General features: G+C 38.9%; 6 protein-coding genes, 1 long non-coding RNA gene and 1 pseudogene across 8 annotated transcripts; 4 read left to right on the top strand and 4 right to left on the bottom strand.

Annotated features, from left to right (window-relative positions):
• Positions 1 to 13,885: 13,885 nt before the first annotated feature.
• On the bottom strand, positions 13,886 to 29,548 carry LOC149097948 (uncharacterized). Its single transcript, XM_089278006.1, has 4 exons — positions 29,489 to 29,548; positions 29,062 to 29,193; positions 16,991 to 17,062; positions 13,886 to 16,731 (listed from the first exon to the last, which is right to left on the bottom strand). Exons 1-4 carry the CDS (start codon positions 29,546 to 29,548, stop codon positions 16,591 to 16,593), a joined length of 405 nt encoding a protein of 134 aa, XP_089134132.1. The 3' UTR covers positions 13,886 to 16,590.
• Positions 18,378 to 25,072, top strand: LOC149097950 (uncharacterized). Its single transcript, XM_089277880.1, has one exon. The coding sequence runs from the start codon at positions 19,317 to 19,319 to the stop codon at positions 23,997 to 23,999; it is 4,683 nt and encodes a 1,560-aa protein (XP_089134006.1). The 5' UTR covers positions 18,378 to 19,316; the 3' UTR covers positions 24,000 to 25,072.
• LOC149097949 (zinc finger protein 862-like) lies at positions 25,422 to 26,647 on the top strand. Its single transcript, XM_089277773.1, has one exon. The coding sequence runs from the start codon at positions 25,481 to 25,483 to the stop codon at positions 26,645 to 26,647; it is 1,167 nt and encodes a 388-aa protein (XP_089133899.1). The 5' UTR covers positions 25,422 to 25,480.
• A 1,103-nt stretch (positions 29,549 to 30,651) lies between the features above and the next one.
• LOC149097947 (uncharacterized) lies at positions 30,652 to 31,947 on the bottom strand. The gene is made up of 2 exons (XR_016203945.1): positions 31,759 to 31,947; positions 30,652 to 31,220 (listed from the first exon to the last, which is right to left on the bottom strand). It is a non-coding gene; the product is annotated as an uncharacterized LOC149097947 (long non-coding RNA).
• Positions 31,948 to 40,532: 8,585 nt separating this feature from the next.
• On the bottom strand, positions 40,533 to 42,962 carry LOC110046218 (uncharacterized). Its single transcript, XM_089278566.1, has 3 exons — positions 42,724 to 42,962; positions 41,290 to 41,581; positions 40,533 to 41,109 (listed from the first exon to the last, which is right to left on the bottom strand). The coding sequence occupies exons 1-3, from the start codon at positions 42,885 to 42,887 to the stop codon at positions 40,660 to 40,662; spliced, it is 906 nt and encodes a 301-aa protein (XP_089134692.1). The 5' UTR covers positions 42,888 to 42,962; the 3' UTR covers positions 40,533 to 40,659.
• A 1,400-nt stretch (positions 42,963 to 44,362) lies between these two features.
• LOC149097946 (uncharacterized) lies at positions 44,363 to 46,244 on the top strand. The gene is made up of 5 exons (XM_089278205.1): positions 44,363 to 44,618; positions 44,756 to 44,827; positions 45,259 to 45,330; positions 45,590 to 45,634; positions 45,862 to 46,244. The coding sequence occupies exons 1-5, from the start codon at positions 44,525 to 44,527 to the stop codon at positions 45,936 to 45,938; spliced, it is 360 nt and encodes a 119-aa protein (XP_089134331.1). The 5' UTR covers positions 44,363 to 44,524; the 3' UTR covers positions 45,939 to 46,244.
• Positions 46,245 to 47,603: 1,359 nt separating this feature from the next.
• Positions 47,604 to 51,586, top strand: LOC149097945 (uncharacterized). Of its 2 annotated transcripts, XM_089278204.1 has the most exons (9): positions 47,604 to 47,686; positions 47,920 to 48,008; positions 48,298 to 48,402; positions 48,707 to 48,788; positions 49,311 to 49,371; positions 49,518 to 49,592; positions 50,100 to 50,135; positions 50,661 to 50,717; positions 51,162 to 51,586. In XM_089278204.1, exons 2-9 carry the CDS (start codon positions 47,927 to 47,929, stop codon positions 51,177 to 51,179), a joined length of 516 nt encoding a protein of 171 aa, XP_089134330.1. In that variant the 5' UTR covers positions 47,604 to 47,686; positions 47,920 to 47,926; the 3' UTR covers positions 51,180 to 51,586. The 2 variants fall into 2 exon arrangements, with proteins under 2 accessions (XP_089134330.1, XP_089134329.1); XM_089278203.1 differs by having other exon boundaries at positions 50,661 to 51,586.
• Positions 51,587 to 57,646: 6,060 nt separating this feature from the next.
• LOC149097944 (uncharacterized) lies at positions 57,647 to 58,862 on the bottom strand (annotated as a pseudogene).
• Between the last annotated feature and the right edge of the window lie 12,043 nt (positions 58,863 to 70,905).

Here is a 70,905-nt window from a genome sequence, read left to right as displayed (position 1 = left end):
AAAAACTGTTTGCAGACGTTTTCGAACCATTGCGCGTTAACTTTGTTTAATTTCGTGTCCGCCGTCATGTCTAGTTTGTCATCGCGTGTATTTCCTTAATGTCAACAACACGTGAATTGTTGTCATAACAAACGCGAGAGATTTCCTGGAACCTTAATGTTTTCGATTCACCAAAACGCTTTAAGTTCGTTAAGACACAATAATGGGTCAACTTGGAATGCTTTTTAGCATCAAGGACGTTAAAGGACTGTAAATTAATCGAGTTGAAATATCTTGAAGCAAATCAAAATCGCGCCCTTATTCTAATTTGGTAAACAGCCGATCTCCGTTCAAGTTAGAGAAGTCGAGAGGTTAATCCGGCAATGTACTACCGGTACAACAACAAAATCAAACCGAGGTCATCAAAAGTGTAAGTTTAAAAGTGTAGTGGCAAGTTCCAAATAAATTTCGCCTATATAAATTGGAAACAAGATGTGAAACGGTCGGACCCGAAACAAATAAACAAAATAATAATACGACTAATTTAACCCGAAAATGTTACAGAAAACATACCTAAAAGCCGTCGATTCCCCTCGATACCACTCCACATTGCCTTAAAGAGCCCAAGCTTTCTGCTGTAAGAATCAGGGACCTCATGAATCTGTATTTATTATATCGGCAACCATGCTGCGTGGCTGATATTCGAGACTCAGTAAAAGTTGTCACACAACCGTACGAGCAGCCCAGTCACGCTTTCACTGCTCTTGCGCAAATGTTCAACAATTCGCAGTTTACATAAACCGACTACAAGTTTAAAGTTATGACAGTAGATTGAAATGCGCTTGTTAAAGCTGTCCTATCGAGGAACAATTATTTCTTGTTTTTGAATGGCTCTTAGTTGTAGCTACAGTCGGGGAGGGGGGAGAGGGTATTCCCGGAAATTTCGGATATCTGTATGCCGTGGAAGATTAAGTGGTCTCCAGCTCTTAACGCCAACACTGAAACACTAGATGATTCTCGAAGTATCACAGGGGTCACTAAGCTAAATAATTTTGAGTGTAGCTCCGATGAGTCAATTAACCGTTGGCGCGCATATTGCATTGACCGTGGACAGGTGGAAAAACAGTTAAACCGGAAAAGCCTGTTGCACATTGTAATTTAGCGTTGTCCAACACGCAGTCGGTCTGGTTGTAATGTTAATCGTATTTGAGAGAATCTCAAGTTTTCTTTCGACACATACTGGGGTGACATACTGCTAGATGGGCGTGGCCGGGAGCCACGAGTCAAGTCAGTCAACTCGCCATGCTTAACCGAGAAGAGTGACTGCGACCTTAACATCAGTGCCATTATCAACGGGTGTGACCGAGGAAGCGTCTGCTGAGGTTTCCATAGATTGTAACCATGCACGGTAGGGGTGTATTGATGTCTTCAAGGCCGCTGCATTCGTGTCTTTTATAGGCTGTCTACTTTAGAGAGGCACTTGTCGCTGGAGAAATGTACTCAGTCCCTGGAAAGCTATTTCCTTATGGACTTAGCCAAAATGTGCTACAAACCTTGCTTGGAGCAGCCGTTGGCGCTTAACTCAAAGCCACAATAGGTCACCAGGAAGCCCTCGTTGTTTTAAAAAAGGTTTGGGCTCTCAGGGCAGTCAGTGACAAGCGGCAATCGTATCTTATGGCAAAATTCCGCTTTGGTCAAACGACAGGCCGAAAGGTTGACGCCGAACTGGTGGCGCGGGAATGCGCAGTGTCCGGGATCCTTATAATATTCGTCTTTTTCAGGTGCTAGTTTTTCTCTCACCTAAGTGCCGCAATGCGCCAAAGTGATCCTGATGAGATGCATGTTCAGGCATCTGAAGAGGAGAGAAATTTTAGTCAGGCAAAGGAAGTTGTAGAAATACTCCAGCTCGAGCATCCTTTGGTACACGACCAGCAAGACTTCTGTGCCTTGGCGATGGAGGGTGACCTAAAGAACCTGAAACTGTGTATGCTACCGTGCGGATGCGAAGACATGGGACTAGATATACCTCTCCCACTCGTGCGCGGAAAAGCTCCAAACTCAGCGCTTCTGAAGTATTTTATTAACAACTGCACTTGGCGGAAGTATTCTTAGGAACTGCCGGTGTTTGACTTCTTCGGTATTTAGCAAACACCTCTTACGGGGGGGGGGGGGGGGGGGAGGGGAGGGGGGAGGATCGTTAAATTTTTGTAGAGAAGGGGAGGGAGTAGAGGAGGAAGACACTTAAGAGGAAAAACTAACCGCCGAATCGTCTCGACCTCGTTCCCAGGGTCTCTCATCTCACCACCCCCCTCGAGCAAGCTCAGCATCAGTTCATTAGAATAACACAGAGGCCTATTAGGGTAAAGCGTAGGGACAATCTGCAGTCCTTCCACTAGTGGCTCACTATCACTCTTCTCGGTTAAGCATGGTAAATTGACTGATTGACTCGTGGCTCCCGGCCACGCCCATCTAGCAGTATGTCACCCCAGTATGTGTCGAAAGAAAACTTGAGATTCTCTTAAATACGATTAACATTACAACCAGACCGACTGCGAGTTGGACAACGCTAAATTACAATGTGCAACAGGCTTTTCCGGTTTAACTGTTTTTCCACCTGTCCACGGTCAATGCAATATGCGCGCCAACGGTTAATTGACTCATCGGAGCTACACTCAAAATTATTTAGCTTAGTGACCCCTGTGATACTTCGAGAATCATCTAGTGTTTCAGTGTTGGCGTTAAGAGCTGGAGACCACTTAATCTTCCACGGCATACAGATATCCGAAATTTCCGGGAATACCCTCTCCCCCCTCCCCGACTGTAGCTACAACTAAGAGCCATTCAAAAACAAGAAATAATTGTTCCTCGATAGGACAGCTTTAACAAGCACATTTCAATCTACTGTCACAACTTTAAACTTGTAGTCGGTTTATGTAAACTGCGAATTGTTGAACATTTGCGCAAGAGCAGTGAAAGCGTGACTGGGCTGCTCGTACGGTTGTGTGACAACTTTTACTGAGTCTCGAATATCAGCCACGCAGCATGGTTGCCGATATAACAAATACAGATTCATGAGGCCCCTGATTCTTACAGCAGAAAGCTTGGGCTCTTTAAGGCAATGCGGAGTGGTATCGAGGGGAATCGACGGCTTTTAGGTATGTTTTCTGTAACATTTTCGGGTTAAATTAGTCGTATTATTATTTTGTTTATTTGTTTCGGGTCCGACCGTTTCACATCTTGTTTCCAATTTATATAGGCGAAATTTATTTGGAACTTGCCACTACACTTTTAAACTTACACTTTTGATGACCTCGGTTTGATTTTGTTGTTGTACCGGTAGTACATTGCCGGATTAACCTCTCGACTTCTCTAACTTGAACGGAGATCGGCTGTTTACCAAATTAGAATAAGGGCGCGATTTTGATTTGCTTCAAGATATTTCAACTCGATTAATTTACAGTCCTTTAACGTCCTTGATGCTAAAAAGCATTCCAAGTTGACCCATTATTGTGTCTTAACGAACTTAAAGCGTTTTGGTGAATCGAAAACATTAAGGTTCCAGGAAATCTCTCGCGTTTGTTATGACAACAATTCACGTGTTGTTGACATTAAGGAAATACACGCGATGACAAACTAGACATGACGGCGGACACGAAATTAAACAAAGTTAACGCGCAATGGTTCGAAAACGTCTGCAAACAGTTTTTATGCAGTGGACATTATGTTTCTCCTGATAGCAGTGAATTGACGGGATTCTAATTAATGATAGCCTTTTACTTTCGCCATTGAAATTGATTTGTCTCTGGTTCGTGCATAATTATTGTGTTATTTGCGCCCAACATATTGACATAGATTTTCGTTTTTCACAAAGGGAAATACTGCGAGTTCGAGCATGAAACTTGGCATGGTATATCTTTAATAATGATAATTTAAGGCTGTAAAGTAAAATAATCGGAAAGTGAGGTACCAGATGCATTTTTATGCTGTTAAACATGACCTATAATTTGCCGTTATTTTTCACACGCTTCATAGTTGTTTTTAAAATGGTTCGTAAAACCACTATATCAACATATCTGAGATTAGTTTAAAGCGAGGAATAAATTAGAGTGGTTGTTCCACATCTGTGTGAAGTTTGAAGTCAATTGAGTTTATTTTAAGACTTAAGCAGCGCTTCGTCCTCGCACCTTATTTCGGTCATTTCATTACACGAAAAACCGCACTTTGACCGCGCTTTCAAATTTTCGCGAATTTCTGAAAAATAAAAATTCGCTGGAACCTTTAAATATGATTTTTAGAATTAGGTCACCTAAGGGTATCTTTAGGCAAAATATGAGCGATTTGCCAAATGGGAGGTTGACCGGCGTTTCTCGATCCTAACAGTCAGCCATTCTTAAGACTTCCTTTCAGCTGCCTTAGAAATTCAAAGTTATTCAGGGATATCAAAGGCTCTAATTTCACCTTGGCGAATTACTAACTCTCTGTTCAGTGTCGACTATTATATTGTGGGGGCCCTGAAGAAAAGCTTTTTACTGTTATCCGGGAACTGTCTACCTTTCGGAAAATCTTGAGTCTACTGCCTCGAAGACTGTCTTTTGGACCCAAAATAAAACTGTGGTCTAGTTAAAACTAAATTTGCTTTAAAATATAGAAGTGACATGTATTCACCGAGAATTGTTTACAATATTTTCTTGGCTGACTTTGCACTTAAATATAATGATTTTGAAAAGCTCTCATTATAGTATTGGGCATTTCTATTTTTTCTTGATGTTTTTTTCGCCACTAAACAGGATATACCTACAATAACAATTATCAGTAAAAATTCAGTGTGTGTCTTTAACCTACCTTGCCAATAGGAAACTTCAGTTCCTGGTGAGTGGGTCTTACAGGCAGCTCAGCAATGGAAAACAGTCACCCTGCAAAGACATCATTTGGTTGAGCATAAAAAATTGACAATTTTGCCTCCACTTATGTGATATTGAATAGTGGAAAGTTAAATAATTGTTGACTAAAAATTGACGCATCTTAAGTTTAAGCAGGTGAGGACAATGCAACTCTGCTCTAAAATACTGCTACCCAATTGCATAACCTCAAGAAGTAACCCGGCTATTACGAGTTCAGTTCAGTATTTTTCTTGATCTAACCTGAGAATATTGAAATGTAGAAACCTTCCGTTCTTTTAAATAATTCGAATGAATAATTTGTTTTAGATTTCGCGCTATGTCCAAAAACCGAAACGTTCAAAACTCTTGCAACAGGTGAGAGATTAAAGGTTAAAGGGAATTAATTTTGTCTTAGGTCTCTGAGCTAAGCGCTGGGCTTAATGTTTCATTTTGAATTGATGCGTGTTCGTGACTGTACTTTATGGTTCAACATTAGAGCTCGACAACGAATCTTGTATAATATGTGTCAAGAAAAAAAAATACAGGCAGGTCTTTTTACGTAACTAACTGTGGATCATTGAATGTAGCTTACTTTATTTCCAATAATACTCGACTCGTTAAATTTTCTCATTTCGGCAGCCTCAGACTATATGACGCTTGATTTTAACATCGAACTTTACCCAGGTTTTTTCTCCGCTTAATCTTCCTGAATGTTTGTCTTTATTTAAAAGGCCCTTTCAACTGAAAGTTACAGACCTCAATAATTTTCTAAATGCTGCAACCCGGAATTTACACAACAGTTTAAGCCCACCTTTGTCGTCGTTTCTTTGGCCTATAATTGTTCTCATCATTTACGGGATCATAGCTATAAGTTTCTTGTTTTCGGCGGGAAAGGAAAATGTTGCGAAAGATTCCTGTATAATATTTAGGGCTACAGCCTAGGCGAATTTGATGTAAACCTGTATTTAAAACTTTAAAGTTTTGAATTTCTAATTATTGGAACGCCCGCAATACCATGCTCAATTTTGTAGCAGCTTTGAAGAGTTCAATTAATCGAGAGGTTCAGCTGTTTCTCTATTTTTGTAGAGAACTGCATAAAATATTTGTCCTTACCAACAGATCACAGAAGACTTGCCATTCGAATTCTGTTGTGTTTTCAGATATTGGACAGTTAAGCGAGACGTAAACTTAAAGCTTTCTCCAAAACAGTAAAGTAACTGTAACGCAGAAGAGACGCGTCCCACTAACTGTAATGTTTTTAACATGGGCCGCTTTTAATTCATAATACTTTATTTTCAGTGGTATATTGCCACTGTACATGTCTGCTTTAACAGTATTCAAAGAAAAAAGAAATTGTGGAAACGAATTAACTCAAAAGTGAATGCAAAACTTTCTCTCGGTTTCTACTTCGAATTTAATACGATATTCTTAACAGCAACCATGGGCCAAATTGTTTGACTATTACAGTGTAATAAAAAGAACCAGCAAAAAAGTTTAGAAAGTCATTAAGCCTACCTTGTAAAGAAGAAACTTCTTAGTGATTGGTCTCAGAGCTAAAGAGGAACATTCAATGCAAACTATAAGATGAAACTCATTTTACGTAATTAACTAGGAGAATTAAATGTAAACAATATGTCAAAATGCTCTGGCCTTAAATAGTAATTAGTTAAATATTGTTCCGTTTCGCTTTTCAGTTGTCTGAGACAAAAAGACAAACATCACGCTTCAAATTGAATTTTCCGCATGAGAACTTTACACTACATATCCAAGAGGCGATATCTGTGGTAAAAAAAAAGTATCTGACTCTCTAAACTGCGTTGCTGATAAAAACAAAAACACAAACAGCATTATCGGGAAGTTGATTGAACGTCCAAGACGGGAGAACAGTAAGATTGCATTAATTCTGAACTTAATATCTTCGTGTAAACAATATGTCGATATGCTATGCTGTTGAATAACAATTGACTGAACTGTCTGAACTCAAGAAACAAACGTCACACTACTGACGTAACTAAAACATGCTGGCAGGGCATGAAATATAAAAACAATAAAGTTCAGTCCTGTAACATTGGTCCATGTTTTACCAGACCTATTCTACTTAATTTTTTTATAATTTTGTGGCTATATATATATTGTATTTGACGTTCTAAGAATTTGTTTATTTGTTCAGTATCAATGACTTCCGCCCAGATCCTCTCAATAGTCAACGCGGACAGACAACGTCTCCAAAGTGGAAGACGCCAATTTAGTCTCGACTTCCTTTCAGCTGTTTCTAAAGAAGTTAATACTTTAAAATTCTCATTTCGACTGATGTGCGAAGAACGATGTTAGATTTGTACAAATATTTTGATGCACAGAAAATTTGCACCAAAAATTCACCGTCCTTGTATATTTATGTTTTCACGATTTTCCAAGCAATTATGCGGCTTTTCGAGTGCACCTTTAACTCGATATATGCACCGTTAAAAGCCTGAACCAATTCTTTTATAGCAAAGCGACAACAACTTGGGAGCTAAATCATGTTATATTTGTGAAGAGGATAAGATTATTAGTAAGTAAATAAGGTTAAGCTCAATTTCTCCTCTGTTCACGCTCGAGAAAAACGTTTGCGAAAAAAATCAGCTTTGCTTTTATTGACGGTGCCTATTTTTGTTAGTGCGCTCACGTTTTGCGCATCACGCAAGGCATTGTTTACACGCCACGCACGCGCTAGGGTTGAATCAACCTACTGTAACCAAATCAAGTTAATGAGGATGCGCTAAAACCAGGAATACCAGAATAGCGGCATATTGCTAACCACAAACTTTTAACGGCTTCCATCTGAAAAACTAGCTGTTTTCCGTAGAAAACTATACTGAAATCCAACCGTAAACATGTACTTGCAGAGGAGGTAATGCGCCCGCGGGTAAAACAAGTTAACAACATGTTAGACTTACTGGGGAAGTGACAGGAAAATAATATAACGGGTACCGAAAAAGTTTTCCATAAAGATGAATACAACTCATTTAACTTTTAAAAACGCATGGTTAATTACTCCAACATTTTATGTCACGAAATGGTTGGTAACAGTACTAGACAAGTGATTAGTTTTTGGCTATGACGAAAAGCTATTTAGACTGTATTTTGGCTAAACCAGGGACAGCTGTCAGGGACGCTAAGAGCGCTGTTCCGACGATAATTTTACTATTAACCTACCAAACGTGGTTTTTATGTACCATTTATCATGTAGTTTGAAGGTTTGCTTTTCTGTATACATGTAAATTCTAAGGAAATCTGAGAGGAATATCTTTTCCTTTTTTTTCAAAAAAATGCTGACGTCAGTTTTTTTCGCGATTCAAGGCTAATTATCGCGGAAAAATGCGTGGCTACCTTCAGTTTTCTTTGTTGATTCCAATAGCCCTTGCCGTAAAATCTACTTTTTCCGCATGGTCCTAATCTAGACTACGAGGGAAAAATGGCCTCGCGAACTCTCGCCCCCAGGATTTCACGTGATTATTTTGTCCTCGCGTGTTATTTACGGTCTCTGGCGAAAAGACCTTTGTATTTAGTTGGCACCCGTCCCCTGGAATTACTCAACAAAATGGCAGTGGTCCGGAACGCTTTCCGCTCTACCAAAAATTCCGGTTTGATATTCCGGAATTTTCAGTTGAATAGAACAGAATTTTCCAGAATTTCCGGAAAAGAGGACAACTTTCCAAAGTTAACCTAAATTTCGAAAATTTCTTACTCAGAATTGGTCACTGTCTTATTTGAATTTCCTTCTGGAATTGCCAGATTTTTCCGGTTAGGGGGCCTGCTGGCTTTCCAGCACTTTTCCAAAAGCTATACTTTCATCTCCCGTCCTCAGCCAAGGGCGGGAGATGACTGACATTTCAGGCTATTTGACAGGTGAAGACTACAGTGGAACTCCGCCTCACAATCACCTCGTTAATATGGTCACCTCGTGATTACGGCCAGTCTTTTTTTATCTTAGCGAAACGCCCTTAAATTTTCTTAGAAGAAAACCCCGTCAGTCCAGCCACCCCGTTAACACGGGCAACAGCCACATTCTGAAATCTGAACCTGTATAATCCTGTACAATTTTACTCCGTTAATAAGGCCACTCGAACCAGTTACGTTTATCTTTCCATTGTAATATGGCATAACGGTAATTGCGCCCTCCATAGCGAAGCTCATTAACCTGTCTCTCTCATCAGGATTTTTTTCCTGTAGTTGGAAAAGAGCCAGCGTGACTGCCCTTTGTACCATACTTGTAATGTGGATGATGTCAACAACTATAGGCCATTTCACTAATTCCGGTGCCGTACAAAAATCATTGAACGCCACGTGCATGATCATTTGTTCGAATATCTCGATGTTCATGGCCTTATTTATAAGAACCAGTCTGGATTCAGAAAGCAGTACAGCACAGAACTGGCGCTTGCATATATAGTTGACAGTTTGCTATTTAATCTAGATAGAAACTGTGTCAGTGGTATGGTTCTTGTAGATTACAAAAAGGCTTTTGATATGGTTGATCATGTGATTCTGCTCAGGATGCTTGAAGCCTATAAACTACAATCATGGACAAAAGTCTCGGGACAAAGTTGCACTTTTGGACACACACCAGACGCAAATACAACTTCACCTGCCTAACCTCGCCCCCAATCCCCCATACAATGTTGAAAACTACTACCTGCAATTTCTTCTGATTTTCAACATTGTATTGGGTGGGGAGGGGGAAGAGCAACGCGTTTTTAAAAGGAAAGCAGCGCTTTTTTCAAACTTCAGTAGTAAAACACAGATAATTCATTAAATTACATAAGTGTCCCAAAGACTTTTGCCCACGATTGTAGATAGGTGCTGGTTCATGACCAGTCATACTTAACCGAACGTATTCAATTGGTTTCAGCTAAAGGACAGATATCGACTTTTAGGACTGATTACAGCGGGTGTGCCCCAGGGTTAAATTCCATACTGGGTCCCCCAGTTCTTGTGATGTTTATCAATGATCTACCCCTAGATATCCATACGCACATGGACATGTTTGCCGACTACACTACCCTACTAGCGTCTTTCGGTTATGCTAAAGAACACTCTCAGCCGAGAGGTCGCCATCGTCGATGAATGGTCAACAATCTATCTGATTTAAAATTGCTCCGAGATGAAGACAATACTAATCGATGGACCACGCCTATGGAGAAGTTTAAATAAAGAAGATCGCAATCTTGAGATTCAGCTTAAAGGCAGTGAATTAGAAAGGGTTGAAAACATTGAGCTGATGGGCCTTTTACCTGAGCAACAACTCAGTTTCGATGTCTATATTGATTCTTTATGTAAGACGAGATCAAAGCGTATAGGCATACTTAACAGAATTATAAGGCTTATTTACCAACAGCAAAACGCGTACTTTATCAAATTGCTTTAATTAAGCCACTGATAAACTCCTGGTCTGCGGCCATCGTAGTTAAGCTTGATTAAAAATATAGCGCAAATAGCGGTGATAAATATTATATTGCAGCGTAACATGGACAAGCTGCTGCAGCCAAGACAATTTAAATACAAAAGCGCTGTGCTCGTATTATCCTTGATGCCCAGCAACGCCATAGCATTATAGATCTATTTAACACTTGACGATGGGTGCCATATTATACGGAATCCGATATAAAGGTGCCTAATTGCATACAAAAGGGTCATGGGTACCACTGAGCCCTGAGTACATAAATGAACTGTTAATACTTTTAAGAATTTGTTATATAAGCAAACATTTTAGATTAAGTCAGCTTAAGGACAGGGTTTTTTTATTCCATTTTTTTTGTCTACATTTAATTGCTACTGTTGGACATCTATAACTATGGAATTCACATACTTGAGCCGAGTATTACGTCCACTGAACATAAAGGGCTAACCCACCATACACGACTGTTCTCATGTTGTTTTGATAGCTCAGTTGGGAGAGCATTGCATCGGTAACGCAAAGATGGTAGGTTCGAATCCCGTTCAAAGCCTGAAAATTTTTTCAGGTCTTTTTTCCAGTAGTGTTATTACTGCATTCACATCTATCATCATGTCTACATTTAATTGTTACTCTTGGACATCTATTACTACTTTAGACAATTATTTTTAGACTGAGTACAGTATTGTCAATGTCGAGCAATTACCTCTTAACTTAGTTTTTAAATCATGTTCTTATATTGGTTTAATTTTAGATGTTTAATTTAGGTTTTAAAATATTTATAATAAATCTTTTATAATTCTTAATCAAGGGCCACAGGTTTATTAGTTGTATTAACTATCTAGTGTAAACCCACGTGTAAACTCACGTGTCTACGTATGCCAAACATAGCCGCACAGAGGGTGGGTCCTCAACTTAAATTTTGTCAATACTGTCTAGGGAGGTGAATGTTGCGCTGCTTATTTTGAAAGTGAAGCAAGTGTGTTTGTCAGCGATACTGCCTCACTAATGCTTCCTCGCTATGATCTGAACTTCTATGAGTATGAGATGATGCTAACTGAGAGGGAACTTTGCTTATTTTTTACTGCTTTGTTAAAAACCTTCAACAACCTGCTTCGGATTAGTTTAATCGGTTTTTCACAGCAAAAGAATTAAGTAACCGTCAAATTATCGACGGGATGCATTCAGCTAAATGAGAAGCTAGTTTCTTGGCCGAAAATTGGACTTACCGCTAGAACAGTTTTAAAACAAAAGCCGCTGGATTTTGCAAACGCGCGACCGATGTCGCTGTTATCAAGTTCTTCATAAAATTTCTCTCAGCAACTGGATGAATTCAATCAAATTCAAAGTTAGTCTCTTTGCCAAACACCGGACGTATCAAACACTACACGAAGGCATCAATGTCTCCGTTGTGATTTTTCCGATCGCAAAATATAAACTGCTTAATCAAGGTATTCAGCACTCAGTCGTTGTTGATGTTAAGTCCTTCGTAATTTTTTTTCGCCGCAAGAGAATAGAATGACCGTCAAACTGTCGATGGGGGTAACTCAATGAAATTCAAAACTACCTTTGTAGGCGAACAAACGACGTATTTAACTCTAACCGAATGAGTAAATACCTACGTTGTGATTTTGCGGAATGAAAAATGAAATTAAGTTCACCGAGCGGTTCATTTATTGATGTGGTCGTCATTTCCAAGTCCTGTGCCAATTATTTTCACCACCACAAATTCCAGAGACCGTCCAACTATCGATGGGAAAATTCAGGCAAATGCAGAGCTAATCTTTAGGCCGAACTTTGATGCATTGAACTCCAATATCGAATGTGTCAATGCCTTTGCTGTGAGTTCGAACAAAGTTACAAATTTCACTCCCTACTAGTCTCAGTAGGTGAGCTAAGTGGAAACAAACTTTAACTGTCCTGCCCGTCCCTCCGATCATTTTTTCTGGAACTGCCTAAAGCTAGCAGACACGTGACCAGCCGCAACCAGGGTACTTTCTCGAGGGAAGAAGAGAGAGGACCCTGGGAACGAGGTTGCAAGCGGTGGGACTTACTTAGCTTTTGTCTGATGTAAACATTTTGTTTTGTTCCAATAAATTTACATGGCCGCTGGCCACGTGAGTGAAAACGCTCTGAAGGTATGACATAAATACCCAGCCGTTGGTAAACTAGCAACAGTAATTTTTATGGCATGATAGGTTATCATAAAAACATAACCTGTTTCTAAAAATACACTAAATTTTAGCTTTTTAAAAGTGGTTATCACTCAAAAAGAGCTCGGTGACCCCCATCTTTACAATGGGAATTGTGATAAGAATATTAGATGCAACGTTTTGCAAAATTTAAAGAAATTCTGTCTAGTGGGTTCAGAACCACTTTAAATTTTCGAAAAGTTAAGCTGGCTCTGAATCTTCTCGATGGAATTTCATGAACTTTAGCAAGAAAATGCAAGACTAGAAAATAGCACCAAAAGTAACTCTCAAATACTCTATTTCTGTACACTGTAAAAAAAGAAGTGTATTTACATAGGAAAAAAAAATTACTGGTAAAAAATAACGCATATCCACTGGAAAAAAAAGTTCTCTTCTACCAATTGATAATATTTATTATTATATGGCTTTGCCTTATGGTCGATATAACGCGCGTTCTGATTGGCTAAGAACGAGATCTGAGCGGTCATTATGCAGCCGTAATGCCCACGGGCCGATTACAGATTATGCAAATTAGGAAGAGCCCGGCTCTGAAAATTCAAGCGCATTGAAACGATGAAAGCCGATTAAAAACAGTAAGAGAAAGTAAATTTAATCCGAGTAGCTAAAAGTTTAGAGATTTTTCCTCAAAAAAAAATTATATAGAAGACGTTTTTGACTTACCAGCCGGAACCTTGGCGGGCAATGGTGAAAAACAATCAAAGTTTACCGAGTCTGGTAAAGCTAAAATCGCTAAGTGAAAAACACCATAGGCAGATCTGTCATGCATCCTGAGCAGAACACCACGAAGAAACTTATAAGTTATCATCTTAGTCACAACAATTACTGAATATTGAACTCCGCAACAGTTCTCATCAAATAGATTCTCTCGCTTTAACACAAGCAAGTGTAAATCAGCTTCCAGGATCATCAAATATAAACAATCGGGCGGTTTCCGTCGGTAGCAGTGTTTCTGATAACTGCAGGTAGCTTTAGACGTTCACAAGGCTTGAAAAGTTCATCCATAAATCCCAGAATGAAGAAGGCAAAGATATGTTGTCCATAGCGAATGCGGGGATCGAGTTATTCTGAGCAGTACATTCTGAAGCATTAGTATTTTCTTTCACCGAAAGACCGTTGGTTTGGACTATTTTTTTCTGTTTTTTCTATATGCGTTGACGTTTTGCCACAAAAGTCGGAAAAACTCTCCCATCAAGTTGTGGCACCACGATACTAAAACACCTTTTTGAGGCTGTTACAATCATTTTTCCCGTAAAGAAATGTGTGTTTTTCACGGAATAGGTAAACTTCACTGACTGTGTAGCTTTGCCCTGGGTTTGAGACGATGAATAAATCGGTAAACGCGCGCATCGCCGGATGTAAATTGACGATTTCCGCTCGAATAATTTTTTTCTTTTCTTTAATTCATGAGCCATATTATAAACAACTTATTAACCTCGACCGTTCGGTCGTTACGGGAAAATCTCAAACCTCGGCCTACCGTATTGACCTCGCTATCGCTCGGTCAATACGGCAAGGCCTCAGTTTGAGATTTTCCCGTAACGACCTCACTCTCGGTTATTAAGTAGTTAGTATAAACACACACAGCGTTAACTAAAAACAATGACATAGCTTGACTCTCGAGAAATCAAAACAATAGTCTAAGTAGAGAGGGAACTTGGGAGAACACGTTTGCTTTGTCGAGAATCATTCTATTTCAACCAGGATACAATGTTAAAATCAACAATCATCAATGATTGTATTAAAACTATACTACCCATTTTCGTAACAGCCATGCAACTTAAAAACTCGTTCAATTCTTGATTTAATCACAGGCCTATCCGATTTTCAATTCTTTGTAATTGTGACACTAAGACCTCTACTGATTGTGCGCTCAATACAATACCAACACACTTTGTTACCATGACAACTGGAAAAGTTGCCAAAATGATTCTTTATCTACATTTCATTTAGAGTGTAGTCTTTCAACAAGAATAAGTGAAAATTCTCAAGTAGCTTTTACGATGAAAAACTACATTCTCCCGACGAAGTATTGGTAATGTATGAAGAGAAGGAAAGGAGAAATCATCAAGTGAAACTGAACTTAAGTCTTTTAAATACTCTCTAGATCAGGAGTGGAATGAAAACAAATCAACAGTCTCTAGCAGCTCTTTTGGAAACACAAAGCCGCACACCCATCTCTAAATTAGGGCAAAATAACTCTTCCCAAATTTAGCTAACTAAATTTAGCTATAGTGAACTGCCCACCGAGGCAACTGTTTCTTTATCCGTTTTTTTTTTTTTTTTTTTGCAATGATGCAACTGTGAAATAATTACTATGTTATTAGACCCCACTGAGAGGCTTATCAATCTTAATTGGAGTTTAACCTAAAGCGAATGCGTTAATTATCATATATATTGATATTATATATTTTTGTGTACCTTTCAAGTATATTATACAGTAATAAATGATTAAAACACTGCAACAAAACCCTACACAATTACAAGATTTTTTTTTACTACACGATTGCTCCCACACAAAATGTTAAATTTCTAGCCCAATTATTTCAACTCTCTCATTCAAACAATGACAAAATGGTCTCCTTGCCTTGCAAGTTTTGCAGGTCTATAATGCCAATGGGCTGCTATTCAAAACAGGACCCAAACAATTAAAAACCTAACCCTCTGAACATGCCCTTTAGATGAAAAAACTATCTTTGCAAACACAGGGACGAATTACCTTTAACTCCTCTTCCAACGATGTTAAGCATTGGAATTATTTTAAGGCCATTTACTCCAGTGAGAAAAACTGATACAAGCATAGAGTAAGACTAGACTTCTCTCCTAAAGGAACACAAAGAGATCAATGCTCCTTTTTTTCCCAGCTGCAAAGGCTACGCGGGTAAAACCACCTCAAAAGTGAGAAAACAAACACTGAGGAAAGATTTTCATTACGACTAAAAGAAATACGTTTGTAACTTGACTTCTCTTATACATACATTTGCAGTACATAAAGATGCAATCACAGGAAATTTCTGTTTAAAAGAATCTAAGTCCCAAACTAAGGGCAAGACAGGCCAGGGAACTTCTGGATTGTACTTGAGCCACTTCCTTCCATTCACATTGTTACACACATCCACTTACATTTACTTTCTGTACTCAAAAAGGAGTCTGAATTGAATTTCTACAAGTTTTGTTAACACTGACTTTAAGTTCCAAAGATCAACGTGCCGAAATTAAACTCCACTATATCGGAAATAATGTACAATAAAAATAAAAGCGACTCACGACCATTACCCTTAACTGACCAAAAAAAAACAAAACAAAAAACAAACAAACAAAAATCCATGTTTAAGGCAACATGTGTTTGTGTGTACTGAACAATGTTAAGTTTCCTGCACCGCAAGCCCCTCATACATGATTTGTATAACTGATATCAATTACCATGGGTCCTATATGGCCTCCTTTGTCTCCCTCATAAGTAGGCTTAATAACAAAGAGCCGAGAAAATGTTCCAGCACTCTTATGACATGGGACACTACCTGGCTGATATGTCATCATGTTTTAATACGTACACGTATGCCTGTATACAAACTTTACAAGGCAGTATTTATTTCTTGACATCTTGACACATTTTGATCAAATTTCATGAACTGTAATCCTCTTCTATCTTTGTGATCCTGTACTTCTCCCTCAAAATGCTGGTTCTCTTTTGTTCTGTAGAATTTTTCGATCCAACTGATAAAATTATGTACATTTGGTGACATTCAGCAATAAGATCTTATGCAAGTTACAACAAAAAACTTCATATACATGTACTGTAATCAGCCAGGACACTGTCCTTGTTAGAGAATGAATACCACACACAAACATGGACAATACAGAACCTAAATCAAAGGCAATTGTCCATTACAGATCTCATCTGGCATTTTTTCATTACTTACTTTGGTTTGACCATTATTCATTCTTAAGTTTTCAACTTTTTTTTTACACAATATTTTATGTATGAAAAGAGCCATCTAGAATAACAGAAGGTGACAGAAGTTCTAACAAAAATCCTCATCACAGGTTTGTGATCATTGACAAACCATCTTCTAGGTGTCGCAGTTTAAGCCACTGTAGTTGTATTGAAGTGTAGCGTACGAGCTGTTGGTCGGTAGCTGGCCAAGAACTGATTTGCTTGCTGTGTAAGCAACTGTTGATCAGGTGTTTTGCCACATGCTACTTGTTCCCATGCTGTGTCAAGCTGCTAAGATAAACAAAAACGGGAATATAGATACCAACAAAACAATTACAGCCACTCACATTGTCTCTAGACTAAGGACAGAATAATATTCTTGATTACACCAACTATAATCCAGTATTCTCATTTCTATACATGTACAATTGCAGTAACTACAAACAGGCTGTAACAGGCAAACTAATAATGGAATAGGAAAGAACGGTGTTTGTAATGATTTGTTCTCGGTCGCATGCTTTGAGAACAAAAACAGCAATAATAATATTACCTTTGGTGTTGATTTCTGAGGAGTCTCTTGAAATCGTAATAAGCGCATAGGATGCCCTTTTCTTCGGTGTCGCTGAAATGAAAAGATGCCATGGTTATATTTTAAGTAAGGTTAGAATTTAGAATTAAGAATTTTTTAAATTGTACTTTATTATAGTTATAGGATTTTTAAATTGCACATATCTTTATTTACCAGGGCAACTTTGGATACCAGCCTCCTTGCTGAATTGGCTACCCTGGTACAATAGTTACTTTACTTACTAAGGTTGTAAACTGACAAGATTTGAGATTTGTATTGGGGAACTAAGGTAGTTAAGTCCACACATGAGCCAAGTGGCTCATCAGGCCAGAGCTGATCCCTGTTTCTTAGCACGAAGCCACTAGGAGCATTTCTACTGCCCCCCTGGATGGGATGCTAGTCCATCACAGAGTTACCCCCAGCATAAAATTCGCTGGTACCCATTTATACACCTGGGTGGAGAGAGGCACTGTGAGAGTAAAATGTTTTGCCAAGACCGCAACGCATGTCCCCGGCCAGGGCTTGAACCCAGACCGCTCAATCTGGAGGCCAGCGCACCACCCACAAATTACAAAAACAAAAAAAACTTTCAAAACCAGAAACAAACAAAATGAAACAAAATCTACCAATCACACCCCACCGATGTGATATTTTAAAACCACTGCAGTTCAAGTAAACATCTGTTTCCTGAGAGGTTCACTAAGATAAGTGATGGTAGGGAAACAAGGAACCATTGATTGAGCAGGGCTTTCATTAGAAGCCGGCTACCGCCGGAGCTCCGGCAGCTGCGAGTCATCGAGTACTTGGCCATGTTTGTCAACAAATAGTTCAAAAATACAACTCTTAAAATGTTTACAGCCTACCCATTTTTCAGTTCAAATAAATCTGATAAAATAAAGTGCACACTTGCCTTGAGAATTTTAGAATAAAGCATATATCAACACGATTTCTGTACCGCGACGGATCGCAACTGATTGAGAAACGCTCAGCCATTTTCAGCGGTATCTTAATGAAATTTAGCCTCGCTCCCAAACTATTACCATGTGGTTGGTTGAACAAAGATGGCGGCCAAGCGCAGCCTCGAACAGACTGAAGTGTTTTCATTCTTTACAAAGAAACCAGGAACTGGAACAGGTATTTTGAATAAATTTTGACTTTGCAATTATTTTCTCATAAACTGTTATGAGAAAATTCTCCATTGGACAGACATTTCTTTATTATTTGGAAACAGTAGCCTCTTTTCAGCTAACTACTGGAAATCTTAAGTTTTGTTCTTCATTGTACTTTGCCGATTCTTTGTATACCTGAGCGTGTGCAATGCTGTTTCACTAACTTTCATTTAGAAGACAAGTAGTTCGTTATTGGGTCATTTGAGTTTCTTTTTATTATTACAATCTACTTTCCGTTCCCCCAGAAACTAGTCAGCTGAACTACTTTTCACTAATGAAGTTTTATTAGTTTTCTCGGAGGTTAGCCAGCTGAAATGCTTTTCACTAATGGAGTTTTTAATGCTTTCTATTCATAGGATAATTTTTTCTTGCTGTCGGTAACACCAATTCAGAATTTCAAATTTAAGTATCTCACTTTTAATTTCCTAAGTTTGTTCTATCTTAATCTCAGCCTGTGTGATTTTAATCCTAGCACTCTATTTTTAATTTTGGAAGCCTCGTGGTGTTGATTAGAATTCGCTTCCTTAATTAAGTACTTTCCGCTCGTATTGTATACTTGAAGTTACATTAGCATATTGTAAACACTTGACGTGTAAAGGATGATATATAAGCAAGTACGTTTGTAAAGCTTTTTTGATTACATCGATTACATCGATTACATCGGCTACATCCTTACGATTTTACAGCGGCTACTCCGCCGAGTATGTCAGTTTCACCCGCGACGTTAGAGTGCAGAATAAACTACTGTTGGACCAAGTTATGTCTCTTCCTTGACGTCCGTAGTGAAGACCATTGAAGTAGATCCTCGTGTACCAGGAAATCGTGACGAATTTCCGTTCCCGCAGCCAAGCAGTGCTCTCCAGAGTTAGATTCCCCCAGTTGTCAGTTCAAGTGTCCGTTCAGTCCAAAATTTACAGTGTTGCAGGAAAAACTTATCGTCACAGTAGCTTACCGAGGAAACCTATCGTCACAGTGGTGGAGAATCCGGGTACTTCGTGGATCTTCCAAGGACGTTATCAAGGCCCCAGAGCAGATTCAAGTTCACCGAAGACGCTAGTTGTTGTAATCCCTTGAGTGCGAACAAAGGATAAAAGCCGCTCAAGTAACGTGAGTACAAAATCAATTCTTTGTCCTCATATATGAAGTCCGTGAAGAGAGTTTTTAAGAAGAAACTTTCGCCGTATAATTTACGAAGTAGGAAATCAGCCGTTCCCGTAGTTAAAGCCAGTACGCCTAAAGTAAATAAAGAAGTACAAGCTTCGTTGTCAGAAGAAGAGAATTGTACATTGTTGTGTGAATTACCATATTATCGAAGTGTCGTCCACGAGTCGTCGACGCACGCGTTAGATTTAAACGAGGAAATCCAGCCAAGCAGACCCAGAGACGGCCCACGTTTGTCCACCGCATTTTCCAGTCCAAGTCAGGCCGATAGTACGAACAGAGAAGCCATAAATATCAGTGTAGATCAACGCCAAGAGTCGTCCATTGTTCAACCGAGTTCATCAAAACAAGCCACTCCCTGTGGACCGCGTGCAACAAGCGATAGCAGTTCCTTAGAAGACTTCACTCCAATTGACTCCAGGCAGTTACAGATCGGCCCTCAGATTGCTTTAGAAGTCGAAGAAATCAGCGAACCCGAAAACGAAGAGCCAGATCTAGAACAGAACTCGAGTTTAGCACATAACTCAAACCTGTTAATTAATTCACAGTTGACTAATCACAGTCAAGTAGGAGATAGCATAAATTATAAAAAACCAAACCAAAACAAAACAAAGACTCGCAGCGACTCTGTCCCTAGCGCCGACTTCGGATACACAGAAACGGAAAGCGAGCGAGAAGATTCAGAGGATAGCGAACACGAAGAAAATCAAAACAATAACAAAGAAAAGAGAATAGAAAGCGAGAGAAATCAACCCGACCTATCAGTCATCATGGAAGCTGAAACACTTAGAGAATTAAGAGAACAAATGGCTACTCTACATACCCAGTTGAGGTTACAACAGAGGGCCCAACAGCAAACAGCCAGTGCATTGGAGCAAGAACCAATTCCAGAAACAGTCAGCACGCGAAGACCGGCTCCTTTCCATGGTTATGACTCTGAAGATGTGAACCGATGGTTGGATAAAATAGAAAATTACCTAACTCTTCGCCGCATAGACCTAACCAGTAGAACAGCACAGGCGGAGCTGGTAATGAATCTAGCCGGACCCGCAGAAGATTTCTATTACTCCTTACCCCTTGATCAGAAGTCCACGTACGCCGACCTGAGGGATTCTTTGAGAGAGAGGTTTGCAAATGATAACCAGAGCTGGATAATTTGGCAGGCAGTTACCACTCGCCAACAAGGAGCAATAGAACCTTTGGACACATATCTAACTGACTTAACAAACAAGTTCAGGCGGTTGAGCATTACTGACGCAGAAAAGATGCGTTACTTTGTCCAAGGGTTACGGCCAGAAGTTAGGGAGACAGTACTGTTAAGACAACCCAAGTCATTCCGCGAGGCTGAAGAAATAGCAAGGCTGACTTGTGCAGTGAAAAACACCATGGGTTCTCCTGTAACTGGCGTGGCGCGACAACCGAGTCATCCCACTGGAATAACTGAAGCAAGCGCGACCAGCCGTGCGCTCCTAGCAAAAATGGAAGAGATAAGCGAAAAACTTCAACAAAATAAGGAACCCGCTAAAGCAGAGGATACGTTAACTGACGCTAAACTCCTTGCCAAGCTTGATGCATGGATCGCGGGCCTCCCGGCTAACCCAGGTATACAGCAACCGTCGCAATTACAAGCAAAATTAAATGAACTTGTAGAGAAAACGCCATCCAAGGGTGACAATACAGCGATTCTGGCAGCATATGCAGAACCAAACAGGAGAGAAAATCCAGATTTCATGCGCGAACTTCGACGAATGGAAGATAAATTAGAAGAACTTTCTCGCCAAATGGATGCTCGGATTAAAGGGCTGGCTCGACGAAATCCGCCAAATCAGGTTGATCAGCCGAGACAGCGAACACGAGAAGGTCGACCCATCTGTTATACTTGCGGAAGAGTTGGACATATTCAACAAAATTGTAACCAGAGATCTTCACGAGAAACCAGTAACTACGACCGATTCCAGCCGAACCCGCAGCGACGTCAAACAAACGAAAATTATCCTTCCCGCTCAGGCTACAATCAAACCCCACGACGGAGCGAATTGCCTTCTCAGTTTAATGCAAGTGGCCCGCGTATGACCGTGCTCGATGATGGAGATTACGATGATAGTTTCGTCGCGCCGCTAGAACAAAATACAATTCACCAGACAATTCCAAAAGAAGGAGGCGAGTTTCCAAGAATAAACTGGAGCGTTGTCGGATCGCAAATTGGCAAGGAACTGTCTCAGCAGTTGCCAAATACGTCTTCCTTGGTCCCAGAAGTGATCCAGCAAGGTCAAGTAAAGAAAAATCAGTCGCCAACTGTGGTTATTGAAGTATCAAAACCAAACTCCGGAGGTGGTCAACAAACAATGGAGTCAAATAATGAAAACAAAGCAACTTGTGAAGTAACAACCGCTGCCCGTCCCGAGCGCGAGTTACCTGAAAACCTGGAAACTAAGCCCAAACCGGAAATACGTCAGCCCCTGGTCACTAGTCCACTGAAACCGAACGAACTCAGCGGAAACCAGAGGATTAACCCACCACAGGGTCAGAAAAAACATGATGTCCCATTTCCTAACGCTGTACGCCGTACCAAAACCAGAATTAGAGCAGATACAGATGTTAGTGTTGACCTGTGCACGGACGGGAACATCGGGAATCCCTCGGTTCTAGATCCCTCTCAGCCAAAACATAGTACTTCCGCCGGAAGAGAATCCACTGAAGTCAACAATGGCAGCTTGCCTAACCATAAGCCAGATCCTGCCCAGACAAAACGTGAAACTTCATGTTTAACCGATGAACAGTGTAACATTACAAATAATCAAGCCAAGCCACGTGACCTAACAGTCACTGCCCAGCTAAATGGCCAAGACATTACGTTACTCGTAGATACCGGAGCAGGCATGACAGTAATCGATGAACAGTTTACACGAGACATCTATAAAGGTCAACTACCCAAGTTGGGCTTCCCAGGTAACCCAAGCAATCAGCAACCACCAGAATTGCAAACAAAGTTGGAGAAACTCTTAGGAAAAGTATCAGAAAAATTTGACGGCAGTCACGCCAGAGATGGAAATACAGGTAGCATCGCCGCGTTTTCAGAAGCCAACAATAGAGAGATGCCGGAATTGCTGAAAGAAATTCGCCGAATGGAAAACGGTTTAGAAAATCTGAACCAACGAGTAAATCGCATGGACCGCCTCGCCCGACGTAACCGTACCGTGTGCTATAGGTGTGGACGCACTGGCCATATCCAACATAACTGTTACTATTATTACCAGCCAGAAAGCCCGTACCAGAACCAAGAAGGGAGCCAAGAGTACCATGCGAATTACAATCAGGAAGAAAATCAGCGTCTGGCAACTCATCCCTCGGCTCATTTGTCCGTATTAGATGCTCAGTATGCCCAGCGAGTTCTAAATTACCATGACAACAAAGTAAGGAGTTCAGGATCAGCTGAACAAAGCTCCCGTCAGCCAGTACGCACTTGCAAACTAACATTTGAAGGAGAAGAAAACTCGTCAGATCGTGTGTTAACCGCGCTACCAAAGCAAGAGAAGACAAACAGCCAGGAAAAAGCAACAAGTACAACACAGTCACAACAAGAAGTGAAGCTGACAAGAGCCAATAAGCGACAACCACAAATCTCGCATAAGCAAGTATCTTTGCCCGCAACAAAACACCGTCAATCGAAGTCAGCAGCTCAGCCAAGCAACGATTTCTCGTCTGGTAAAAAGGATTTCAAGCTAAAGTGCAGTGATCTAACTACAGAAGGTGAAATAGCAGGCCAAGCAGTTCAGTTACTCGTGGATACTGGAGCGTGCGTATCGGCCATACACGAACAGTTTTTCACGAAGATTTATGGTCAATTCCCGCCTAATATGAGCGAAGGTTCCTTATCGGCTGTTCAGACAGTAAGCGGAGAGAAAGTCCCAGTGTTAGGAAAGATTATGATACCTTTACAGTTGCAAGCAAGAGAATATACCTGTGAGTTTCATGTCATGCAGAACCTGACCTACGATGCTATCCTTGGTCGAGGTTTTCTACATAAGAACGGAGCCCTTATTGATCTAGTAGATGGTACTCTTTCCTTCAAAGGAACAGGATACGTTGGAGAACAAGCCAGCACAAAGACTGTGCCAGTGATGGGAACCTTCCTTTCCCAGCAGAAGTTGAATGAAAAGAACACCGTGGTCAGTGATGCAAATCTAGCGCCTTTACCAGAGATTTTAAAGTCCAAATTTGTTCAACGTAATGAAAAGAACAAACTGATGTTTTCTCACCAGTCACTCCTACTTTTGCTGCTCATTGTCCTATACCTACTGACTGCTTCATGCACGCCACCCACGGAAAACAACGACAAGCCCGTTATTCAGAATCTACCCAAGTTCTTCTTCCAGGAAACCCCCAATGATATCCTTCAAGGTGGTCACGAAATTTGTACCCCACTTAGCCTAGCGAATTACAAGAGATCTGACCAGAGTGAAGCCCAAAATGAAAGAAACGTACCGAGAGTTAAAACGTTGAAGTCAGCCGTATCGCTCTTTGGAACCGGTGATGTTCAGAAAACCTTAAAGGCCATGTCTTCAAGCAAAGAAAACAGTTCTAGGTTACCACAAGAGATTCATGTCTACCGAAATGTAAAGAATCAAGAGAGCCAGTTTACCATTGACCAGGAATTTTGAGAGAGGAAGAGGAGAAGAACGCATTATTGACGCATATAGACAAACAGGTTAATGAGAAATATATCCTCACAGAAATGAGATTATAGGAGGGATTTCAGTGTCGAAGTAGACAAGTAGACAGTTTTCCCAAAAGAGACAAGTTAATGGAAAGAAATTTGATAAGGAATATTAAAGTACCAAGAAAGATTTTTACGAATTTTCTGGAGACCATTTTAACGCTTATAAACCATGTTCAGATAGTCAAGTTGAGTTGTACATTCCTTTTATACGTCTTGCTCGACCAGGAGGTCTCGATTTTAAGGTGGGAGGAATGTTATGAGAAAATTCTCCATTGGACAGACATTTCTTTATTATTTGGAAAATGTAGAAAAGCCAACAGTAGCCTCTTTTCAGCTAACTACTGGAAATCTTAAGTTTTGTTCTTCATTGTACTTTGCCGATTCTTTGTATACCTGAGCGTGTGCAATGCTGTTTCACTAACTTTCATTTAGAAGACAAGTAGTTCGTTATCGGGTCATTTGAGTTTCTTTTTATTATTACAATCTACTTTCCGTTCCCCCAGAAACTAGTCAGCTGAACTACTTTTCACTAATGAAGTTTTATTAGTTTTCTCGGAGGTTAGCCAGCTGAAATGCTTTTCACTAATGGAGTTTTTAATGCTTTCTATTCATAGGATAATTTTTTCTTGCTGTCGGTAACACCAATTCAGAATTTCAAATTTAAGTATCTCACTTTTAATTTCCTAAGTTTGTTCTATCTTAATCTCAGCCTGTGTGATTTTAATCCTAGCACTCTATTTTTAATTTTGGAAGCCTCGTGGTGTTGATTAGAATTCGCTTCCTTAATTAAGTACTTTCCGCTCGTATTGTATACTTGAAGTTACATTAGCATATTGTAAACACTTGACGTGTAAAGGATGATATATAAGCAAGTACGTTTGTAAAGCTTTTTTGATTACATCGATTACATCGATTACATCGGCTACATCCTTACGATTTTACAGCGGCTACTCCGCCGAGTATGTCAGTTTCACCCGCGACGTTAGAGTGCAGAATAAACTACTGTTGGACCAAGTTATGTCTCTTCCTTGACGTCCGTAGTGAAGACCATTGAAGTAGATCCTCGTGTACCAGGAAATCGTGACGAATTTCCGTTCCCGCAGCCAAGCAGTGCTCTCCAGAGTTAGATTCCCCCAGTTGTCAGTTCAAGTGTCCGTTCAGTCCAAAATTTACAGTGTTGCAGGAAAAACTTATCGTCACAGTAGCTTACCGAGGAAACCTATCGTCACAAAACCCATTGTGTTGTTTTTCGCTTAGTTAAGAATATTAATTGCAGAAAACAAAGCCACACATTCCAATGATTCAGATGAAACTTCGCCAGTCAACCCAACTGAAAGTATACCTGAAGTCACAGATCATGCCTCGTCATCTCCGCAATCTTCCGAAACTCCTGAGCCAGACAAAGGGCCATTAGCCGAAGAAATGAAATACTTTATTCACTCATCATTTGGAAATTCAGTCGACAAACCTGTACACTGTCACAGTTTTTACACATGTCAAGGGAGCAGATGCCATTCTGTCACTCAAACTGAAATGAATCGATTACGAGCAACATGGATCCTTGACAAAAAATTCTCTTTCTGCAAAAAGACTGGTGTGAACCGGCTAGTTTATGTAGAAGGTAGGGGAATGTTTTGTCTTTTGTGTAGAAAACATGATGCAACGAATCTTCAAAACAAGAGCAAAAAGTTTAACACTGAACCTGCTGTCCGCTTTAAACGCGAGTCCGTGGAAGAACACTCAACTTCACAACAAAATAAAGCTGCCGTGAGTGCAGAACTTTTAAGTCGGGTTTCTGTCTTCCAGAAAGAGTTTGAAGAAAGAGAAAAATCAAAGGAAGATGTATATTTCAATGCATTCTTGGCTCTTTACTGGATAGCGAAAGAAGAAATCGCGAACACAAAGTTTACCAGTCTTTTGGAAGTTGTAGAGAAAATGGAATTATCAAATATGAACTTCTTTGAGCATCGCTCAGGAGGATCAGTGATAGAAATGTTTATTTTGATGGGGGAGATGGTAAAATCTGAGGTTGTGAAGAAGGCACAGCAAGTCAGCTTCATGGGTCTCTTGATCGATGAAGTAATGGATATTGCCCAGAGAGAGCAGCTTGTGTCATTCATCAGATATGTTGACCAAGATACCTATGAAGTGAAAACAGATTTCCTTGCTGTGAATGACATTTCAGAGAGCTCAACTTCTGCCAATGCTCAAACCATCAAGTCAGTTGTTGTGAAACAGCTGTCAGATTGTGACCTAGATATCAATAAATTATCAGGTTTGTCAACTGATGGCGCATCTGTAATGATGGGAAAGGAAAATGGTGTTGCTGCTAAGCTTAAGAGAGAAGCTAAGATGTTATTGAATGTTCATTGCATCTGCCATAGATTGGCCCTTGCATGTGAGGATGCAAATGACCACATTTCATATATCAAGACTGTTGAAAAGGTTTTGATTCAACTATGGTCTTTCTTCCACAACTCGGGAAAGTGCACAGCAGCATACACCAAAGCAGTTATTGCTTCAGCAGAGTTACAGATTTCACATTCTGTAAAGAAAAGGGTTGTAAAGTGCGTTAAGAAGGCCACCTGAACAAGATGGCTGTCTACAGAAAGCACTGTAGATGGTATTTTTCTTAACTTTGTGCCTTTGATCCAAACTTTGCAAATCTACAGCAATGATAGTGATCCTGTTGCAATAAACTTGATCACTCAAATCAAGTCGAAGAAATTCCTTGGAGCAGTGTATTTACTTCATGAAGTCCTGCCAATTCTGAGCCATCTCAGCCAGCCTTTCAGAAAGGAAACATATCCTTTGCTGTCATAGCACCTGCTGTAGAATTTATTTTAGAGGAACTGAAAAGCGTGGCCGAAAAACAATCACCCCTGGAATGTTTGAGAAGAGATCTTGCCGAAGACGGCCGACTGCACTACAGTGGATTGACTCCTCTAACAGCACATGATGAGACACTTCTCAGAAACCTGACTTCAAAGTATATCCATGCTCTGCAAGACAATATTGCTTCCCGTTTTAAGGATAGCCTTCCCATCTTGAGTGCTTTCAAAATCTTTGATCCAGTTGCAGCGCCACCCAAGTCTGATCAGAGCTTTAGTGAGTATGGAGACAAAGAGATCAAGATCCTTGCAGAATATCTGTATCAGCTGGAAACTGGAGAATCAAAGGTCCAGGAGACAGAGGAATTGATTTGTGAGTGGCGGAAGTTCAAGTACAGCATCTTAAAACTCAAGAGTGAAATGCCAGCAGATGTCGTTAAGCCACCAAAGAACAAGGAACTGGCATCCCAAACACCTACAGATTGGCTTTTACATCACATGCTTTCCAATCAATCGACTTACAGTCATTTTGTGCCAGAGCTTCTTCGTCTTGCTGAAGTGTACATGTCTCTGCCAGTAAGCAACGCCTGGCCGGAGCGAGGGACATCAGCAGTCAAACGACTGAAAACAAGGCTGAGAAGCTCTCTGAAAGGTGATATGTTGGAATCACTAATGCACATTACAATCAATGGGCCAGAAGTACAGGAGTGTGAAAGCCTGGTCAAGAAAGCAGTGAAAAAGTGGCATAAAGTGAAAGCTCATAGAAAAATTGCTAAATCAATCTCAGCAAGTGCCACTTCCAGTAACTGCCCAACAGTTTCTAATGCTGCTGTCCAAGTTGATATGCTGCCACCGCTGGCACTAGATGTTCCAGAACAAGTGAATGCCATGGGAGATGGGATTGGAGTTGAAGATTTGGAGAAAGAAGTTAATTCAGTAATCTCACTCTGACTATGACTCAGACTTTGAGTCAGATTCAGACTGAACAGTTGCAGGTGTCATTTTATTTTCAAAACGGTCAACAAAGCTAGAATTAGAACTGTCAGTAGAAACAGTACAGAAATTGTCAAAGTATAAATTACTACTAAACTAGTGGCCAGTGTAATCATCAAAATTCTTTAAGGAGGAAGAAGTTTGTGAAGATTTTGATGAAGAAATTAGCTATACTTTCAGTTGAATGACAGCATCTTCTCACAGCATTACGACCACACTTGCTGATCATGATGTTTGGTGTAAATTGGTGTAAATTGTTCTCAAGTGCGACTTCATTTTTTTGAAGTAAACCTTTTTCATTGCCTTTGACCTTTTCACTTTTGTCTGTAAAAATTAAAAATATATATTTCTTTTAATGGTAAATATTCATCATTAACTTTACTTTCTTATGCCAAGAACATTGGAAATCGCATTTCCGAGCTTCTAAATTTAAAATTTTTCTGGGGGGGCATGCCCCCACACCCCCCTAGAAACGGTGGCCTTTGGCCACCTAAATAGTCACAGCCGTCTACTATTATATGGGCAGACACCTACTTCAAATCTTATTGAAAGCCCTGATTGAGTAGACTTGGTGTGTTAATGAAAGGTGCAGTAATTTTTAGTTCCTACTCTGGCTAAACTAATATTTATATATCATCATAAGTTGTACTCATTTCCAACATAAATGTTGCTGCAATTCTAAGAAAGTGTTCCCTGCATGCAGACATCCCTCACGTGTAGGAGACTTCTGCATCCACTTCAGCAGGGTTTTCATTAAGGGCTGGGCAGTGGGCAAATTGACCAGCTGTGGGGATGACCATCTAGAGAAAAGGTTTTCTTATAAAGAAGTTCTGTTTAAAAAGTTTTTCCCGCCTGTGAAAACCATTTACCCTCCTGCTGAAAACGTTAATGAAACCCCTGCTTTAGGCTACGAATCTGATGCCACATCAAGACAATAAACATTAGTTTATCACACTGTTACTTCCCAACACTTGTTGCCTCACATTGCATTGAATTTGTAACAAGGAACTAGATGCTTATCATTTCTTTTGAACGATGTATGGCATTTTAAGCGTTACTTAATGACATACTGAAGTCTAAAGTAAACACTTGAGAGTCACAAACCACCTAGATATCCACAACACTAGGACATAAGAAATGTTCAACGCGTGTAGTTTGTGCTGCGTTTTTTCCACTTACTACAGTTTCAGATGGCACAGAACAGGGTGTGACGAAGGGGTTGTGCTGGCCAAAGATCTCTGAGGGCTTGATGAGGGATGAATCCTTGCATGATGAGGGTACAACTGATGTATGCACAACACTCAAATCCTCCTGAAAACAAGAGCATGTTTTAGAAAAATAGCTTTAAAAATATGTGCGCTGATTGGTTTTAAATCATGTATCCCTAACTCGAAAGAAACACAGAACTAGCACCAGCTATTGACGTAATGATGGCGTAAGCAAAGAGAATTTACATTTTGATGATCATAGTAAACAAGTTTTTTTTCTTTTTTTCGTCGCGGTATTTTCTAAAAGAAATAGAAAACATGTTCTCCATAATTCTCTCAAGTTATAGAAACACTCGTGAAAGTTTGGAAGAACACAAAAAAGCTGTAGAGACACTTGCTTGACGGAGCGTGTTTCCACAGTATTTCCTGTTCTCCCAAACTTCCACTCGTGTTTCCATGATTCGATAGAAACAGAGTACATGTTTTCCGGGATCAATATCAGCAGCTGGGCAAAGTCCCTTACGTAAAAAACTTACTACAATTACTTAAAAGTCCCCTATGTAACTACAACAATTTAAACTGTTACAATTACTGTCCGAACCCCCTATACAGTTCTGTTGTCCTAAAAGTTCCAACTTCAAACTTCCCTTATAATTCTTAAAATTTTTCAAGATTCTTAAATGTCTTAGAGGTTCGAACTTTAAGAGTCCTAAAAGTTCGAACTTTAAACGTCCTTAAAGTTCGAACTTTAAGAGTCCTTAAAGTTCGAATTTTAACAGTCCTTAAAGTTCGAACTTTTAGAGTCCTTAAAGTTCGAAATTTAAGAGTCCTAAAAGTTCGAACTTTTAGAGGCCTTAAAGTTCGAACTTTAACAGTCCTAAAAGTTCGAACTTTTAGAGTCCTTATCGAACTTTTAGAGTCCTTAAAGTTCGAAATTTAAGAGTCCTAAAAGTTCGAACTTTTAGAGTCCTTAAAGTTCGAACTTTAAGAGTCCTAAAAGTTCGAACTTTTAGAGTCCTTAAAGTTCGAACTTTTAGAGTCCTTAAAGTTCGAACTTTAAGAGTCCTAAAAGTTCGAACTTTTAGAGTCCTTAAAGTTCGAATTTTAACAGTCCTTAAAGTTCGAATTTTAACAGTCCTTAAAGTTCGAACTTTTAGAGTCCTTAAATAAAGTTCGAACTTTAAGAGTCCTAAAAGTTCGAAATTTAAGAGTAATAAAAGTTCGCACTTTAAGAGGACTAAAAGGACTAAACTTGTTCTATATATCAGCACCGCTAGGACTCTTCAAAGTTGTGGAAGGTATAGCAACTAAAAATGGCTCTTAAAGATATGATTCAGGCTAGTGTTCTGAAGTCAATCGGTGTAGTTGAAGATCTGACTCAGTTAAATCTGACTGGCGGGTTCAATCACAAACGTATGCTTCCTTTCTCCCTCACCTCCCCCCGGCACCACCTGTCCTCGCCCGAAATAAAAAATTGACTTCTAATAGTGGGTCATTTTGTAATTCAGGCACTCCGTTTGTGTTAAACTAAGTCAATATGGTGGTGTATCAGCAAAGCGTGTAACAGGAGGTGAAACTGTTTATTTAACTCAGCAATAAACAACATATATATCAGTGATTACAAGTTTATTCTTTCGCCGATTTATACAGCAATGATTCGATGTTTTTGAAATACAGATGCAATGATTGCAATGGCCAACCTGTTAAACTATCAACTTCATACAACTTTAAAAGTTTCTTAATGCAATACTTGTAACAAAACTAAATCGACTGTCTTTAACTCCTACATGGATTCGCATTTTGGTAAAAATATTGACCCATTAATCATCTACATATCATTGATAACTAAGGTAACTAAGGTAATTGTGTAGTAATAAAGTAGTTTCAAAAAGGTCAAAAAAGATTCTTTTCATTCAGTGGTGAAATGCTAAAAGTTCTATTTGTTTTATTTTTATTTGTTCATTTATTTATTTAACCAGCATTGGCTCTAAAATTTCCATTTTGACCATTATTTGTTCCAAGCTGCGGGTTAGCAGGCGTTGGCTTATTTCCAACTGTTTCCCCTCAGCCAGTTTAGCGTTGTGTACAACGTGGATGGACTGGTTACCGTTTGCTGTTTCCATGATGAAGCTATGATAATAAAGCAGTGTTCTCAGAAAAAACGTGTTTAGTAGCAAGACATTGAGCTTAGTTTTTCTTATCAAATATGATTGTATCGTATGTAACACCCATAATGAAATGGCAGCTATACCCATAATGTATAAAATATCGAGCTCATAATTTTCAGTAGAATTCCGACTACATTTCCGTTAGAAAACGATTTCCAATAATCTTCAAGCCGCAGCAAAATCCCGCGGACTGAAATGGTTTTTGAATCTTACAGTTGTTCTCCCGGGCTCATTGTTTCAGTGGTAAAGATTTAGGTTTTAAGTCGTATAATGGTTTGGTAACTTTATTTATTAGTAGTGTTTGCAATCAATTTATCGAGTGGTAACTTAATAATTACATCTTCTTCCAAGCATTAGAAAAACCAGAAAACGTTATTATGTGGACTCCTTCCATTCACTGCACGCTTACAGAACGGCTGTTAGAAAACGTGTTCAGCCAATTGGATTGTAGCATTTGGAAGTATACTATAAGAATTCTATTAATAACCAATGGTGCATACCTTAAATCAAGGTGGATGGATTCGACGCCTTGAACATATTGCAGGGCAAGGAAGTCGTCTTTGGCAAACAGTCTCCATTTTCGTTCCCACTTCTCAAAGAGGGGCGAACAAATAATTTGGCTGCGCAATGGAGTGGGTAATCGCCACTTAAATACGCCAATGACTCCAGTCCCTTTACTTTTAATGTTGAGGGACATCTAAAGGAAGATGACATTGCGTTAAAGATTATTACTTTCCATTCCAAACCACTACTTATATTAAACAGTTACTCGGACATTAAATCCAAGCAGGATAAGATCAAGCTAAGAAACTGAATCCCAAGGTGATCCTCTTTCTTTTTTGGAAATCGTACCCGCGTGTTTGTTTTCTTGTAGTATTTGATGTTTGGTTGGCCTATAGCCTAGTTACGTCCCCGATATCAAGAATTCGTTGATATTTCATCTGAGAACACTTTGATATTATAATAATTAAAAAGTGCAAGTCATAAAGGGTATTGTTATTAGTCTTAATAATGTTTTAGCAGAGAAAATCAGTTACCTTTTCCAAGGATTCCCAGAGCAAGTTCGCCCGATCTTTCTCCAAAAGGGAAAAGTGGCGCACTTGGTTGTTGGCGATATGGTCATGTAATTGCCCTCTTCTTAGCGCTTGACCACATCCTTTGACTTGGCAGATCGTCATCACGGCATCGCAAGTCATGGTGTGAGAAGGTATCAGACAACTTCAGGAAAGAAACAGAAGTATGTTGCTCTATCAATTATTGGAGCTTAGAATGCTTCGAGGTAACTGTAAAACTCGTAATCGAGTACCATTTGCGCTACGCAAATTATTTTTGGCCTGCATAATATATTACGTTTTACCATTTTCTATTATTTTTTGGGTATCCTTTAAAATTAACATTCTAACGCGCGACAGTTTCAGTAACACTCCAACTAGCGCGAGACAAGACGGGGACAAAAGCGCGCGCACGAAGCGTGAGAACGAGCGCCAAGCGCGAGGTGTACTGCAGGCTATACTCCAACAAACTATATATGAGTAAAAAAATTAATAAATGACCTTTTTGACAGAAATATAATCCTGGATATAATGCTAGGAATTATCAGGAGCCGGTACCGAATGACGCGGAAAGAGCACCTTTTCGATCACATGCGTGAGCGGTAGCGAGCAAAGCGATCAGGCAGGAATGAGTCTGGTGAAGAGGCACCCAAACAGTTACTGTCTCGCCTCGCGGCTTCCTCTCTAGATTTCGCGCTGCGTAAATGCTAAAACATGGAATTATCTAAATCCACCTACAACCACCTACTGAACTGAAAAGTCCACTAGAATTTTGCTTTTTACGTAGTGTCAATGTTTCTCCATCTGGAAATTATGTTGTTATGTTGTTATTGTTAAGTTGTTTCCATGGGTGTCTCGTCTCATGTAGACTACAATGCAGTCGTGTTTTCTTTCCTGTTCGGAAGGCGCGAAGCGCCGTGACTGTAGTCCTCGCGTGTGAAGCGCGCGAGGCTCACACGGGCATGTGAGGCGAAAAAACGACTGTCGGCTTTTCATACAACGAATTCGTTCTGACCGGTGGTTCGAATGATGTCACTAAGGTGTCAAAAATTCCTTGACACCTTCACTGAATGATTCGATACTTTCGAGAGTGTCTAAACTTTGTAATTTTTAAATCTCAAGAAACAGTAAATAAACTGTCTGCATTCGCGCACCGAATCTCTGCAATTTTCATTCCAAACGTTGTCAAAACTCGTTCAATGTTATTTGCTCTTGTGCGGACAAATGACAATAATTGTTCCACTGAAGGACCTGAAGCTGCATGTGGTGAGGTGGAAGCTAAGCTTATATCAACTTATTTTAAAACTGTTTTGATTCCTTTGTTGTACGCTCGCTCCGCATCCCGATTTGAGGCAATTTCAGATGGTTTAATTAAAGCCTTGCTTCGTTTTCGCAGCAGTGAAATTCACACCTTTAGCAAAGGGCCAAAGGTTATATTACGTAACCTCATCAAGATTTCTGCGTCCCGTTGACCTCATGGATAGTTCAACGATAATCTAACAGAAAGCAAAACAAAAAACAAAAAAAAAACAGAAACATTTTCAAACAGGATTGAAACTCCCTGTTTGGTAATACTGATGGTTTTCTGACTTTTGTTTTACGCCCGGATTTACGCCGCGAGAGCGAAAAACAATATTCGGAAATCTGCTCCACTGGGGTGAGAGCTATGAAACAAGCGCGATTCCAGATTGCGCGAGACAGTAAGGGAAAATCATAAAACAAAATAGTAGGATAATATACCATGAAAAAAAAAATGAGCACTGTATTGCCCTTATTACACATCTTTCCCTGGAGAAAGTCATGTCATGAAATTGTTTGCGATTTGAGACCAAGTCATCAACATGTAAGTGAGAATGAAAAGTTGCAGACTGATAGCTCGTTTTAGTAAAAACAATGAAAATGATGAATTACGCTTAGTACTCAACGTACCTCTTAACCATTTCACCGCACTTTAAGGGACAAGCAATTTCCCTAAGTGCGCACTCGGAGTCCTTATGAACAGCCTGTTCTCTTCTCTGTAGCTTCTCGCCGCATTCGCAATCGATTTCCACCATAGGACACACTTGGACGTGGTTTCCCTGATCGATGCGTCTTAATGTTTCGCGACAAAGATCGCACGTAACATCTGTTGAAGTACAGCTTTCCACATGTCTCAGTGCAGCGTCCAGTGGGAACTTTTCCGAGCAGGCGCTGCATTCCCCCTCTTTTGTACTGAGCACGTTCAACGCGAAATGGTTCTTACAGAAAGTACGGACGGGCTGTCGACACAACTGACAGAGCACAGGGCCGCTCGCCTCTTGTATAATTTTTTTTACGCAGCATCCACAAAATGTGTGCCCACAGGGTGTTGCGATTTGCGCATCGATTATTGGGTTATAACTGCAATATAAATCAGAAGGGCCACATTGTGAAATCTTCAAACTGGTAGAAATGGACAAAGAAAAGAAATTATGTTACGACATTATAGCAATGGTATGTTTTCCTACCAAACATTACAAAGCAATTCCTGTGGAAGATCTTCGCTAAACCGTACATAATCGAACACTTGCTTGGATGGCGTGGTAAAGCTCATCATGGCCCATCCTGTCTCCGACAACTTGTGTGCGACTGACTTGTGTGTAGCCTGCGAAGGCTGTCTTCGGCGGAGACAAGCGACAGCCGGAAATAGGTCTACGTTTGCAGGCTAATGACGTTGCACGAGCCGATCTCGGTTCCAGTCGCCTGCGCCAAAAAATGAATCAAAATTTAAACCACGGGTCCTTTGGATGGAACGCACTAGAGAAGGGATTTATGAAATAATTTACAAGTATATTGGTGACATGTCAATGGGCCAAAAGCCCCGACAAAGACTATAGCTTCCTACAGAGATTCTCTTTGGGCTCGTCACAAATTTCTCCATCTCACTCCCTGAGAAAAAAGGAATGGGAATCAAAGAGCCCCTCCCAGGGGTTTTAGGGAACAAGAGAACTGGGACAGTTATTTTTTGGGAACAGGGGATATTTTCAAATTATTTTCAGGGAACAAGGGAACTCTTGAGTAGATTGTTGGGAACAAGGGAACACCGATCTACTTTCAATAAAATATTCTTTTTAACTTTCCGAGCCCCTAAAATATAAAATATCTTACGTTCTTGAGTGTCAGGCGAAATTATTTTCGAGCTGATTATTGTTACGAGCTCGTGAGAATGTTTGTTTCAACATTCACGGGCGCAGTCTATGTCGCACAGCTGCATTTCAACTTCATCAGCGTAAAGGGTCTTCTATACAGTTAAGTTCTACGCTTCTTTATGGGATACTGTCATTGAACAATGTGGTCTGTGTGTCTGCACACGACGATAATGGAGGGATATACAAACTTACCTTTAACTGATCATGACAAAAGGTGGCTCGGCTGAGAAGATAGTGAGTAATGGTGGTTTACTCTGCAACAACGCACACAGTTTAACCACCTTCAATGACAACTCCTTTGAATTAAGTGACACTGGAGACTCGTATATCAAGGCTTATAAACCTACAGCAGAGCAATGTTCTGTTGTAGTTGGCAATAGAAAAGACATAAGAGATGGAAGTAAAGCCCAGTTTTCCCAGCCAATAGGTATCTGCTTTGATTATGACACTCTCAGTTTACCGTCGACACCTCAACAGGTACCCTCCGCATGACAAGCAGGGTCACTAGTTTGGAAGACTATTGGAAGCATTTGCATCTGTTTGGAGAGACATTTGGACTTCACACAAAGACTAGCACCTCGGTCATAGTGGAAATCCCCCAGGCAATCGAGAGGCTACAGCAAGTTTACTCCTTTGACAAAAATTGTGTTGATGCAGTTATGATCCTTATTGGTACCACAGCTGTGACACAAGGCCCTCAACGAACAACTGTTTCGTCTGTTGTCATGGAAGATGAAAGAAGGATCCTGAAGTCTCTGCGTGACATCAAGGACCTGCTTAATCATTTTACTCCAAGCCTTACCACCAAATTTTGCATCAAAAGTCTTCTAACGCTTGTGCCCCTACAGCTTGAATTCGATTACAGATTAAACAGGGCAATCAAAGAACGGTTTAAGAGGCAAAGTTTTACACCATTTGCTTACTTCACAGCTCCCAAGTCCAGGTTTTCACCACCACATATTACAATGATTTACCCAAGTTATGCCCTCCAAAGGCACACAAACTATCTGAAAAGCAGGTGAAATGAGGAACTGGAGAGCAATGTATGGTCAGAGTGTCCTCCAGAAAACAGTGCGAAAAATGACAACAAAGGACAATCCAGAAACTCTGCCCATAAATTTGTATGCAGCTGACTCTCTGACTGTACAGCCCCTAGATTTCATAGTGCTGAGAGGAGCAGCAGCAGTTCCAGTGCTGCATAGGGACACAACAGAGACTTTTTACAAACTAAGGCAGATTGTCGGTGTTAATTAAAGCTGATTCCATCAATACTCGTCAATTGTTCATAATGGCTTGTCTGCAAGAGAATGTGAGTGTTGGCATGAAAAGGGTGAAAGGTAAAGTGTTTATACAAGATCCTTTCAATCCAATGCTTTTCACGGAAGATGCATAGAGATATGTCGATGTGAGCAACATTGTTTGTGCCCTAACCTGCTATAACTACCGTAAAGATGCCTTAGAGGTTGAAGAAGATGATCTTATCCTTCTCCTTGATGCGCCTCACCACACCAATGAAGTCGTCACTGTTACAGAAGGAAGGGATTTTTTTCTCAAAGGATTAGTTTAATTGAGATTCGATGGATTTAGGAAATTGAAATTTGAAGTGAATAATTTGCAGATTTACGCTGAACACTTCTATTGGCCAACCCGAGGCTCTTTTTGGGAGGATCATCTGTCCAGAGGCGATCCCCGCCCATTTTTCATTTATCTCGACAATTACCTTATAACATTAATTCAATTTCCAATATGGCGGTAATATAAAAGTAACATTTTTTGCGCTTGAGGCGTTATCATTTACCTAAGCAAATAGGCACAAAACAATATTTCGTTACACTTTAGCTCATACACCATGATAAACAAAAATTTGTATGCGTGATTAATGGAATAAATGGAATAAATGGCAATTGCCGCTGAGCAAAGTGAAAATATTCCTGAAAAAGTACACAATCATCAAATTCTTATTTTAGTATTTCTTTTCTAGTGATATAATTGTACCTGTAAATTAGCCGGTGAACTACGGCAGTGTACCGCCATAGCTATATCTTCACATTATACAGGAGTACACGTTCCTCAGATCTGCATTATAAACTAGCTTTGTATAGACCGCCGTTTCTCAGATAAGATAGCTGATTCGGGGAAATTAACTCAATTAGGGATTAGCCCAGAACAACTCGCTAGGCTGTGGGAACGAAACTTGTCACGGGGTGCAATTTACTTTACTGGATCTGCAACACCTGGAATACGGACACTTCTGGAACATGATCTCCACGGGTTTACTCTTCTTTTCAGATCCCGAGATAAGTGAATTGCAACCCGTGACAAGTTTCTTCCCCAGAACCTGAGCTAATTCCCAGCCCCCGACTCAACTGCCTAAGTTTCCAGGCAGGGTCTCTCTAAAATCATCTCCCTCATTAATTGACAACAGAAGCCGTAGTTAACTTGATTAACCCAATCCATAGATCCCTCGGAAAAACTTCATTAAGAACAAGCCTCTTAAGATTTATGATTTTCGTGACCTGATTCAGGATGGACGTGCATCAGTGGAACAGGGGATATGGTTATTTCTCAATCATTTCGAGCTTTCGAGTTCTTAAAATTTTGGTAAATCTCAGCCTCAACGTTCTTATAAAAAAGGTTCTTATAAAAAAAAGAGTGTACTCTAAAAGGGCGAGTGGAATAATTGGTTTATTCTTGAAAACCGCCCAATACATTAAAAGAAACCAAGATTGTATATAAATAACAAGCCTATCCCCCAAACTGTCGTTAACACAGAGTTCCATCCATGGCAGAAAAACCTACTGCAGACCGACCAAGTGTAAGTTGCTATTCGGATTGTAAGCCTGCGTTTAGATCCCGGAAACACGTGGATTAAGATAAATGACGCTTGGACGAATATGTGTGTTTAAATATCCGATCTAAAATGTATTAAAGATAATACAGAAAATTTTCAATGTGTTCATCACTTACTAATTAGGGGTTAAGCGACGAAATTTTCTTTTTGAAAGAGAAGTGGTTAGCTTATAATTTCACCTTGTCGTAGCAGTACACTTGCAGGCAGACAGGTCATGGGGACTAGAAAATTCACGGCTTAAACCAGGCCGGGATATTGTTTTCTATAAATCAAATTTTCCAATTATATTGTAAATCAGTAGTATGTAAATTACAGTGAATGATGACTGTAAGAGTCATCCTCTCTCATAACTTGAAGTTTTGCTATGTACGGAAAGACCAGAGCTTCAATTTGGTCATCACAAGTGTGTGGTCATGTTGACCAAGCGCAGAAACTGTTTTTCTTGTTGCATTTAGATGTAATGGTGTCTGGCTCCACAATTCCAAGGAAACTTGATTTTTAATCAGTTTGTTTGCTCAGTTGCGGTTGCAAGTGCCACTATAGACACCTTTGTAAAGATGGCAACTTTTCATGTAAATACAACGGGTTTCAAGTATTATATATTTAACGGAGATTATGCGTGATTTAGATTGTTGAAATTGATAACACACAAGTTCATCAGCTAAATTGCTTTACGCGATTTGCATCGCTTCCGAAAACCCTTACCCTATTTACGACCTGACCGTTAATTCGATGCCTTATTTATGAGCGGCTCGCGCACTCGCTTAAACATGATTTATGAAGAGCTTTTGAGGATGGTCCTATCCACAATGATGAAAAATTAGCTTCCACTGGAAGAAAAGAAAAATACCCAGTTTAGACTAAAATGCTAAAACGAATGCTATTTGAGACTAAATGACCAAAACGTTAACGGATGAAACCACACATACCTATACGTGTAGTCTCTGGGCTATTTTTCCAGTTTGAAAGCCACTAATTAACAATTATCCTGCGAAATCGCGCGGAATATCGCCTGATACTTAGCCGACGAGGCCGTAGCAATTTTATCCGGGCAGGAAAAAAACTCTTTTATTTACAGTTTTTTTGCTTGTTGCGGCGTACAAAATTACGTATATCGCAGGATATCTGTTATCTACGGATGACAGATATTGGGAGAATCATGACCATATTTGGACAGTTTTCCATTTTTTTGAATAATAATATAGGATAAACGCAAAGACAAAACATGGCTGCCCTTTACTTTGGTAATTCATAGCCTATCTACAACATTGCGCCCTCAGTTAGAGAGGGTGTAGGACTGGCAAGACGAAATAAATAAGCTAAGTTAGGCATTTCTTGCTCACAAAAAGACATCTACAAGTGGTCATATTGACTGTTTCAAAAAAAAAAAAAATAGTATAAAATATTATTCGATGTATTCTTTGGCGTTCGCAGATATATGGGATGTTCAGGTACGCCCATTCTGTGTTAAGAGGTCGAGGCTCTTTCTCACGGCCCTGGGAGTGCTTAGTTTTGTGTACAGTGCTTTCAGGATACCCGTTAAGACGGAGGACGCCCTATCTCCAGCACCAAATTATGACTATTGCACAACGCTGTTTAAAAATCACGTGTAACATCTGAACAATGACAAATCCTCCGTGAAGAAACACATTTCAAAGTGCCAAAACAAAGTTCACAAAGACATCGAAATCAAGACCATCGTACCAGATGACACTCGCTCATTAGATCATATCATCCATTTTAATTCATATTTGTACCTTATTAATATTCTCATGGATTTTTTTAACGATTTTATATCATTATACAGTAGTGTAAGGCCACAATTGAACTTTTGCCACTTTCCTTTGAAATGCTACTGAAAGACAACTTCCAACGATTATACAAATTTCCTTCTTTAACCATTTTACAGTAGTCACTTATATTACTTTTAGCCCCCACCCCTCTTCCTTCTTCCTCAACACTATCCGTTTCTATGATTGACTTTCATTTCCTACTCACTAAAAACGGCTAATCATTCTTGATTAAAGTTCCTCTCAAAAGGGCATGGAAGCGAGCCAGAACCTCAAGACCACGCGCAACCGCACCACTTGCTCGATCAATTAAATTATGGCATGGGCCACCGATAAAACGAAAAAAACTGGTGAATTCAAGCAATTCAAGTTGAAACGAGACTGACAGCCAAATGAACAAGTATCGTTGAGCACACATTTACCAAACATACAGTGAGCCGGGTACGCTCTAACACAATCTTATCTCATTAAAAAATGTTCCTTCCTCAGGGTGTTATTAATCCTCAGCATTTACACATTTGGTGTTTTTTGGATCAGCAGTCTAAAGTTGATAATATCGTGGAATGATTAGAATCAAATTAGTGAACACAGAATTTAGTCCCCTCCATTGCCTCCACATTTCTTCATTCAGAAAATCTTGAAGGTCCAACTGACGGATGCCCCTCTCCCGTTTAATGTGGTACTTCAGTTGACTCCATGCCGATTCCACCTCTTGCGTGTGAATGCCTGTGAGAGGATCCACAAAATGATTTTGGTGAACAACACCCCTATGCAAAGAAACGTTAGGTACGTGAAGCGGCAAGTTCCTATAGGCAGCCCAGTCATCTGAGTGAACCTCTGACCTCGGAAGAAGAACCCTTTGCAATATTTGAGTTAATGTCGCTCTATCTCGCCGTGGAACCACCTGGAAATAACCGCGGCATGGGTTATACTCTGTTGAGATAACTCCAAAAACCCATACGTCGTCCCTTGGTCTTCGCCCTCGTTGATACTACAAGGAAACAATTAATACTCAAGATTATACGTGGGAAGTAGCACTTCTTTTGTCAACTTCACTGGGCATTACTGTAATGCTTAAAATTATTTATTAAATGATTAAAGGTTTAACTGGAAATACTGGTTTCAGTTGTGTTAAGGTTACATATGTAGCATGTACAAGACCCTGACTTACCTTGGATTTATGTTTAAACTGGCTTTCGTCGCATTTTACAACGTACACTCTACCCCCGAATGGAATAACGGGTCTATCTTGTAGATCTCTTCCACAATAATGCCGAAGTAATGCGTAGATGTTCCCGACAGTATTCTTCGACAGAGTGAGCATATTTGCAACAGTCGTACGTAGCTCACGAACGCTCCAGAAATACATACACAAGAGAATTTTTCCCAACGGGACTCTTGACAGCTCTCCAAAGAAACTTCCAGTTCGGAGAGATTTCTTACGTCGGCAGGTAGAGCACCTCCTATGTGAAAAAGAAGCAACACATGCATTTTAAAAATAAATGTCTGTTCTTTCAGGCCCTGATTACAACCATGGTGCTAGGGTACCTTAGGACTCCCGCCTTCCTTTTTCTCCTTTGGGGGAGGGTAGCTAGGGTAACCTTAGCTGCGCACCAGGTAGCCTGCGTAGCAGACGTTTTCAAAAAACGCACAACATTATTTTGTGCCATAAAAAGCAAGGTGACAATTCGCAATTCAAGATTATTTCAGTTTGGCTTTGGATAGAACATTGTCAAAATTTTCTTCGTAAAGTTTGTCGATCGTCACTGTCGCATTGGAGAATTGTTGATAGTTTTCAGTCAAATTTATGCCAAACTAAGGACAATTAATTGTTTTGGCATCGTGACATCTTTGAAGTAATTCAGAGCTCTTTGAGTTTTAATGCCGTAGCATGCAAGTGGTCAGGAGGTGGTCATTTATGATGGCGTTACTTTCGAGTAATAATTTAACTTTTATTTCCGGAAGAGCGTTACAATCAGAGTGGGACTCCCATCTCGATTACTAGTTTACTCTATGACACCCTCAAAAATAATCACGAATCGGGGATTGATGTATCATCAAAAAGTCTCACCCGAATTCACAAAGCGAGGAGGAGACTCCCTGTTGTAAGCTCGATTAACAGCCGCTGTTCGGGAAAGGAGCCCGCGCTCCTCCCCCGAAGGTACGTGTGCGGCCCGCTTCCGAAAACCCTTACCCATTTATGACCAAAATCTGCGATTTTCCATACCTTATTTATTTTTGACCTGACCAAAAATTTGATACCCTATTTATGATCTGACTCTTACGTAATTAGGGAAATGGCTTTATCTATCATGCGTAGCAGGCGTTAAACGGGGTAGAGGGCAAAGCGCAGATGGGAGAAGAAGGGCGTGATGAAGAAGTAGCTTCTTCTAAAAAAAACCGAATTGAAAACTAGAGTGCAAAAATCGATACCCTACTTATTAGCAAAATGGCGGCAAAATGGCTAAAATCGATACCCAATTTACGACCAAAACGGCTGAAAAACCGTACCCTTTGGGGCCGCACATACCTATATAGCCCATGTAAGGAAGTAGCCCCCACCCCCGGGGCTTTAGTACTGCAATTTTTTAAATAGAATACTAACCATAGATACCCATCCACGTGATCTTCATTCCTCTCAGTCAACTCCATTGCTCGATTGCATGGCCTGCATCTTAGTGGATTGGCCAGCAAATTGTGACCCTGCAACCATCGAATCAACTCTAAAATAGGACCGTTTGAAAGGGTCGTAATATCAATGAGGTTCATTGTTTGCCCAGTGCTGCGATATTGACAGTCTCGACGAATGGTCTCTAACACGGTACTTCCTGTAAAATCTCCAAATATGGTAATGATTCCAAACAACTTTGCACTGAAACATGAGTACCGTGGACCACGCGGCACATCGTATTGTCTTCCTTCGAATCGTTTAGTGTGGTGTACGCAGAAATTCCATAAGAATGTCGGACAAAGGTGGTCGAAAACCAAGAGCCAGGAATCTCTCCAGAACTTTTATACTTCTGAGATCAGATGATTCGAATAGTCGCGTTCCTAGATCAGCAACGCTTAAGACACTCGAGGCAAGTGGACGAATAAAGGAGATTGAATTTAGCAATAATGCGACATCGCAGCACATCACTGAGTTGGTCATGAATGCCTTTGGTCAACTTAACCAATCAAACATTTCCAGGTACTAGAACTGAAGCTATAACATAAATATCACTTTTGGTCTTTACAACAAAGACTTAATCCTGAGATTTGTGTTGTATTGTTATCAATATCTTCTTTTTTAGGCTTGTCTTGTATAAGACTGTTGGAAACACATCCGTTTTAAGCCGGGCTGGTAGAGCTGGAAACATCTGCGGAGACACGCTCAAGTGTATTTATAAATCTCGCGCAAAGGTGTTCCTTCGCTTAGAGGACGGTAAGAACATCTAAATCGTAAGCGACGTAACATTGAGCATAAGAACTCGGTATCCTGTTCGGCTGTTAATGTAGCTGTCAAATCACACTTTTATTTTACAAGGTAGCATTATTGGTGATCATATTTGAACGCAGCTAAACGCTTTGACGAACGAGCCATCGATAAGATAATTGGTGTATCTTTGTGATTCAATGAAATGGAAATAAATGGCCTTTATTCTTTAAAGCGCTTCTGAAATATGTAACTGGAATATATATGTTAAGGTGGCTCCCTGTAGTTTTACGATCGCACGCGCGCTGGGGACGAAAGTTCAAGCAATCTGCGCGCGCTCGAAGGGAAACGTCAGTGTTTTTCTATATTTTATTACGTCAACATGAGCACAAAAAGCAAAACTGACAGTGAAATTTCTCGAGGTTCCTTCGGTGAAATTCCGTAAAATTTGGCAGACTGTTAATAAATATGTTACTTTAGTCGGAACTCGTTTTCCAGGGAAATCTATTAGTCCATTTTTTTAGCAGCGGTAAAAGACGTAAATCTGAAAAAATCTAAAAAACTGCCTTTACAAACCCTACTTTTTTCGTGTTTAAAATTTGTGTCCTTCTGGGTGCGATGTGCTGTGAAAATTTTTGAAGATTTCACCGAAGGAAATTTAAGAAAATCGCAAATAAAGCCTTAAAAATGGCAAAAAACACATTGATTTGGGCATTTATAATTTAAGACTTAAACCCAAAATTTTAACATAGACGGTACTAAAACACTATTTAATCATTGCTTATTACATTTGGCAAGTTTGAGAGGACTGGGTGAAAAACACAAATGCAAAAACAGCATTCAAAACATAACGCTTGCGCGCGCAACGCCATAAATGATTACCCTATGGAGCCACCTTAAGTGGTACGGCGCGCAAGAAAACCCACGCGTGACGCGTCGATTCATGAGTTATACATCGAGTTACGCGTGATCTGTGTGACCATTTGATCTTATGCATGTAAAGCAATTGGATTTCATTTTTTTCACAGAAAGTGGAGATGGTGCAGGGCCAAGTAATCAAGAAGCCGGCCAAAGTCAAGCTGAAGGTTCGTTGGAGTTGTTTATTCTATTTCTAAACACTAATTTGAGCATCAACTTAAACAGTTGTCTATGAAGTATTTGCTGACCAATTTTAAGTGATATACATATATACTTACATAGTTTTTAAATTCTTGATGCACAGGAGGAAATGCAGCAACTCAACAAATTGAGATTGAGGATGATGATTCCAGTACTGCCCTAGCTCCACAATTCGGTATGGTGCTTTTATTTGTCCTGTTGGTCATACTAGTCATATTGATGTGGTTGTTTGAGTGATGGTCAGTGCATTGCGTTTCTTTGTTGTGTGACAGACAAATGGCATTCAGTACGTGAGAAGTCATGTTGATGGTTTTTTAGTGATAATCATGAAGCATTGCATCTAGAACCCAGACAGCTTTCACCCATACAAAAAGGTTGTGTGTGCTACGACTGCCTTCCGGAACAAAAACATCGTGTCATGACAGAACCCAATCAGATGCCGTGTCCAAATTCGAAAGAATTGGAGCAATTTATTACAGGCAAATAACAAGTCTTAAAACTTCCATACAAGTCAACTGTTACATTGTACTTGTGTGTATCTTAATTGATAGTTGTGTTGCAATTACGAGATAAGGTTTTTAATTATATATTTACCTCACTCTTCAGATGATGACAGTGACGATGATTTAGGGACGCCAGTCTTCTCGTCCACTCCCACCCTAGTGCCCAAATGTACAGGTAAATCTTCTATCGTGATAACATGTCTACTTATAAGCTCAAGTTGTAATATTTGGAAAAGGTAAGTCTGATGTATAGGCATTTAATATATTAAGACTTCAGATCTTAAGCGTTACCATTTGTGAGAATGAGAAGTGCTTCATTTCGGAAGCCTCATGCCAGGACAGAGAGGATAAGTTAGGGAGAGAGTATTGATTACAGCTGTAGTTGCAAGTTATTCAGTTATGGGCAATGATTTTTTTCAACTTTCTTTTCAAAGATTTTATACAAAGGAAGGTGGAAAAGATTGTGGAGACATTTTATAGTAAGTCAAGATATAGTAAACAAGCACTATGACAGCTGAATGTATTAATGTTCTTGATATTCTTGACTTAATAATAATTTATTATTCTGGCATCAGCATTTGAAAGATAGATTTGAGAAAAAATTAAATGGGTACTCAATTGTATAGTGTTGGTCACAAAATAATTCCTATGTTAGAGTAAAAAGAAATAAATCAGCACCTTTCATATTTTGGGGTTTGATTTGTAGATTCAATCACTATCAGTGGTGCAGTGACAAAGGATGTTAATCAGAGTGCTGATCAGGCAACAGAAGGTAAATGTTGATGATCCTGACCAGTACTGTTAAGAAAAATATAACTTAAGTTAATTGATGTTTCATTAAAGACTGTGATGATATCAATATTGTGCCACAATCACACATAATTACAAGTGTCAAGAGACAACATGTATAATTACTCTGGTCACTAGTATAAATAAGTAATTAAGCCGTCATTCCTAAAAAATATCTCACGATCAGGCACTAAAGAAAATTATTATATGACCACCTCTGTAAGCGGGCAAGATGAACCGAATATCATGCTGTGATTAGCTTTGTCACGGTCATAAACACGCAAAAAAAAAAAAAAAGAACTTGGTCAATATCCAGTCATCTATCTCAACCTCCTGTTGGTCAATAACCCATATTTATCATCAAGGCTTCGGTCTGGGAAAAATTTTGAGGAGCCCAAAGTTACGTAATATTGATTAAATCACGATCAAGTGCCCATCATTAATACGCTCATCAATGAAAAAGCTTTTTTTTTAAAAAATGCAGATAGACCAAGGAACTCACCAGAATTACAGCAAAGTACCGTCTTAACATTTTTAAACCTGTCTGTGGTTACAGTTACACAATGTGAAAATTTATGTTCAAAGATTAATGCACTTTAAATGACAATCCAATTACAATACACAGTACTGATTTAAATAATCACATTGATTTCCATTTTTAGTTGGAACTGTAGAAGAGGAGTGCAATCATCTGATAGGTGCTGAAGCAAGTGAGTTGATAAGTGCAATTTTTATCATCAATTTACAAGTCACTTTAAGTTAGGTTTTAAATTTTTGCAGTGAACCCAGGTGATGGCTCAGGTGAATCATGGTATTGCATCCTAACCCCTTTGCTGGCACTGCACTACACAAACATCTATTAAATAGAAAACTGGCCTAACAATTCTTCTGCACTCTAACAACAATGAGAGTCCTAGTACTAAACTGTGGTTTTGCACTCAGTGCATATTTGTCTCATTATTACAACTATACATACATTTCCTCAGATGAATCAGCAGGACCTGCATATGATGTGCAGCTCTTGACAAAGTTGATGGAAGCGTATAAAGTACCACAAAGGCTCCAGTTTCTCTGCCTTAATGCTCAGGAAGTAAGTGATAGCAAATTCACGTTATGATAATTATAGATTTGTCAAACAAGAACCTGAGGTATCGACTGTGAATGCATGTTCATGACACACCAAACTTTTTTGCTAATAGCACATAAGTGCATTAGTACACAAATTTTGAAAGTGAATATGAAGATCTAGAGGGTTTCATCTCGGACGGGGCTGCACCCCCTGCATCTCCCTCTAAATCTGCCTTAGAAGAATAAGCATGTGAAGTTTGCTTGGGCCTGAGTGGTACTCAAAAAAAGAACTATCTTATTTTATCCCATTAAGTTGTGATGACTGTTTGATTATGATTATTTAGAAGTATTTGCGGCAGGGCAGATTGCTTTAAGTGTGTACATATTTTATGCAAAGTAGGCCCAAGCGAGGGAGTGTAAACTAAATATCTGTCAAAAAGTTGTGTTATGATGTTATTAAGCTTAATTAGTGTTATAAAGTAAAAATCCCGGATTTAAAAAATACATGTATAAGAGTACAAATCCCCAAAACACGTAGAGGTATATGCGGGATATAATAATTTAACAGCAGAGTTTCTTATAATTTCTCAGATGAGGAGGCAGAGCCATGAAGATTGCACTCCACTAGTGCTTCTTTGATATATCCCAAGTGCAAAGGCCATTAGCATTATTAGGTGGGTATTAAAGATTTTTTTTAGGAATACAACATGTAGTACAACTAATGCAGCTATTTTCTTCATTTTCTTGATAAAAGACACTGTGTTTTCGTTATGACAGCTTGTCGTATCTTCTTGTTCACATGGTCATGCATGTTTTACACTGTAGTATTTAACCATTTTCCTTTTGTTGTGAACAATACCGTATAGGAGCCTCATTAACTATTACTTTTTTTACCTTTTTGGTTCAGATCATTAATGACGACAATAGATCTTTTGCCACAGCTGGCCAATTGCTATGTACATGTAGCTTTGAAAGGGAGCCAGTTTGACGAGGAAGGTAACTAATTTGTGGTATGCTACAATTACATATGTTACAGGGCTCAAAATAATTTTTGAATGGTGGCCAGTGGTGTTAATTATAATTTGAAAGTGAGGTACCTGACCAGTCAAAATGACTGCCATACCAAAATTTTGTCTGGACAAATATTCATTTTGGCCAGACACTGTCCATTGACTGGCTGTTATGAGCAAGGCTGATGTTGCTTTAAACTAATTCTTTGTATTATTTGATACTACCTTACAACACTTGCAAAAAGGTGATGTGTCCTTTGATTGCTATATTGTAGCATGTGGAAAGCAGGGAATCTTCAACAGTGGAAGTGACATCCAGGTGCACATAATGCATCCAACAGCATCGGCAGCTAGGATGGTTGTAGGAAACATTTTGACAGGTGATCATAATGCAATACTACCTTGCTTGTGTATGTGTGTGTGTGTGTCAAATGTTAATTTGAGATAAGAGGTTATGTCACGAGTGGCCCTCTTTTAGCCTTGTTTAAAAAGTGCAAATTGTAAATTTCTTGAGAAAGAAACTACCAAAGCAGAAGAGATGAAAAGAACCCCCTTAGTAAAAACATTATGCAGTGGTTCCTGAGGTTTGAGAAGAAATGATATGTACATGTAGGTTGTGAATGGGAAGTAATCACATGCTTAGACATGCTAATGGAAGTGTTATATTTAAAATTCCCATTGAAGGAGAGGAAGACAACTTCCTTGTTCAATTGAGCGATTCAATCCAGGATGCTCAGGAAGCTGCCGAGGCTATCAAAGCAAACAGGTAAGACTAGTATTATTAGTTAGGTTTCCTGTATTGAATGCTATTTTGGCTTAATGAATGTAGAAGTAATACTTTTGTCACTTTTTATTAGAAGGAAGGTAGAGTTAAGTACTGTTATTATAAATGAATTGAGGAACGCCTGTTAAGTTTTCTGCTTCTACACTGTATCTCCTCCACTATAATAAAATATTCTCCATTCTCTCCAGTAGTAATTGTTAAGCGAGTAGGGAACATGATTTATTCTTTTTGTGATGTATTCTTACATACATTTTAATCATGCAAAATGAATCTTAAACAGCAAAAGTCAAAAGTATGACTTATTGCTTGTGGAACATTAGTGTCATTGGTGTATTAAACAGTAATCATTCATGATTACATAGTGCATGAGAGTCTTTTGAAAGAAATTTGTTCTAGATGACACTTTTCCAATCTAATCTGCCAAATGCAAGAACTGTCACAATTTCTGTTATTACAACATTTTAATTGTAATCAATATTAATACAAACTGGTAAATTATTACAGGGAACTTTTACAGCAAAACAGAGTAATACGGAGGCGACAAGAGGCGGAATTATTACTATCGGTAAGTTTCAATTGAAAACGCTGATCGTGCTCAATTTTTAACCAAATTTGAAAATATTCAATGGTACAGACATGGGTAGAAATTTGAGGGAAATTGACATCGAAAAGGGATGAAACAGGTTTGAAAGTTCTGCCGAACATTTTCAGGAACAGGAAGACCAAAGAAAACATGCAGAAGAAACCCAAGAAAGTCAAAATGAAACAGTTGCTGATGATGACGAGGTAAGTGTTATTCCTTACAGTTAAAGTGTACCCCTCAAGAATACATAAATGAATTCATTACTTGAATATTGAACCCACTAGCCTTTTCAAGACTGCAATCTTGTAATTTTTTCACTATTGCACTCGCTATAGTCATTTCAAGATTCAATGATATCAAATTCATTTTTTTAGTTAATTATAAAACCCATTATATGTACATGTATATTCGGGTAAAGTAGCACTGACAGTAATCAATTCATCATTGCATTCTCGAAACGTCTAGTGCATTCAAAATTTGAATAATCGATTCATTAAATAAAATGTAATATTGAGGGGTATGCCTCAATTGCTTGTACTGCAATATTTAATTTAATCATACCAATGCAGAACGTATTTCGAGCCACATTTCCTACCATTTGCATAATCCACAGGCACTAACCACAGGTAAGCAAGTTAGGTAAAAAGTTAACCTGTTGATTATTATTGTAGCTAAAAACTCATGAAATTATTTGTTTTAACTCCTTCCAGGTTCGACGCAAAAGGTTGTTAGCTTTAGATGCCCAGGTACAAATTATACTCTAGTAATTATCATAGATTAAAGAGACTCTGTTCGAGCGTGGGAAGGTAAAGCAAAACTTCCCTGTTCTAACAGCGTTTTGTGCATGAGCTGCTAGATGACATGACATTGGGCTCCTTCCAGCAGGGGCGGACACAAATAAATTGGTCACTAAGCATGTGAACATGTATGGGTTAAAGTAATATCAGTTACGACCAGTCAGTACAAAATACGCAGTGATTAAAGCGTGATTTTAAGAGGTTTAAACAAGGGACAGAAGAAAGAAATCTATTTTGGCGACAAAGCCAAAAACTGATGCATGTATTTCATCATGCAAAATAGTCGTAGCCTCAAAGAGACCTTTGATTTGAATTTCAATTGTATTTCTAACACCTGAACAGTTAAGCTAAAGTAATCGGTCAAACACTAAGATTTGTTATCAACTTCAAAGGATTGTTACTGAAGTTTCAAAATACATCATGGTAAAGGTAAAGACACTCAAGGATGTAAGACATTTTATTTGTTTGTTTTAGGTTGGCACTTCGAAACGCCCCCGGGAAGAGAGTTCTGTGGCCGATGATAGTGGAACAGTAAGGAAGTTGTTTGGAATCCAATACGTTTTTCATTGTTTGGGCTAAAATAATTTTATGATTGTTTACATCATCATCTACCCACTTTCCCCTTCCCTTCACAGTTAAAAAATAGATGAACCTAATCACCTTAAATCGATGCAGGGGGCACCATCGTTCATTCGTCCATAACAGAGGCAAGAAAAGTAACTTAAATTTCTAACTTGCCCAATTGCCAAGGACCTAGGCAAGTAATCTGCAATCTAATTTTAAAAAAAAGGAAACTAAGACTTGCCCAGGGCAAGCAAAATTTGAGTGCTGCTTGTCAGAATGGCAAACTGGAAAAAAAGGTTTTTCTCGAGTCCTGAGTTTCTTCACTTTCTGATACTTAATGGTACTCTTAACTGGGCTTTATCATCACTGAAAATTAAAAGTAAATACATTCTTCTTTGATTTTATTTTCAGGTTACATTCAGGATATAACTTAGCTGTATCATTGATAAATCAGTGAGAAAATGCTGGTTAAATATTAAATAAATGAACAAATAAAAATAAAAAAAATAGAACTTTTAGCATTTCACCACTGAATGAAAAGAATCTTTTTGACCTTTTTGAAACTACTTTATTACTACACAATTACCTTAGTTACCTTAGTTATCAATGATATGTAGATGATTAATGGGTCAATATTTTTACCAAAATGCGAATCCATGTAGGAGTTTAAGACAGTCGATTTAGTTTTGTTACAAGTATTGCATTAAGAAACTTTTAAAGTTGTATGAAGTTGATAGTTTAACAGGTTGGCCATTGCAATCATTGCATCTGTATTTCAAAAACATCGAATCATTGCTGTGTAAATCGGCGAAAGAATAAACTTGTAATCATTGATATATATGTTGTTTATTGCTGAGTTAAATAAACAGTTTCACCTCCTGTTACACGCTTTGCTGATACACCACCATATTGACTTAGTTTAACACAAACGGAGTGCCTGAATTACAAAATGACCCACTATTAGAAGTCAATTTTTTATTTCGGGCGAGGACAGGTGGTGGGGGGAGGTGAGGGAGAAAGGAAGCATACGTTTGTGATTGAACCCGCCAGTCAGATTTAACTGAGTCAGATCTTCAACTACACCGATTGACTTCAGAACACTTGCCTGAATCAGATCTTTAAGAGCCATTTTTAGTTGCTATGCCGGATGCCTTCCACAACTTTAAAGAGTCCTAGCGGTGCTGATATAGAACAAGTTTAGTCCTTTTAGTCCTCTTAAAGTGCGAACTTTTATTACTCTTAAAGTTCGAAATTAAAGGACTCTTAAAGTTCGAAATTTAAGGCCTCTAAAAGTTCGAACTTTTAGGACTGTTAAAGTTCGAACTTTAAGGCCTCTAAAAGTTCGAACTTTTAGCACTCTTAAAGTTCGAACTTTAAGGACTCTAAAAGTTCAAACTTTTAGGACTGTTAAAGTTCGAACTTGAAGGCCTCTTAAAGTTCGAACTTTTAGGACTGTTAAAGTTCGAACTTTAAGGCCTCTTAAAGTTCGAACTTTTAGCACTCTTAAAGTTCGAACTTTAAGGACTCTAAAAGTTCGAACTTTAAGGACTGTTAAAGTTCGAACTTTAAGGACTCTAAAAGTTCGAACTTTAAGGACTGTTAAAGTTCGAACTTTTAGGACTCTAAAAATTCGAACTTTTAGGACTCTTAAAGTTCGAACTTTAAGGACTCTAAAAGTTCGAACTTTAAGGACTGTTAAAATTCGAACTTTAAGGACTCTTAAAGTTCGAACCTCTAAGACATTTAAGAATCTTGAAAAATTTTAAGAATTATTAGGGAAGTTGGAACTTTTAGGACAACAGAACTGTATAGGGGGTCCTGACAGTAATTGTAACAGTTTAAATTGTTGTAGTTACATAGGGGACTTTTAAGTAATTTAAATAAGTTTTTTACGTAAGGGACTTTGCCCAGCTGCTGATATTGATCCGTTTTCCGTTTCTTAATAACTATGTTCCTCATTGGTGAGCAAGCCTAAGTTGGTCAAAAGTAAGCTGCACGGAAGCCAGTCCCGTCTACTTTTTCAGTGTTGAAATTAAGTGAGGCTATATTTCGGCCAGCAAGCTCGAAAACGAGCGTTCAGTTATTTTTCCCCTGGCGAATTCAGTGAAAACCAAGGTCATCACTGTTGAGTTGTGATGACAATAAAATCACAGAGCTACGGGCTGAAACTACAACAAAACTTTTAATGTGCAGTTGGGGTTTTGCTCTACAACAACTGCTGCGCCACGAGGCGCCAAGGTACACGTGACTGGCTAATCACATGACTATCGTCACGCGTGTCACGCCACAATCACGATTTAGTTTAAGAGTCCCTGGGACTGGGAAATATCGCCCAAGTTCTTGAAATCAAGTCTAAGTTAGTCAAAATCAAGCTGCGCGTAAGCCAGTCTAGGCTACTTTTTCAGTGTTGAAATTAAGTGAGGCTATATTTCGGCCAGCAAGCTCGAAACCAAGCGTTCAATTATTTTTCCCCTGGCGAATTAACTGAAAACCAAGTTCATCACGATTTAGTTTAGAGTCCCTGAGACTGGGAAATATCGTCCACGTTTCTAGAACTCAAGCCGAAGTTGGTCACAATCAAGCTGCGCGTCAGCCGGGCTTGGCTACTTTTTCAGTGTTGAAATTATGTGGGGCTATATTTCGGCCAGCAAGCTCGAAACCGAGCGTTCAATTATGTTTGCCCTAGCGATTTCACTGAAAACCAAGGTCATCACGATTTAGTTTAAATTCCCTGGGACTGCGATATACTGTCCAAGTTCTTGGAAATCAAGTCTGAGGTGTCAATATCAAGCTGCGCGTAAGGCGGTTTCGGCTACTTTGTCAGTGTTGAAATTAAGTGGGGCTATATTTCGGCCAACAAACTCGAAACCGACGTTCAATTATTTTTCCCCTGGCGATTTCACTGAAAACCAAGGTCATCACGATTTATTTTAGAGTCCCTGGGACTAGGAAATATGGTCCAAGTTCTAGGAAATGAAGCCTAAGTTGGTCAAAATCAAGCTGCGCGTAAGCCGGTCTGGGCTACTTTTTCAGTGTTGAAATTTAGTGGGGTATATTTCGGCCAGCAAGCTCGAAACCGAGCGTTCAATTATTTTTCCCCTTGCGATTTCACTGAAATCTAAGGTCATCACGATTTAGTTTAGAAAATTTCTCTAAATGCTAGGTGGAAGAAATAATTGAAATAAAATGGCTTACGTTATGTTTGCATTGCGTTTTTGGAGGTGGTTTAGAGCCATTTAGGCGAGTTTTACTTTCTGGGGGTTTGCTTCCCCTAAAGAGAAACGAAACTTAGGAGGGCGACCCACTGGCCAGACGGCCCGCACTCAAAGCGCCGTAAATTCCACAAAAATGTTTTAATCTCGTCAAAATTGCCTCATGGCAGCCGTCGTTAACTCTTCTTCCCATTCGCTTTTTCCCGAGGTTTCAACTAAGTTTACCTTAACCACCCGAGAATCGCTGGTTTTCCAGCTCTTGCTTTCCATTTTTGCTCCGCCTCGATGCGTAACCGATTATCTTGGCCACACGATTTGAATTTCGTCACGGGGTATTTTTTGATGCGGTTGGAGACAACTTTGTCACGATGGCCCGGTCGCTAAGCTAGAAATGCAAAAAAAAAAAAAAAAAAAAAACCTAAAACTGTGGGCCCGAAAATTATATCACGCACAAAATATATCACACCTTGCCGAAATTTACCGCCTGTTTCCTAGACGCATTACCGCGGAGTTTGTCGTTCCTATCTGTATATCCGTAGGTGTGTTCCTACGAAATGTAAACTCTTGTACGAGTTAGGTATATATACAGGCGCTTCGGTTGTATTGTTAAACTCGCTGACGAAGTGTGCGTTAGTTACAGGAAACGCATAGGAGAAATAAAGCAGTTTTACAACTACAGTTCGCGGAGTGCTGCTCACTAGTTAAGTTTTTATTAAATTGTTCTAGTCTTCGAGTCTTCATAACATGATGCGCTAAACATATCTCTTGTCTGGTTTATTGGTTCACCGCTACGGCACATACTGTATGAGGTACAAGAACTGGCAAACCTTCACTACATGAGCTGCATTGCTCCGATGGATTTCCTCATTCTCGATATTTGAGCCACTCTACCTTGTAAACTTCTCGTCGTCTTGCCCTACAAATTTTTCTTCTCGCCTGAAGACGAAAACGTAATCTGCTTTACGCGACTCAGCGCCGTTAGATCGACTGCGAATAGGTTACGAATAAGATCCGAAACGACTCTGCTCGCAGGGTAGCTGCGAAAGATCTTCTGAGAAATCGAGTTTTTTTTTATTATGAAATACAAACGCACAACATGCGTGCAAACCATCGGAGGGGGTCTTATAACCGGAATTTTCCGGCATTTCCTTAATCTTCTTTCTTGCCCTCCCAACTTCACCCGTACATCGATTATTCACAATAGAACATGAAACCGTTGTCAAGTATCTTGTTCATCATGCGTTTTTAACTTCCGGTGGATTCATATGCCATCTAGAATAGTGTAAAAAGGTTTCAGTCACTAAAGGAGATGACTGTAGGGTTAAGGTGCGCGTCTGAATTGCAGTTGTTGTCAAAAAAAAGAAAAAAAAAAATCGGTTTCCTAATAATTTTAAAATAACAAATCCAAACAAAGACAGAGTCAATTGGTAGCATCATTGCTACTTTAATTTATCTTTATCATAATCTAATATGTTATATAGCACTAAGTATGCTTTTAAACATCTATCAAATTTTCATATTGTACATTTAAGGTTACAGTATACCTTCGGGTCGGCAATTTTCTTCAAATTTGGATTTTTGGGTCAAAATAGTGGTCGAAGAATAATCTCTAATTTCTGAAAAAAAATTTGAAAAAGGCTAAATATTAGCGGAGAAATGGCGGTTTTACGTTTTCACCGAAGTAAAAGTTTACCTCTTGATTGACAGCCCTATGGCGCGTATGCAATCAACCGAGACGATTTTCGCGGGAATTACCTATATGGATGTCACGAATTGACTACTCAGTTGATCAGCATTGTTGTTCTGACTACCCAGCATTTTTGATATTAGGCGTGTCTCTATTAAGTTATAAGTAAACATAGACCACGTTTAAGCCATGGACCGGTTCGAAAAAGCGAAAACAGCGAAGAACGAATGAAAATACATCAATGAGTGAAGAAGCGAAAGTTCGCCACGCGGATGAAGCTATAGTTATCGTATAGAGATTCGCGCGTAAATTTCACCAGGAGGTTAACGGTAGTAAAGTTTCCCTGCACTGATTGGCTTGGTTATCTGAGAACCCAGTTGAAGGCGTTTGTGGGCGGAGTTTGTTTGCGAAGCAGAAAATTTTTCTTAGCGCTGTTTTCTCGAATAAATTTTTTCACTTGAAGCAGACATTTTAAAGAGTTATAACTCAAAGGGAATTTGTTCAATTGCTCTTAAATTTGGACAGTGGCTACTTTAACATATAAACTACAAAAGAGTGTCTGGGAATTGTTAATTTCGAAATACTTTTTCTTCGAGAGCGATTTTTGTACGATCACTCCACATTTTTTAATCCTATTTCGAAAATGTTCTGTAACTTTTTACTGCAATCGAATATGCCAAAACGCAGACACGTTTTTTAAGCGCTTTGGGCCCTGAAACCGAGGAAAAAATTAAATTGGCGAAAAACGAAATTCGCTTTGACTTGTAGCTTTCGAAAGGTGATTCGGGCGCTCACATTTAGTGGTCGTGAAAAATTCGACAATTCATTTTCTTTCCAAATTCTTGGTATAGTTTGATAGCCAGCTCCATAAGCTTTAATTTGATATAGGGTTTAGGTATCTACAGCTTAAACTGCACGCGCTACATCGCTTGCGCGCGAGACACCCCTGAAGGTATACTGTAACCTTAAAATGTATTATACCATCATTCAACCCAGGACCCTTTTCCCTTCGAAAGTGGAAGGACAGACAAATACCTTGTGTTGGCCGGTACGTTCTGCTATGTCATTGGTCCCTTGATAATATAAACCAAATGAAGCAATTCAGCAAGAATAAATTTCGCTGGAGAAAATGTCGGCGACGTCAACCACCAAAAAGATTTCTGCTCAAACTTCTTTGAGGAAATTGGATTTGTTTTAGTTTATTTCTTGTTTGTTTGTTTTTGTTTGTTTGCATTTCACTATTTTTTTTCCATGGCTTTTCCCGCCCTTCCGAAACTTTAAAAGGAAAAGGCGGCCCCGGGACAAGTTTGAAGTGTTCTATTTCCTAACGGGAAACTCCCTTGAAATAAAGCGCCTCTTTACGTTCTAATATGCATAAGCTTGTTATTTACATAAAGGATAAAGGTTAATCCGAGTAACGGCATTGTGACTAATTATATATAGGTAGCACATGCAAGGAAAATTAGCGATATTACATTTCGGTATTATTCTATACCATCTTCAGACTCAATTATACAAGGTTCATCGCCTGATAGATTTACTAACTAATTGAACCAAATCGTTCTCTACCAAGTCATGTAGACTATTTACTAACTGACACGTTGAGTGCTAGAAAATCGCAATATCATAATCGCACTCAAGATGGTGTAACATGACTATAAATTAAATCGTCAATTAACTTAACATCAGTTTTAGTCACCTACTCTGAAACTTAAGATATAGACAATAAAACACCAGATATACTTTTCTTCCTGAAGCACAGCGTTTTGTTTATTTCCTTTAATCTACAATGAAATCGCGATTTCTCGAACCCTCATTTTCTGAAGCCTCCCGATAACTAGAACCAAAAGTCGTTTCCCACTCCTCATCCGCACAGTCTACCTTTACCTCCGATTTCTCCAACAGTCCGATTTTTCGCTCTAAGTTTTGTTTCCATTGGAGATACGAAAAATCGGTAGGTCAGACCTTCTCGCGACGATAATTCTTTTGTTTTCTCATCGTGCTCGTTCATCTATAGAATGAGGGTTAATATCATGTTTGAAAACAACAAAGCTGGACACAGAAACTGGAATAGCTTTTTATAGTATCTGCATTACATGTCACGAAGAGGAACTGCAACTTGTCTTTGTTGCTGAGGTTGTTTGCGGAAGAGAGCAAGTAAAGCTGATATATATTCTGGCATGCGGATAGTGTATAATATGGGATTTACAAGAGAGTTTGCATAAAGTAAAACCGACACTGCATGTACTAACTGAAAGCGCACTGAAGGGGTTAGTGACGACCATACTTTTAAGTTACTGATAAAAATGACATAAAGCCATATAACGAATGGCAGGTACAACAGAAGAGATACAACAGTCACAATTAACAATGTCACGGTCAGTTTTCTTTCTCTACTGGCTGCACCATGGTGTTGAGGCTGCGCTCCACAACGGACTTTAATAACAATGGACGTGTAAGAAACACAAATGATCAAAAGGCAAATTGAAATAAATCTAAAATATAAGTAAAGATTGTAATATGATTCATCAAACTGTGCGAGAAGTATATAAGCTATTGTTACCAACCCAGATGAAACCCAAACAGCGGCAATTATTAATTGATAAACCCACTTTTTTAGCACAGATGCCTAAAAGGGAAGAACGTTGCGTGCAACCGTTCTAAAGCGATGATGGCGATATTTATTAACGAACCAAAGACGAATAACCTTATTAGTACTATTATAAAATAAACTGTCCAAACTTCAAATGAATGCCACTTCCACAGATTACAGTCTACCCCAGACAAATAGACCAGATCATAAACAGCAACTCCTACAACCAACATAGCTATAACTGCCAAATTTATCACCAGGTACATGCTACGCTTGCGGAGATTACGGTTTCTTATAAACACAACTATCGTACAGAGGTTGAGTGTTACTATAGCAACACTCTCGGCTAAGCCTACAGTCATCCAGGGTATACAGTCAGATAAAGACAGCATCTCAAAGCTCTGTCCTTTTCGTATTACTGTTAGAAGTAATTACTCGTCTGCCTGTGGAAAGAAATGAATTATTAGTGCCAGGTTCTTTTTCTGCTTGTGAAAGACATGCAATTACCAGGGAAGAAAAGCTTGCATAAATGTGCAGATTTTATTTTCGAGAGCATGTGCTGTAATTCCTAGGCTTTCGAGGTGTTGAAAAGCAGTTTTTAATATGTTGCTTTCAATAATTAGGTCTGTTCTAGTTTTTAATATGTTTGTTGATATGTTTGTTTTCAATAATTTGATGTAAGCTCTAAATACCGAAAGCGTATGCTTAAATTTCGGGGTCTTAAAGGAAGGAAATTTGGTTCTTATATATTTACAAGATTTCACTCCACAAAAATGTAGAAGTTGTGTAAAGATTAAATCAAGTTTGCTATTTCTTTGAATCAAAAAGAAAGCTTACTTCAACTTTAACAGGTTACAAAATTTACTGACAATAGGAGATTGTCAGGTGTAGTTGAAAGAAATCTTTGCTATTGTAAACCAAATAAAGCGGTTATTACACAGCTCAGAGACCAGTATAGCACCCTATTCTGTCTTTCCTTTTCTTCGCAAACGTCGTTTAACTTCTCGCCTTCAGAGTGATCTTTTCGCCCGGTCAGCGTTGATGCCATCACTAGTGCTATTTTTTCTTTTGAATGTTTTATTGGATAGCCTCTTCAATCGAATCAGAATCTGAATTAAAAATAACGATGCTGTTGTTTATCTTTTTCAGGCTAAAATGCTCCTGTTGTGACCGAAGATAAATTTGTAACATTGATGATATAATACTGTTTAACTTGAACTAAGAATTTAAACCATTCACACCCCACAACGTGTAGATACGTCTAATCGCGCACAAAGAACTAAGTAACGCTTTTCTTGGTATTAGAATGTTCAAATGGACTTAATTATGAAACATTCTGGGAGAGAGAACATCCGTAACATTGGGAAAACTCAACGGCAAAGCGTAACAACAATATATTTTAGGTTAAGTATAAAAAGTGAACAGCTCCCAGTTGGCTTGATGGTTCATTTGGTAGAGCACTGCACCGGTATCACAGAGGTCACGGGTTCGAACCCCGTTCAAGGCTGAATCTGAATTTTTTTCAGGCTATGATTTCACAACCGCTTAAGTTGTGTGTTTAACTGTGATGGTCAATCATGTCTTTCTCTGCACTTGTATCAAAAGAACAGTTGAAACAACTCTCAAACGTAACTTAGTCGAGGCTCTCCCCTTGAGTTTCTCGTTGGAGAATAAATACACACTGTAAAGAAAATGATATAATAAGATAATTGATATAAAATAGAACGCAAATACGCAAGAAGTGACCGTCCTAAATGGTGTAGAATCGGTAAAATAATGTTGATAACGTATTGACTAGATATATTGTATTTATTTATTTTCATGTTTTCTCAAAGAGTGATTGTTATAGCATTGTAAAAACAAAGATTATAAAGCTCAGCAGTTACCAATTAAAGTTCTTTCCAAACTTCTACGAAAACAAGTTACCAGAACAAATACTGGGAAGATAAGTGAAAATAAGTTGAAACGCCTTCAACTTACCCAGTTGTAAACAAGATGCTCTCTGGTGAGTCTCTGTGTTAAAAGATCTGATAAATTTTTGCTGTAAAGAGAAAGACGAGTTTAATAGTTAGAGCGAAAATCTATCTTACAAAAGTAATGCACCTCTATAAAAAGATAGACTGATGTAGATAGAAGCAAATACTAGCGGCTAATAATGAGCAAGTTTTTTTGTGTTACGTTAAGTTTAATTTTCCATTCAATACAAATTGCTTTTCTCGGGATGTCTTGTCATCTGTTTGTGAATAGCACAAGACAGGTAAAGATCCTAAATAAGTTAAGTTAGAAATAATTTAAAAATGGAAATATTTTCCTTTTCTCGAAGAAAAACGTTCCTTTCTCCTGAGCCGACATAAATTTATAACATTGTTGAGAACACGTCACTATTGTTGCATGTAAGCGCCTCAATATTTTACAACAATTTTAGTGCAAGGGGGAGGTAAAACGCGTTGTATGACGTTCAGATCTACTACATCACCATAACGTCTCTCTGTTCAATTAGCTGCACACAAAAAAGAAATTCACTTTCCATGATATTAATCTGTTTTAAGTGACAGTGGACATTATCATCCATTTGGCATAAACTTCAACCCACCTTGATAGGAAACTTTAGATCCTGGTAAATAGACTCAGTGTAAATGAAAGCCAGTCACACTTCAAAGAGAGATATAATATTGGCCTAATGGAAAAATGACAAATGCAATTGAAAACTAAGTGTTAAAATTCTATAACGCTAAATAACTATTGACTTAAATAATGTTGGCAAATTTCCATCTTGGATTGTCTAGAAAACGTGCATTGCACCAAAAAGTAACGAGAAAATAATATGATGGCATCTAGATAAGTTAAATACTATTTTTATCTTGCTTCTTGACCTGAAAACAAAAGAATTTCTATAGAAACTCCATAAAAACGTTCAAAGAAAAAACATGCAGTGAACGAATGTAACAATCACAGACTGAAAACATTTCCCGCATAAAACGTTTCTCTGTTGGTGTTAAAACAGTACTTAAACTTAACGTTCTACAGATTTGTAATCAGAAACTTCTTGGCAAAGCATTTGTTGTGTTGCTTCGCGAATGATATCATTTGTTATGGTGATGACCATCTGAAGTTCTCATTGATTTGTGTTAAAGAAGGCATCAGCCTTTTTCGGAAATTGCGCTAAGGTTCGGTCTAAACATTCGCTGTTAAGGTAGCACACGTCTCTTGTCAATAATTCTCAACCTCACCGAATTCCCTTTTTTACTGACATCTAAAATATCACGGCTGAAGTTAAGAGTTATTAAGCTACGCCCACCAACATTCGTCGCTGCTTGATCTTCTTGATGCTTTTCGTCTTCAAAAAATCGTTCGTTTCGGTTCTCAAAACAATATTAGCCAAGAATGAAGCATACTTTCACTCTTTGAATACTCCTCCTCATTAAATGAAATTCTTCTTCATTATTAACATTATTTTCTTTATTTATGACTGAACTATAAGAACGTTTACTGACGGACCGCCGTGAAGCTTTTGCCAAATGTAGACCGGTTTACTTTGCTCGTACAAAACTGATTCCGGGGCTTAACTATTCTGACGATGGATTATTTTATTAAAAAAACCCAAGTTATTCAAAATTTCTTTTCCTTTAAGACTTCCTCTCAGCTGCCTTAGAAATTCAAAGTTATTCAGGGATGTCAAAGGCTCTAATTTCACTTTGGCGAATTACTAACTCTCTTGATCTGTTCAGTGTCGACTATTATGTTGTGGTGGCCCTGAATAATAGCTTTTCACTGTTATCCGGTAACTGTCTACCTTTCGGAAAACCTTGAGTCTACTGCCTCGAAGACTGTCTTTTGGACCCAAAATAAAACTGTGGTCTAGTTAAAACTAAATTTGCTTTAAAATATGGAAGTGACATGTATTCACCGAGAATTGTTTACAATATTTCCTTAGCTAACTTTGCACTTAAATATAATGATTTTGAAAAGCTCTCATTATAGTATTGGGCATTTCTATTTTTTCTTGATGTTTTTTTCGCCACTAAACAAGATATGCTTACAAAAATAATTATCAGTAAAAATTCAGTGTGTCTTTAACCTACCTTGCCAATAGGAAACTTCAGTTCCTGGTGAGTGGGTCTTACAAGCAGCTCAGCAATGGAAAACAGTCACCCTGCAAAGAGATCATTTGGTTGAGCATGAAAAATTGGCAATTTTGCCTCCACTTATGCAAGATTGACTAGTAGAAAATTAAATAATTGTTGACTAAAAATTTATGCATCTTAATTTTAAGCAGGTGATGACAATGCAACTCTGCTCTAAAATACTGCTACCCGATTGCGCAACCTCAAGAAGTAACCCGGCTATTACGAGTTCAGTTCAGTATTTTTCTTGATCTAACCTGAGAATATTGAAATGTAGAAACCTTCCGTTCTTTTAAATAATTCGAATGAATAATTTGTTTTAGATTTCGCGCTATGTGCAAAAACCGAAGCGTTCAAAACTCTTGCAACAGTTGAAAGATTAAAGGTTAAAGGGAATTAATTTTGTCTTAGGTCCCTGAGCTGGCCCTATTCTCCCAGAGGAGAGCTAGGAATTAGTATATATAGTAAGGGTCTCTGAGCTAAGCGCTGGGTTTAATGTTTCATTTTGAATTAACGCGTGTTCGTGACTGTACTTTATAGTTCAACATTAGAGCTCGACGACGAATCTCGTATAATCTGTGTCAAGAAAAAAAAAAAAATACAGGCAGGTCTTTTTACGTAACTAACTGTGGATCATTGAATGTAGCTTACTTTATTTCCAATAATACTCGACTCGTTAAATTTTCTCATTTCGCCAGCCTCAGACTATATGACGCTTGATTTTAACATCGAACTTTACCCAGGTTTTTTCTCTGCTTAATTCCTGAATGTTTGTCTTTGTTTAAAAGGCCCTTTCAACTGAAAGTTACAGACCTCGATAATTTTCTAAACGCTGCAACCCGGAATTCATACAACAGTTTAAGCCCACCTTTGTCGTCGTTTCTTTGGCCTATAATTGTTCTCATCATTTACGGGATAGCTACAACTTTCTTGTTTTCGGCGGTAAAGGAAAATGTTGCGAAAGATCCCTTTATAAAATTTAGGGCTACAGCCTAGGCGAATTTGATGTACACCCGTATTTGAAACTTTAAAGTTTTGAATTTCTAATTATTAGAACGCCCGCAATACCATGCTCAGTTTTGTAGCAGCTTGAAAGAGTTCTATTAATCGAGAGGTTCAGCTGTTTCTCTATTTTTGTAAAGAACTGCATAAAATATTTGCCCTTACCAACAGATCACAGAAGACTTGCCATTCGAATTCTGTTGTGTTTTCAGATATTGGACAGTTAAACGAGACGTAAACTTAAAGCTTTCTCCAAAACAGTAAAATAACTGTAACGTAGAAGAGACGCGTCCCACTAACTGTAATGTTTTTAACATGGGCCACTTTTAATTCATAAGACTTAATTTTGACTGGTATATTGCCAGTGTACATGTCTGCTTTAACAGTATTCAAAGAAAAAAGAAATAGTGGAAACGAATTAACTCAAAAGTGAAAGCAAAACTTTCTCTCGGTTTCTACTTTGAGTTTAATACGATATTCTTGACAGCAACCATGGGCGAAATTGTTTGACTATTGCAGCGTAATATAAAGAACCAGCAAAAAAGTTTAGAAAGTCATTAAGCCTACCGTGTAAAGAAGAAACTTCTTAGTGATTGGTCTCAGAGCTAAAGAGGAACAGTCACTGCAAACTATAAGATAAAACTCATTTTACGTAATTAAGTAGAAGAATTAAATGTAAACAATATGTCAAAATGCTCTGGCCTTAAATAGTAATTAGTTGAATATTTTTCCGTTTCGCTTTTCTCCTGTCTGTGACAAAAAGACAAACATAACGCTTCAAACTGAATTTTCCTCATAAGAACTTTGCACTAAACATGCAAGAGCTGATATCCATGGTAAAAAAAAAAAAAAATGTATCAGGAAATATGCCATGAAATATGTCTAAAGACTCTCTAAACTGCGTCACTAATAAAAAAATAATAATAATAATAAAAAAAACAACAACCAGCATTGTGGGGAAGTTGATTCAACCTCCAAAACGGGAGAACAGTAAAATTGCATTAATTCTGAACTAAATACCTTCGTGTAAACAAACTGTCAATATGCTATGCCGTTGAATAACAGTTGGCTTAACAGTCTGGAACCGAGAAATAAACGTCAAGCTACTAACGTAACTAAAACTTGCTGGCGGAGCACGAAATATAAAAATCAAGTTCAATCCTATAACATTGATCAGCAGACCTATTCTACTATGTTTATGAAAGGCCGGTGCCTTCTTTTTTTCAGGATTTTTATGTCGGTTTTTCATAATAATAATAATAATAATAATAATAATAATAATAATAATAATAATAATAATACTAATAAAAATTTTACTGTGAAGGAGGGAAGCGTAGGGGAAGTATTACCGAGTCTGCGATGTAGAACTGTTAGAATGCCGCGAGAACTCGATCTGATCACGTGTTCGATTTAACCGGCTTTCCCTCCCGCCCTTCCCCCTTGGTATTGTAAAGTGTACAGGCTCGCTTGGCCACCTTTTTCAATCCATGAAAGTGATTGTCTGCCTTCCCTTTTCCCTAGTCTCCCACTGGAGTTGAAATTCTCATTTCGACTTCTGTGCGAAGTCATTATCATGCATAGCTGTCTTCATCTTTTTTATGTCGGTTTTTCGTAATAATAATAATAATAAAAATTTTACTGTGAAGGAGGGAAGCGTAGGGGAAGTATTACCGAGTCTGCGATGTAGAAGTGTTAGAATGCTGCGAGAACTCGATCTGATCACGTGTTCGATTTAACCGGCTTTCCCTCCCTTCCCCCTTGCTATTGTAAAGTGCACAGGCTCGCTTGGCCACCTTTTTCAATCCATGGAAGTGACTGTCTGCCTGCCCTTTTCCCTAGTCTCCCACAGGAGTTAAACTTTCGTTTTAATGGTAATTCTAGTAACGGCCAAAAAGCGTGCCAGGAATTATTTCTTTAAAGACTAGATATACATATATCTATTGCATTGATATCTCAATAGTCTGTTCACGTGACATGGAATTTTTACAGTAACTATATTTTCGAGAAAGCTTTCGTCGAAATTTGGTGTTTTTCAGGTAGTTTAAATTTCTGTTTTTGAATGATGTAGGTATTTTAAGTCAAAAAATGCACAGTTCTTTCACAAATTTAGATGCTTTTTAAGATGTGTAAGTATAATTGCTAAGTCAAAATTTCTGGACAAAGAAAGCGGGGTGCACCAACATCTCACCCCATTCCCTCCGGTTCACACTCGAGAAGAGACGAAAAGCTCAGGATAAAAAGGGATTAAAATCGCAGATTACGATGGCCTGGTCATGTACTGACGTTGCCGCCAATGAAAGGACAACAAAAGTTGCCTTGAGATGGACACCAATTAGGAGAAGAAAGAGAGTCAGGCGAAAAACTACCTTGAGGAGGACAGTGTTGAAGGAGCTGGAAGAAATTGATCAAAATCTTCTGGGACGAAACACAAAACAAAGCACAGGACAGGGTTCAGTGGCGCTGTATGACTGCGCCCTTATGTCCCAGCCGGGACGAAAAGGATAAACGTGTTATAAGTAAATAAATAAGGTTAAGCTTAAGGTTTCGGTTTCTACTGATTGACTTCATACTTCGTACGTGGTCTGCCAGTAGACCATTTCCGAGTTGTCTTTTGCCTCTCTATCAAAACTAGTCTACGTGCGAAACCATTCATATGGAAATGAGTTCCGCCTACAGGTCCATTTTCATGCAAATCAAACTTATTTTCATATGAAAGGTTTTGCACGAAGACTCGTTTTGAAACAGAGGCACAAAGAAACTCGGAAATGGCCTCTTAAAGAACTAGTTCATGCTTTGCGTGCGTATTTGTGATTGACTATAAAGTTCAATCAGTTGGGCGAATAACTGTTTAAATCACTAAGCATGGCTGCCCAGTCTTTTTAGCCCATTAAGGTTATTTCGGGCAGCCATGTACTCTTTTTATTTTAAACTTATTTTTGTTCATTCAATTTCTAGCTGAATGAGTACAAATAAAGTTGTTGTTGTAAGTGGAACGAAAAAGTTTCATCTGGTTTCTAGAATTTTCAACGAAATATCCGTTTGTTCGAATTAATAAAAATGTAGGCAAACAAACTCAAAATACTCAATTGAGTTTTAGTGTAATCTTAGCTTGGTAAAAGTCAGAGGACCAAAGTAGTGTTTGGATTGTTCAGAATGATGTTCACATTGCCGAAATTTCAACTAAAAGAACCGCAGCTTAAATGAAACTAAGATTGAGAATAGGAGAAGAGATTTGCTAGCGTCGCCATCGCTGAAGGGAAGGTGGGTGGAGCAACTCGCTTTAATTTTACCGTCGAGTAGAGAAGACTTGCGAGAGAGCAAAATTTGCATGCAGCGGGTGTATATAGGGTCTTGGTAATCTCCCAGGGAACCTAAAGAACCAAATCGGTGTTTGCCGCTTTGATAAATCAGGTCATGAAATGACTTTTACGCGAATGAGAAAAGTAAACTACATTATTGTAGGAAATTAACGATGCACTTTATTAACGCGATTTAAAAAGAATGGCGTTGATTAAACCCAGCTTAAGAGGGAATGTTTACCAAGACCAAGCCATATCGGAAATATATCGCACATGATAAAAAAATCAAAATTTTTCATTTTTCGCCTAGAGAAAGTCTAGCCTATGGTAAGCCTAGGAACGTGGTGGGTTTTTTTTTTCTTAGATAGTTTTTAAACTCGCCAAAAAATCACAAATTCGTTACGGCCCACGTCTGGTCAAAAACACGCAAAATTTAGTGACACATAAACTGTATTCCCAAATGCAGGCCCCCCTGGGGCGAGCGAGCGGTCAAACGCGAAAACGAGGCGTTGTAGGATAAAAATTACAGATGACCGGAGAAGTGACTGGGTTGACATGTCTGTTTTGCTTTGTGAGGATGATATTCCTGGCTCATCTCTCGCTGGCAGAAACCCAGCAGAGCTAAAAACTGAAGAATTAAATTTTTGGTTTAAATGCAGAAACAGTTCGGGGAAAGGACTGCGGACAAAAGTTTCAACTTGTTAAGTGGTAAGCACTTGAGTTATTCCAGTGATCGAACGGGCGCTTGGATGTTTATACTGTTCACGCTCCCAGAAAAACGTTCGTGAAAAACAGTCAGCTTTGCTTTTATTGATGGTGCCTATTTTTGAGTAATTTTTTTGTAAAAATACCTCTTAGTCGGCGCGTCGGTTATGTTATGGACGGGTCAATGGATGAGTGAGAGATGTGTGTATGTCACACCAATCAGATTGGATCTACTATGAACAGCCAATCAAATTTCTTGTTGTAAAGGTAAATGGTATGTGAGAAGATTTGATCCCGATAGAGTTCAGAACGGCCATATTTATTCTTCTGTAAAAGAGGAGGAAGTATTCATATATTGGGTTTACTTCGACATTTTCTGTGGGTTAGGCTGAGGATTTTAGTTATGAACGAGATGAGCCTTGAGGTTTGAAACAGTTCGTGAGTTAGTAGTATGCTAATGAAACGGGATATTTTGATTTTTAGTCACAGAGGTAACTTGATACTTTTGTTTTTCATAAGGAGTAAATTCAATTAGAGGTCACGAATCGTTGCTTCTAGTTCTTGGGACATGTTTTAGAGGAGACGAGGCTATTTAGATTTGAAACAGTTTTAACGTTTACAATAGTAAGTGCGGGTAACGATTGCTTTGTTCTTATTGCATGCAAATATAACGAGATATTTTTATTTTTTAGTTACAAAGTGTAATTTGACACTCTTGTTTTTCACAAGGGAGTAAATTCAATTAGAGGTGACGAATCGTCACCACTCTTTCCCACGAGATGTTTGCTATCTTTAGTAACAAATGGTGACTTAAACGTTTTGTCTTTTATATGGGAGTAAATTCAATTAAAGCTGACAAGTTATCGGCTATTGTTTAGAGGATATTAAACAAAAAAGAAGCTTTCATTTCTGGACGGTTTTTAAGTCTCCGCAGTAGCAGTTTAATAGTTTTATTTGATGACATTCATTTCAGTCCGATATTTTTAAAGGTAAAAAGTATGAAAACTGTTCAAATGTTCTTTGAAGACTACGTGGCACCAAGTTAAAGTGCAATTTAAGTACATCAGACTTTCAACGTGTCAGAGAGAGTTTTTTCTCTTTCTTTCTATTTTCGGTGAAGTTATGTTGTGTTGTGTTGTGTTGTGTAAAAAGGGTAAACTTGAGTATTTCTGAGCAAAAATTCCTCCTGGGGGTTGGAAGGGCTATGTGATCGGTGAGTGAGGGAGTTATGCATGTGCGCGCGTCACACCAATCACAGTGCGGGCTGTATCAAAGAACGAATCAAATTGGCCGTTAGAAAATAAGATGATATCTACATTAATCCGGAGCAGGGTCCGAAATTGCACTTTCCTGGTCGCCAATGCGACTAAAAATTTTGCACTGGCGACCAGAATCTTACAACTGGTCGCCAGCGGGCGATTAACTATTTCATGCTACGATAATTGCACAAACAAGAACTTTGATTTTCAGCCAATCGATTAAAATAAAATTCAAAGCCGCCCGCCAATTGGTCACTTCCTTTTTACCTTGCCGCTGCTTTTAAAGTATAAAACCGATTTTCCAGTTATCATAAATCTACCACACATTTTACAGCTGCGATCAGTGCGGAGCTTCGCCGCCATGTTTTTTCAGCGGTTTCCCATAACATAACGTATTGCGGGAGCAAGGGAGGCCCCATTCGTTCTTTCGCCACGAATATTTATTCAGGCGATGTGGTGTCCAAAGATGTTCTGAAATCTTTCCGTAATTTATTACAAAGTGGGGACGGAACATTCGCGAAGAAATTAGATGAAGATTTAGATATTCTGTGGGCGTCAAACGGTGGAAATGCAGATCTGTCAAAGTGGTTAAAACATGATTTCAGCAGTGGTTTGATTCCTGATTACATCGAATGCAAATATTTTGCCGGCAAGCCCTTGGCGACCAAAAATTTTGGTTTGTTTTTCGCTGCGAAGGAAAAATTTTATTGACACTTTTTGGCGACCACATTTTTCCATATGGCGACTGCGAAAAAAATTTCAGTCACCAGTTGGCGCCTGCCGAAAAAAGTTAATTTCGGACCCTGCGGAGACGTGTCAGATTACTGTAGTTTGTTCAGTCAAACACTTTATGGCTTACTATTTAGCTATCTTACCATGACCTTTGTAACATGGCATGTACATCATAAATTCCCGGTTTCTTTCTTGCTGTACATTGCAACCAAAAAAACTTGTCAAATTAACCAAATCATTACTGATAAACACCTTCATGAATGCTCCTATCTCCGACACTTCACACAAAAAAAATAACTCTTGCACGCCTTGCGTGCCTCTGTTTGTCAGTGCGCACACGTTTTGCGCGTCACGCAAGGCATTGTTTACACGCCACACGCGCGATAGGGTTGAGTCAACCTACTGTAACCAAGTTAATGAGGCTGCACTTAAACCAGGAATACCAGAATAGCGGCATATTGCTAGCCACAAACTGTTAACGGCTTCCATCTGAAAAACTAGCTGTTTTTTGTAGAAAATTATGTTGAAATCCAACCGCAAACATGTACTTGCAATGGGGTAATGCGCGCGCAAGTAAAACAAGTTAACAACATATTAGACTTACTAGGAAAGTGACAGGAAAATAATGTAACGGGCACCGAAAAAGTTTTCCGTAAAGATGAATACAACTCATTTGACTGTTAAAAAAGCATAGTTAATTACTCCAGCATTTTATGTTGCGAAATGGGTGGTAACACTATTAAACAAGTGATTAGTTTTTGGCTGTGACGAAAAGCTATTTAGACTGAATTTGGCTAAACCAGGGACAGCTGTTAGGGACGCTAAGAGCGCTGTTCCGACGATAATTTTACTATTAACCTACCAAACGTGGTTTTTATGTATCATTTATCACGTAGTTTGAAGGTTTGCTTTTCTGTATACAGGTAAATTCTAAGGAAATCTGAGAGGAATATCTTTTCCTTTTTTTTTCAAAAAAATGCTGACGTCAGTTTTTTTCGGGATTCAAGGCTAATTATCCTGGGAAAATGCGTGGCTACCCTCAGTTTTCTTTGTTGATTCCAATAGCCCTTGCCGTAAGATCTATTTTTTCCACATGGTCCTAATCTAGACTACGAGTAGTCCTTCTCTCGCTTAGTCCTTCGAGCGTGACGCGAAAGGAAACCGCTGGGAAAAATGGCCTCGCCAACTCTCGTCCCCAGGATTTCACGCGATCATTTTTTCCTCGCGTGTTATATACGGTCTCGCTCGTCGGACTAAGCGAAATAGGGACTACTCGTATTCTAGTCGTAATCTGACGAAAAGACCTTTGTATTTAGTTGGAGTGGTTCAACAAAATGGCAGTGGTCCGGAACGCTTTCGGCTCCACCAAAAATTCCGGTTTGATATTCCGGAATTTTCAGTTGAATAGAACAGAATTTTCCAGAATTTCCGGAAAAGAGGACAACTTTCCAAAGTTAACCTAAATTTCGAAAATTTCTTACTCAGAATTGGCCACTGTCTTATTTGATTTTCCTTCTGGAATTTCCAGATTTTTCCGGTTAA

This window comes from Orbicella faveolata, unplaced genomic scaffold (assembly GCF_042242905.1).
Source record: "Orbicella faveolata isolate gen_17 unplaced genomic scaffold, um_ofav_v1 contig_46, whole genome shotgun sequence".
Lineage (NCBI taxonomy): Eukaryota > Metazoa > Cnidaria > Anthozoa > Scleractinia > Merulinidae > Orbicella > Orbicella faveolata.
This window is presented reverse-complemented; position numbering and strand designations above follow the sequence as displayed.

Bases quoted from the DNA above. Each gene is read 5' to 3' on its own strand.
- LOC149097950 (XM_089277880.1), top strand. From the start codon at position 19,317: ATGAAGTCCGTGAAGAGAGTTTTTAAGAAGAAACTTTCGCCGTATAAT.
- LOC149097949 (XM_089277773.1), top strand. From the start codon at position 25,481: ATGAAATACTTTATTCACTCATCATTTGGAAATTCAGTCGACAAACCT.
- LOC149097948 (XM_089278006.1), bottom strand. From the start codon at position 29,548: ATGGAAACACGAGTGGAAGTTTGGGAGAACAGGAAATACTGTGGAAAC. The intron at 17,063-29,061 runs GTAAGTGGAAAA...TTTTCATTTCAG, and splicing joins CTGTGCCATCTGAAACTGTA to CGACACCGAAGAAAAGGGCA. The intron at 16,732-16,990 runs GTAATATTATTA...TGTTTATCTTAG, and splicing joins CTCAGAAATCAACACCAAAG to CAGCTTGACACAGCATGGGA.
- LOC110046218 (XM_089278566.1), bottom strand. From the start codon at position 42,887: ATGAACCTCATTGATATTACGACCCTTTCAAACGGTCCTATTTTAGAG. The intron at 41,582-42,723 runs GTTAGTATTCTA...TTTTTCACATAG, and splicing joins CACGTGGATGGGTATCTATG to GAGGTGCTCTACCTGCCGAC. The intron at 41,110-41,289 runs GTAAGTCAGGGT...GTTTCCTTGTAG, and splicing joins AGTTTAAACATAAATCCAAG to TATCAACGAGGGCGAAGACC.
- LOC149097946 (XM_089278205.1), top strand. From the start codon at position 44,525: ATGCATGTAAAGCAATTGGATTTCATTTTTTTCACAGAAAGTGGAGAT. The intron at 44,619-44,755 runs GTTCGTTGGAGT...CTTGATGCACAG, and splicing joins CGGCCAAAGTCAAGCTGAAG to GAGGAAATGCAGCAACTCAA. The intron at 44,828-45,258 runs GTATGGTGCTTT...CTCACTCTTCAG, and splicing joins TGCCCTAGCTCCACAATTCG to ATGATGACAGTGACGATGAT.
- LOC149097945 (XM_089278203.1), top strand. From the start codon at position 47,927: ATGACGACAATAGATCTTTTGCCACAGCTGGCCAATTGCTATGTACAT. The intron at 49,372-49,517 runs GTAAGTTTCAAT...GAACATTTTCAG, and splicing joins AGGCGGAATTATTACTATCG to GAACAGGAAGACCAAAGAAA. The intron at 49,593-50,099 runs GTAAGTGTTATT...AACTCCTTCCAG, and splicing joins CAGTTGCTGATGATGACGAG to GTTCGACGCAAAAGGTTGTT.